The 55,451-nt window shown below is 34.9% G+C and overlaps 1 protein-coding gene and 2 pseudogenes across 1 annotated transcript; 1 reads left to right on the top strand and 2 right to left on the bottom strand.

Annotated features, from left to right (window-relative positions):
- Positions 1 to 6,788: 6,788 nt before the first annotated feature.
- Positions 6,789 to 17,635, bottom strand: LOC111720597 (annotated as a pseudogene).
- ZKSCAN1 (zinc finger with KRAB and SCAN domains 1) lies at positions 12,613 to 36,046 on the bottom strand. Its single transcript, XM_012548808.3, has 6 exons — positions 35,897 to 36,046; positions 28,659 to 29,175; positions 28,213 to 28,360; positions 27,098 to 27,186; positions 26,690 to 26,816; positions 12,613 to 24,505 (listed from the first exon to the last, which is right to left on the bottom strand). The coding sequence occupies exons 2-6, from the start codon at positions 29,082 to 29,084 to the stop codon at positions 23,616 to 23,618; spliced, it is 1,680 nt and encodes a 559-aa protein (XP_012404262.1). The 5' UTR covers positions 29,085 to 29,175; positions 35,897 to 36,046; the 3' UTR covers positions 12,613 to 23,615.
- On the top strand, positions 18,966 to 19,416 carry LOC111720598 (annotated as a pseudogene).
- Positions 36,047 to 55,451: the final 19,405 nt, after the last annotated feature.

Genomic DNA, 55,451 nt, shown 5'->3' with positions numbered 1-55,451 from the left:
CACATTATATATATGCATTCATACATATATATACAAAATTATTCTTTACATACTCCTATTTATCAATTCTTTGTCTGGATACTGACAGCATCTTTCTTCATATGCCCTTTTAAGTTAACTTGGGTTTTTATAATAGACAAAATAATTTATTTGCTCAAGGACATTCCTTTTTTTTGGAGGAAGTCAAGGCAGTTGGGGTTAACTGATTTGCCCAATGTCACAGAGCTAAGAAGTATTAAGTGTCTGAAGTCTGATTTGAACTCAGATCCTGCTGACTTCAGGACAATGCTCTACTCACTACACCATCCAGCTGCCCCTCAAAGATAGTTTTAAAAGAATATTGCTGTTGCTGTTACTGTATACAATGTTCTCTTGGTTCTGCTCATTTTGCTCTTTATTATTTCATGCAAGTCTTTTCATGTTTTTCTAAAATCATGAAATCACTGAGCTTAACACAGTAGTGTTCCATCACAATTATATGCCATAATTTATTCACCATTCCTTGATTTATGGGCATCCCTGCAATTTCCAGTTCTTTGCCACCACAGAAAGAACATTTTAGAACATATTAGTTCTTTTCTCTTAAAAAAGGAAAAAAAGGATTCCTAATAATCTTTGGAAATAGACCAGATAGTAGTATTGCTGGGACAAAGGCTATAGGTAGTTTAGGTATAATTTCAGCTTGCTTTCCAAAATGTCTGGATCATTTTACAATTTCACCAATAATGAATTAATATCCCAATATTTCTACATCCTTCCCAACATTTGTCACTTTCCCTTTCTATCATTTTTAGCCAATCTAGTAGGAGTAAATTGATAACTCCCAGGTTGTTTTAATCTGCATTTCTCTAATCAATAATGATTTAGAGCATTTTTCGTATGATTATAAGTTGTTTTGATTTCTTCATTGGAAAACTACCTTGTCCTATTTTTTAACCATTTGTTGAATGGGAATTCACTCATGTTTTTATAGATTTGACAATGTTTTTAATGTGATAAACTGTCTATAAAAATTTACCCCCAAATTTTTGCTTTCCTTCTAATCTTGGTAATATTTATTTTATTTATATAAAACCTATTAAATTTAAAATAATTGAAATTATCCTAATTTTGCTCTCTGTTGAAGTTATCCTAATTTTGCTCTCTATCACTTGTTTATTTACAAATTATTCATCTATCCATAAATATGATAGGTAATATGTTCCATGTTCTTAAATTTTTCTTGTAAAAATCTCTCTTTAAATCTCAGTCAGATATTCATTTTGACCTTTGGAAGGGTCAGGGGAGGAACCTTACATAGTGTAAGAGGAAGTAAAGAGGACTTGATGTCTGAGGCACCTGGATGTGATCTCTGCAGCCAGCACTGACCGCTTAGTGAGCAGAAGCTCTGATCACATTGAGAATGCATCATCATGGGAGATGTCTCCTTCCCTTACTGACTGTGTGTGTGACCTTATAGACCCTGTATAAGCAATGGGGACCAGGATGTAGGTGGAGTTCAACAGGAGTTCAATAGGAGTTCACTAGGAGCCAGAGGTAGTTCAGTAAGAGTGCAGGATGTGAACACATGAAATAAAGTCTTGTGATCGCAAGGTGTGGTGTCTGGACGCTCTGTTGGACATGAGAACCACTGCTCGGAGAGGCAGTGGCCAGAAATCTCTGCGGACCTATGATTGGGTAAGATTTCTGAAGGCCTGAGACTAGGCAAGACTGGCAATCAGTAACTCTGGGTGGGAGGTTACAGACCTTATCTTGGTAAATAGTATTTCCACCATGCTGTTTTCCAGTTTTTCCAACAATTTTTCCCAAATAATAAATTCTTATCCCAAAATCTTAAGTCTTCATACTTGCTAAATATAAGGTTATTATGTTTATTTGCTAGTGTAAACTGTATGTCCCATTTATTCCATGGAGCTGCCTTTCTATTTCTTAGCCAGTACCAGATAGCTTTGATAATTACTATCTTATAATATAATTTAAGATCTGGTATTGTTAAACCTCCTTTCTTTATACTTTTCCAACCCCCATTATTTTGTTTGGTATTTTTGATGTTTTGTTTTTCCAAATGAATTTTATTATTTTTTTTTCTAATTCAATAAAATAATTTTTGGTAATTTAATTGAGATGACAGTGAACATATAAATTTGTTTGGGTAAAATGGTCATTTTTATTATAGTGGTTCTGTCTACCCATGAAAAATTAATATCTCTCCAATTATTTAAATCTAATTTTTTATAAAGTTTTTTTTTTAATATGTTTGTTTTCATAGTTCCTGGGTTTGCTTTGGTGGGTATATGTCTATATGTTTTATACTGTTTAAAGTTATTTGAAATGGGGTATTTTTTTAAAATTATAACTTTTTATTGACAGAACATATATACATGGGTAATTTTTTACATTATCCCTTGCACTCACTTCTGTTCTGACTTTTCCCTTTCTTCCCTTCATCCCTTTCCCTAGATGGCAGGCAGTCTTATACATGTTAAATATGTTATAGTATATCCTAGATACAATATATGTGTGCAGAACCATACAGTTCGCTTGTTGCACAGGAAGAATTGGATTCAGAAAGTAACAATAACCTGGGAAGAAAAACAAAAATGCAAGTAGTCCACATTCATTTCCCAGTGTTCCTTCTCTGGGTGTAGCTAATTCTGTCCATCATTGAACAATTGGAACTGAATTAGATCTTCTCTTTGTCGAAGACATCTACTTCCATCAGAATACATCCTCATACAATATTGTTGTTGAAGTGTATAATCTCCTGGTTCTTCTCATTTCACTCAGCATCAGTTCATGTAAGTCTCTCCAAACCTCTCTGTATTCATCCTGCTGGTCATTTCTTACAGAACAATAATATTCCAAAACATTCATATACCACAATTTACCCAACCATTCTCCAATTGATGGGCATCCATTCATTTTCCAGTTTCTAGCCACTACAAAAAGGGCTGCCACAAACATTTTGGCACATACAGGTCCCTTTCCCTTCTTTATTATCTCTTTGGGATATAAGCCCAGTAGTAACACTGCTGGATCAAAGGGTATGCACAGTTTGATAACTTTCTGGGTATAATTCCAGATTGCTCTTCAGAATGGTTGGATTTGTTCACAACTCCACCAACAATGCATCAGTGTCCCAGTTTTCCTGCATCCCCTCCCAACATTCATCATTATTTTTTCCTGTCATCTTAGCCAATCTGACAGGTATGTAGTAGTATCTCAGAGTTGTCTTAATTTGCATTTCTCTGATCAATAATGATTCGGAACACTCTTTCATGTGAGTAGAAATAGTTTCAATTTCATCACCTGAAAATTATCTGTTCATATCCTTTGACTATCAATTGGAGAATGGCTTGATTTCTTATAAATTAGAGAGTTCTCTATATATTTTGGAAATGAAGCCTTTATCAGAATCTTTAACTGTAAAAAGGTTTTCCCAGTTTGTTGCTTCCCTTCTAATCTTGTTTGCATTATTTTTGTTTATACAAAGGCTTTTTAATTTGATATAATCAAAAATTTCTATTTTGTGATCATTTGATGATCTCTAGTTCTTCTTTGGTCACAAATTTCTTCCTCCTCCACAAGTCCTCTCATTTATTTATAATCTCATTCTTTATGCCTAAATTGTGGACCCATTTTGATCTTATCTTGGTGTACAGTATTAAGTGTGGGTCCATGCCTAATTTCTGCCATCCTAATTTCCAGTTTTCCCAGCAGTTTTTGTCAAATAGTGAATTCTCATCCCAAAAGTTGGGATCTTTGGGTTTGTCAAACACTAGATTGCTATAGTTATTGACTATTTTGTTGGGGTATTTTTTTTTTTAAACTATCTCTTCTTGAAGAGTTTTGTTTGTGATATATAGGAATACTAATAGTTTATTTGTTTTTACTTTATGTCATGATACTTTGCTAAAATTATCAATTGTTTTATTTAACTTTTTAGTTAAGTCTTTGGGATTTTCTAAGAATATCATCATATTTTCTGCAGAAAGAGATAGTTTTATCATCTCATTCCTTATTCTGATTCCTTCAATTTCTTTTTTCTTCTTTTTTGTTATAGGACTTCCAATACAATATTGAATAATATTGGTAACAATAGGCATACTTGTTTCACACCTGATGTTACTGGGAAGGCCTCTAGTTTATTCCTTTTTACATGTAATATTTGTTGATGATTGTAGATAAATGTTTTTTTTTTTTTAAATCAATGTAAGGGAACATTCATTTATCTAAAATCATCACCAAATATTCCAATACTTTTAAGTGTTCTATTAATAAAAGAGTATTGAACTTTATCAAAAGCTTTTTCTGAAACTATTCATATGATTCTTAGCAACTTTTATTATTGATGTAATTGTTATTCATTTTTCTTGTTAAGCTAACTCTGCATTCCTGGTATAAATTCCACTTGATCATAATATATGATCTTTGTAATATATTGTTTTAATCTTTTAGCTAATATTTTATTTGGGGTCTTTGCTTCCATATTCATTAATTCATGAATGAAATTAATCTCTAATTTTCTTTTTCTGTTTTACTCTTCCTGGTTTAGGTATCAGCATCATATTTGTTTTTATAAAAGGAGATTGGTAAAATCCCTACTTTACCTAAAATTAGTTATTATTGGAATTAGCTGATCTTTAAATGTTTGATACAATTCCCTTATAAAACCACTGGTTCTGGTGCTTTTCTCCTAGGAAGCTCATTTATGGCCTGTTCAAATTCTTTTTCTAAAATGTTTCTATTTAGCTATTTTTAGGAAGTTTTTGTTTTTGTAAATATTCTTCCATTTAACTTAAATTCTTTAATTTATTGGCATTAAATTGGGGAAAATTTTAATTGCTTTAATTTCATCTTCATTGGTGATACATTCACCCTTTTCATTTTTAATACTAGTGATTTGTTTTTTTTCCTATTTAAAAATCAGTTATTTTTATTTTTTTTTATCTTTTTTAATTGTCTTTTCATTAAACTCAATTTTTTGACTCAATTTTTTCTACCCTTAATTTTATTAATCTCATCTTTAATGTTAAGGATCTCCAATGTAGTGTTTTATTGACTCAATTTTTTCTACCCTTAATTTTATTAATCTCATCTTTAATGTTAAGGATCTCCAATGTAGTATTTAACTGGGTTTCTTTAATTTGTTTTTTTTTTTTTTTTTTTTTAGCTTTTCAGATTGCATACCTAATTCATTAGTCTGCTCTTTCTCTGTATTTTTGATATAAACATTTAAAGATATAAATTTTTCTCTAATCACTGCTTTTGTTGTATCTTATTGGTTTTGATATGGTGTTTCAATATTGTCATTCTCTTTAATGAAATTGTTTCTATGACTTGTCCTTTAGCCCATTTATTCTTTCAGATTGTTTTTTAGTTTTCTATTAGTTGTTAATATATATTTACTTGTTTGTAGTCAAAGAAGAACTGGAGTACATTATTGAATACAAAATTGTTAATTTTGATTATATTAAATTAAAAAGTTTTTGTACAAACAAAACCAATGGAGACAAGATTAGAAGAGAAACAATAAAATGGAAATAAATTTTTACATTCAAGATTTCTGATAAAGGCCTCATTTCTAAAATATATAATTGACTCAAATTTATAAGAATTCAATTCTCCAATTGATAAATGGTCAAAGGATATGAACAGACAGTTTTCAGATGAAGAAATTAAAACCATTTCTATTCATATTAAGATGTGCTCTAAATCACTATTGATCATAGAAATGTAAATTAAGGCAACTCTGAGGTACTACCATATCTCTCAGATTGGCTAAAATGAAATAAAAAAATAATGGTAAAGGTTGGAGGAAATGTGGGAAAACTGGGATACTAATATATTTTTGGTGGAGTTGTGAACTGATTCAACCACTCTGGAGAGCAATTTGGAACAATGCCTAAGGGGTTATCAAACTGTGTATACACCTTTGATTTCTACTGGGCCTATATCCCAAAGAGATCATAAAAGAGGGAAAAGGACCCATATGTGCAAAAATGTTTGTGGCAGCCTTTTTGGTAGTGATGAGAAACTGGACACTGAGTGGATGCCCATCAGTTGGAAAATAGCTGAATAAGTTATGATATATGAATGTTATAGAATATTGCTATTCTATTAAAAACAATCAGCAGGATGATTTCAGAGAAGCCTGGAGAAATTTACATGATTGATGTTAAGTGAAGTGAGCAGAACCAGGAGATCATTGTACATGGCAAAGGCAGGATTATACATTGATCAATTCTGATAGACATGACTTTTTTCAACAATGAGATGATTCAGGGCATTGCAATGGTTTTGTGATGAAGAAAGCTATCTGCACTGAGAGAGATCTGTGGGAACTGAGTGTGGATCACAACATATTTTCACTCTTTTTCTTGTTGTTTGCTTGCATTTTGTTTTCTTTCTCATTTTTTTCTCCCTTTTTGGTCTCCCTTTGGTCGATTTTTCTTGTGCAGCATGATAATTGTGGAAATATATATATAGAAGAACTATACATGTTTAACATATATTGGATTACTTGCTGTCTAGGGGAAGGGGTGGAGTGGAAAAGAGGGAAAAAATTTGAAACACAAGGTTTTACAATGGTGAATGCTGAAAATTATCCATATATATGTTTTGAAAATAAAAAATTTTAATAACAAAATTAGATTAAAATGTATTTCTTCCTTGGTTCCTTATTAAATACAATTTTTCTTGCATTATGAATTGAAAAGGATACTTCTAATATTTATGCTTATAATTATAAAATTTTAATGTGTTTATATATTATACTAATGGGTAGGTATGTGTGTGTATATGTATATGTGTACATATCTCTTTCATATATATGTGAAAGTAACATGAATTGCTGAACAAGAGGTGTATTCCTTTCTGTTTCCATTCAGCTCTCTCCAGATATTTATCATATCTGGTGTTCTTTGATAAATAGGTGGGACCAATGAAGATCTCTCAAGTCTGACAAGTTGCATCAAGTGATTTCCCCCAGGAGCTTTGACAAAATGATAAAATCAAGCAGATTTTCTAGGTGGCTGTGGTCCAAATCAAGTGTATCCTCCATTTTCTTGGGTCACGTAGTAGGCAACATGGCCTTTGAGTAAGAAGCATGGTGGAAGAACACATGTCACAATGTAATAGGCATTCCAAAGCTTTTCACCATCCATGGCTAGATTGACCTAGGCAGTGGCCATCTGTCTCAGAGTTGCATCCTTATTTACGTCATATCTTTTTCAGTTTTTTAAAGAATAGGCCCAATCTAGACAGTTTCAGAAGTATTTGCACCATTATAGCCATACTCCAAGCTTTCCCCCTTTTAAAGTGTGCACAGAGCATTAGTATTCTTGTCATGATAATAGAAAGCCCCACCAATAAGAGGGTCATATAGGGTATTGATAACATCAACATTTTTAAATTTTTTGGTCAAGGACTACAACAATTGCATATCTCTGGCTTTCACTGTAAAGATACTTTGCAAATATGCTTATGTTCTGGAGCTCCCAGAAGTTTGCTTTAATCTCATCTAGTGTATCAAGACACCTTTTCTATTCAAGATAAACTTTGTATAAGATTATCTTTCAGTTTTGGGTGTAAAGGTAGAGTGGGGCAGAGAGTTGGATGTACTATAATTTATTGATGCACAGCTAGTAGCTGCAGTATATAAGGCATTTTTTTTTTTTTCATGTCAAACATCTTATCCACCTCTGTAGGGACCTCAGGGAACAGTATATACCGGAATCTTAAAGTACCATCCTGTCACTAGTACATTGACAGGGGTGGGAAGAAATTCCCCTATAATACTGTTGATAAATTAAATGCTATTTTTCTTTCCCTCTTCTTCCAATAGGATACAGGATGCAGGAAAAATGCTGTTTTGTGTGGATTTCATATCATTCAACTTTGCTGATGTGTAGTTTTTTAGTTGACTCTTTAGGGTTCTCCATTTAATCCATCATAATTTGCAGAGTTAGTTTTTTCCCTCTTTGCTTATACTTATTCCTGCAACTGCTTTCACAATTATATTACTATATTCAATAATAATTGTAATAATGGACATTCTTGCTTTAGCTGTGACATTATTGGGAAGGCTTCCAGTTTATCTCCATTACAAATAATGCTGTTTTTTAAATTTTAGATAACATTTATCATTTTAAGGAAAAATATTTCTAGTCATTCTAATTTTTTAAAAAAAGGAAATGAGTATTGCATTTTGTCAAGTTTTTTCAATATAATGAAATTATATTACTTTTTTTTATTAATGTGGTCAATAATGTTAATAGTTTTTCAAATATTGAGCCAGTCTTGCATTCCTGATATAAATTCGGCCTGACCATAATGTACATTTGCTAACATTTTATTTAAAATCTTTTTTTGTATCAATATTCATTAATTGGTCTACAGTTTTCTTCTATTTGGACTCTCCCTGGTTTAGGTATCAAAGACTATTTTTTCAGAAAAAGAATTTGCTTTATTTACTTCCCCCTCCCTTTCCCCAAACAGTTTATATGGTATTAGAATTGTTCTTTGTTTGGTAGAATTTCCCTGCAAATCCATCTGGTTCTGGCTGGAACAACCACCATCAAAGATGCTACTAGAATCCTGTAATGCTATGAGAATAAGGATACATCATGGAAGATGAAGAGCAAGAAAAAGCCATTGGATACATCAAGATCATTTATGGACCTTCCATGGAGTAGTGGGGGTAACCTAGATCTGCAAAGATTTAAGGAGGATAATGAGGAAATTACATCACTTTTAAAAGATGTTTGGCAGCATAGAAGGGAGATGAAGGATACCATGATAAAGCAAATATTGTTTATTTTTTAAAGATATGAGCAATGTGCTTTAAAATTTTTTTTCACTTAATGTTTTTTCCCAAATGTTTGGCAGCATAGAAGGGAGATGAAGGATACCATGATAAAGCAAATATTGTTTATTTTTTAAAGATATGAGCAATGTGCTTTAAAATTTTTTTTCACTTAATGTTTTTTCCCAATTACATGTAAAGATAGTTTTCAGTATTCACTTTTATAATATTTGAATTCATTTTTTCACTCCTTTTCATCTTCTCCTTTCTTCCCAAGATAGCAAGTAATTTGAGATAGGCTATTAAATATGTTTCTATACTAATCATCTTGTTAAAGAAAAATCAGAACAAAAGAAACAAAAATAAAAGTAGTATGCTTCAATTGTAATTGAGACTCCACAGTGCTTTTTCTGGATTTGGATAGCATTTTCCATTATGAGTCTTTTGGAATTATTTTAGATCATTGTATTGCTAAGAAAAGTTAAGTCTGTCAAAATTGATCATTGTACAGTGTTACTGTTACTATGCACAATGTTCTCCTGGTTCTGCTCACTTAATTCAGCATCAGTTCATGTAAGTTTTTCCAGGTTTTTTGAAATTCACTTCATTTATTACAGTTACAACAGTATTCTTTTACATCCATAGACTACAATATATTTGGCTATTCCCCAATTGATGGACAACCCCTCAGTTTCTCATTCTTTACCATCACAAAAAAGGGCTACCATAAACATTTTTGTACAGGTGGGTCCTTTTCTAATTTTTAATGATCCCTTCGAGACAGACTCAATAGTGTTATTGTTGGATCAAAGGCTATGCAGAGTTTTATAGCTCTTTGGACATAGTTCCAAACTGTTCTCTAGAATGGTTGGATCAGTTCACAACTCCATCAGAAATGCATCAATATTCCAATTTTCTCAGATCCTCTCCAACATTTGTCATTTCCATTTTGTCATATTAACCAATCTGATGTGGTTAACACAGTTGTTTCTTTTAATCAATAGAAATGTAGAACATTTTTCATATGACTATAGATAGCTTTAATTTCATCTGAATTTCCTTTGACCAATAACCAACTGGATAATGACTTGTAGTCTTATAAATTTGATCAAGTTCTCTATATATTTTAAAATGAGGCCTTTCTCAGAAGTAAACATTGTTTCCCAGCTTTCTGCTTCTTTCTAATCTTGGTTGCATTGGTTTTGCTTATGCAAAACCTTTTAAAATTAATCAAAATTACACATTTTTTATTTCATAATGTTCTCTCTTTTTTGGTTACAAATTCTTCCCTTCTCCATATATGAGTGGTAAACTTTCTTCTCTTTTAATTTGCTTATGGTATCACTTTTTATATCTAAATCATATACCCATTTCAACCTTATCTTGGTATATGGTGTAAGATGTTGCCCTATGCCATAGTATTTTTCCAGCATTCCCAGCAGTTTTTAAAATAGTGGGTTATTCCAGGGAAGCTGGACTCTTTGGGCTTATCAAACAGTAGATTTCTGAAGTCATTGATTATTGTGTCTTGTTTACCTAACCTATTGTACTGATCCACCACTCTCTTAGTATCAAATAGTTCTGGATTGCTCCTTTATAATAGTTTTAGATCTTGTACCGAGAAGCCACCTTCTTTTGCATATTTTTCACCAATTCCCTTGTATTCTTCCAAATGTGTTTCAAATTATTTTTTTCTAGTTCTATAATTTTTTTGGTAGTTTGATTGGTATGGTACTGAATAAGTAAATTAACTTACGCAAAATTATCACTTTTGTATTATCTGTTTACCCATGAGCATTGATATTTTCTCAATTATCTGATTTTATTTGTTCAAGTATTTTATAATTGTATTTACATAGTTCCTGAATTTGTTTTGATAGCTACACTGCCAAATATTTTTGTATTCTACAGTTATTTTATTTTTAATTTATTTTTCAATCATTTTTCTAAATACATGCAAAGAATTTTCAACATTCAACATTCAAAACCTTATGTTCCAAATTTTTTTCCTTCCCTTCTCTCATCCCTCCCCAAGACAGCAAACAATTGTATATAGGTTAAACGTACACTTCTAAACATATTTCCATATTCATCATGCTGTGTAAGAAAAATAAGATCAAAAGGAGGGAGGACAAATAAAAGGTGAAAATATTATGATCCACATTCAGTCTCTGCATGTAACACTTTCCATTACAAGTCTATTGGAATTGCCTTGAATCATCTTATTGTTGAAAGGAGCCAAGTTTATCACAGCTGATCGTGTAATTTTGTTGTTACTGTGTATTATGTTCTCTTGTCTTTCCAGGCTTTTCTGAAATCAACCTGCTCATCATTTCTTATAGAAAAATGTACCTTCACATACCATAATATTTTTTTTCTTTTTTCCTTCATCTCCTTTGAATATAGGTCTAGTTGATGTGTAGATTTAGAAACTTTTTGTGATTTCAAATTTCTTTAAAGAATGGTTGTACTTCTTCACAGGTTCAATAATGTACCCTTTTTTATGGTATCTTTGGATAGACCCAGTAAAGACACTGATAAAAGAGGTACGTGGAGTTTTATAACCCTTTGGGCAGTTCCAAATTGCTCTTCAGAATAGTTGGATCATTTCACAACTACCCACAATGCAGTAGTGTTCCACTTTCCTCACATATTCTCCAACATATCTTACAATCTGAGAGGTTAAGATGGTATCTTAGAGTTGTCTTAATTTGCATTTCTCTATCAATAGTGATTTAGAGCATTTTCATATGACTACAAATGGCTTTAATTTCATCTGAAAATTGTTCATATCCTTTGAACAGTTATCTATTGAAAAATGACTTCTATCCTCATTATATATTTTCAGAAATGAGGTCTCGGCCTACTATAAAAATCATTTCCCAGCTTTTTGCTTCCTAATTTTGGCTGCAATAGTTTTGTTTGTGCAAAATCTTTTTAATACAATCAAGATTTATCTATTTTGTATTTCAGATTGTTCTCTAATTCTTTTTTGGCCATAAATTCCTTTCTCCACAGATCTGACAAGTAGATAATCCCCTTGCTCTACTAATTGTGACCTTATCTTGGTGTAGGGTGTCATGTTGGTCAATTCCTAGTTTTTGCCACCATTTTCCTGTTTTCCCAGCAATTTTTGTCAAAGTGAGTTCTTATCCCCAAATCTGTAGTCTTAGGGTTTAACAAACACTAAATTACTGTAGCCATTGGCTATTGTGCATTGTGTACCTAACCCATTCCATGGATCCACTATGCTTTTATTTCTTAGTATCAAATAGTTTTGATGACTACCACTTCATAATATAGTTTTAGGCCTGGTACAGCTACACTATTTTCCTTTGCATTTTTTCCATTAATTCCTTTTTGCCGAGGCATTTAGAGTTAAGCCATTTGTCCAGGATCATACAGCTAGGAAGTATTAAGTGTCTTGAGACCAAATTTGAACTCTGGTCCTCCTGACTTCAGGGTTGGTGCTCTATTCACCGCACCACCTAGCTGCCCCTATTCCTTTGATATTAACCTTTTGTCTTTTTAGATGAATTTTGTTATTTTCTAGCTCTATAATTTCTTGGCAGTTTGGTATGGCATTGAAAAAGTAGATTAATTTAGGTAGAATTGTCATTTTTATATTAGGTTGGCTTACCTATGGCCAATGGGTATTCTTTCAATTGTTTAGAACTATTTGTGTGAAGCACTTTTCTTCTTGGCAGGTAGACTCCCAGATATTTTATACTATTTAGTATTTTAAATGGGATTTCTTTTTCTTACTGCTGGGCTTTGTTGGTAACATATAGGAATGCTGGATTTACATGGGTCCATTTTATATCCTAAAACCTTTCTAAAGTTGTTACTAATAGGTTTTTTTTTTTTTATTTTCTAAGTATATCCTTTGATCATCTGCAGTGTCTATTCTAATTCCTTTTTTTCCCTTCTCATTGTTATAGCTAACATTTCTAGCACAATATTTAATAGAAGTGGCAATGGGCATCCTTGTTTCTTTGATCTTACTGGGGAGGTTTCTACTTTATCCCCATTATGTTTGCTGATGGCTTTAAGAAAACTCCATTGATTCCAATACGCTTTAGTGTTTTTAATAACAGTTGCTATATTTTACCAAAAACTTTTTTCTACATCTACTGAGGTAATCATTTGTTAATTTTGTTATCGAAATGGTCAATTATAACAATAATTTTCCTATATTGAACCAGCTTTGCATTCCTGGCATAAATCCAGCCTGGCCATAGCATATAATTTTTGTTTCATATTTCTGTGGTCCATTTGCTGACATTTAAAATCTTCACTAAAATTGGTCTGTAGTTTTCTATTTTGAGTTTCCCTAGTTTAGGCATCAACACTGTATTTATATTTTATAAGAGAAATTTGATTTCTTTACCTTTCCCTCCCAAGCAATTCATGTGGCATTAGAATTGTTTTTAAGTGTTTGATAGAATTCTCTTGTAAATCCATCTGCTTCTGGCTGGAATCACCACTCCCAAAGATGCTACTAGAATGCTCAAAAGGTACAACCAGAATAGGGACACCGTAGAAGATCAAGAAAAGGCTATTGGACAGCTATCAAGATTTTTAAGAACTTTCCAAAGAGTAGTGAGGGCAATCTAGACCTACAGGGATTTAAAGAGAATAACAAGGAAAGCAAAGTACTTTTAAAAGATGTTAGGCAGTAAGGAAAGGTAGTGAGGGGTACAAGATAAAGCAAGTATTGTTAGCTTTTTAAAGATTTAAGCAATGTGCTTTATTGAAGGTAAAGAGGGGAATTACTGGATGGGAACAGATTGAAATTATTGCTGAAGGAAATAATAAACCTAGGAAGTGAATTTCTTCAGGTATCAGTGGAGATATCTAGGATATAAAGAAGATAGCTATAAAGAAAAGGATATATTGAGGCCAAGAAAAAGGTTCAACAACCAGTTCAAGGTTTTGAGTTCAGAAACTGGGAGATTCTTAGTAGAAGAATGGAAAATTAGGATCTTGGGTGGTATGAAGAATTTCTTTTAAGAATCTGGTAAATAACTAGTTTTCAACCTATTATTGTGACAAGGGCATGACTGATGGACAGCATGAATCTTCTACATTTTGAATCTCATTCTAATACTACTGAAGTTCAAGAGCTGAAGAAACTAAAGGAGGACAATCTAGGTTTGGTGTAGCAGGCAAAGCAGAAAATTAAAGGGTAAGGCAATAAATTCTGAAGAGAGAGATCCCTTGATGAACTTATGTCAACTTGAGGATATTATCAGGACTGAGGCAGCCAGGACTTGCATATGAAAAAGACCTGAATTCAAATGCTGTCTCAGATATCAGATGTGTGACTTGGCCAAATCACAACTTTTAAGCCTCAATTTCCTTCTCTGTAAAGTAGGACTAATAATAGCATCTCCTTCCACAAGATTGTTATAAAAACTAAATGAGACAATATATGTAAAGTATAAAGATTATGTTTAGCTATTCAGTGTTAACAAGGGATATGTGTATGTTGCAACTATTCAACACTTACTCAAACCAGCTTTTAAATATCACTTTCATCCCAGCTGTCCTACGCAGGAAATAGCACTTGTGGTTAGACTGAAGTAAGAATAAAGGGCATGGTAGAGAGAACAGAAATTGGGACCTTATTCTGCATATATACGTACACAAAGTTTTGATCCCACTTATGATTATAATTTTTGAGGAAGTTTCATGTGCATTCCATGCAGATCAGCACCTGTTAGGCAATTCAGAATTGTCTATATTTCTATACAACATATATAATGAACATCTATTTAACATTCCTTATATATTTACGATAGCAATAACTTAGTAGCATACTTAATGCTACACCCTCACCCCAAATAATGCACTCAAATACACACTATTATAGCTATCTATCTATATAGTGCCTTAAGGCTTGCAAAATACCTTTAAAATATTACATTTTAACATTGCACTTTTTTTTTTTTTTTTTTAAAGATATGCTTTATTTTCATTCTCTATATTTTTGGGAACTAAAAAGAGCCTTCCTCAAGGATGGTAAAATTGTAGTCTTGAGAAGTGAGTTGAGGCAGATCATTAAAAAAATTTATTATAACAATGAAGTTAATATTGAGTGGGGTAAAGAAGGTAGAGAAAGCTGACTTCTACTTCTTTAAAAACAAAAAAAAATTAAGCTAAAATTTAACAAAGTCTGAGAAATTTTCAAATTATTTGAAACTATAGCAAAAAATGGAAAAGTTTCATAAACTGACTACAAGATAGTAAAAATGTAATTATTGATCCAACTCAAAAACAGGATGGGATAAATGAAACCATTCTACTGAGATTAATCAATTCTGCAATTTTCAGTTAAAATATTTTTTGTTTTGGTTTGATATTTTTGGTGGGGAGGGTACAAGGATAAAATTATTTTTAATAATTTTATATTTGGGTGAGAATATAGTGTTTATCTTCTACAGACTATTCTCATTTCATTCTATGAGAACATTTTAATGAATGAGCATGGAGTCAGAAAGCAAACTGTCCAAAATGTTATCTAGAGGTCGAATATTTATTACATTTGACTGACTAGTACCCAAGTAACATAAAAAGGAGATACAGTCCTTATAATCTTCATCCACAATCTTACCATCATATTTAATTTTTAAAAATAAGAAGAATCTTTCCTTCCCAACATAGATTAGTTACAAATCATAATCTTATCAGAGTTACTCCATGGAGAAGTAAATATTAGTACTCAATCATGCAGATTTAAAGAAACTCAACATTGGTGAACTAATTAAATATGTAGAAAGTACATATTAAGCACCTGTATTCTTTAGATCCTACTGCAGCTTCTTCTGTAAATTAATGTCTTTCTTACTTTGGATTTAGTCTAAATTGCAAAACTGGGGATTGAAAAAGCAGAAAAATTTTAATCTAAAAGTACAAATTAAGACAAATCTTCAAATAATCCCATAAATCAATATATTAGGCTTCCCATTACTAAGCTAAAAGTGTGTATATGTCTAAAATTAAAAAATAAACTTATTTTAAAAATAATTACTGGATCTTACCTGTATACCCTCCTACCCCAATCATCACACACATATGAAAACCAAGAATTTTAACTCACCCATCCTCTTTTCCCTCTCCCTTACCCCACTTTTTGTTTTGCAAACACTAGTAACTGCAAAAGATTATACCAAACGTTTTAGCTTTTGCCAGTATAAAGGTCAACATATTTAAAACATCTGGCTGCCTGTAACTAATTAGGGCAGAAGGCAAATTAAATGTTTAAATTTTAAAAAGCTTACATTCATTCTTTCACTTGCTCCCAAATGCCATTGAATTTCATTTCAGTTCTCACCTTAACACCACCCCCCCCTCACCCCCCCCAGGTAAAATCAGCATGCTGGGTTGTTGGTTCTCCAGGTAGATCTCCATCCTTGTGAAAGATGGTGAACTGGAGCCGTACCAGCTGGCTAGTTGTATTCTTCTAGATTTAATGGTGATTGAGGCTCAAAATAGAGAATCCACATAAGGGTGAAAATACATGTTTTCAATCATTCATAAAATTCTTTCCCTCTGAATGTCTTCAGCTTTATTCCTCTAAAGAAGTATAAGCAGTTAAGTAACTGCAGAAAGAAAGAAAAAGTTCTATCTAGAGATCAATGAATGTTATCAGTGATATAATAACCAGTATAGGGGCAAATTTCTCAAAAAAATCATGAAGATTTTGTGGAGTTGCAACAGATATTCTACAATTTCACTCTTTACTAGAAAACAAATAGAAAAACTTAAGTTCCTCTATTCCAATCCCTTCATTTTACAGAAGAAACCAAATTAAGCAATTTGCCCAAGGTCATACAATGAACTGAATAGAACATGTGGATGTTTGATGCTGAAGAAAAAAAAAATAGATTAAACGGACTTGCTTTAAATAATTTAAAAACTTGCTGTGAGCTGAAAAATTTGTAAATTTAACTGAAAAAATGTACTTTGATAAATTTATCAAATAAATAAACAATTTGATAAATTGTTTTCAGACATTGCAGGAAATTATCAAATAATTGCTTTGAAATATTTGACATATTTTCTATATTTATTGCTTGGAAAAAATTTGTCAGATTAAAACACATAATAACTAAGCTGAGCGATAAATCAGAAGCCACCCAGAGATCTTGGATGTAAAGATCCTTTACATAAACCTATTCTGCTTAGAACAAAAATTGGTACACATCAAAATATGGTTCCTCCAGCAAAGGCAAAGAATGATGAAAAATTTAAATTTGTACTTTGGTTTATAAACCAATTCTCTTTTAAGTTTGCCTAGGAACAAAGAGCTTATTTGAGTTTGAATAGCTAACAAACTCCGGCTTGATTGACTGCTGTAATGAAGATTAATCCCAAATTTTTTAAGTAAACAACCAGTAAAAGTGAAAATAAAACTTACACACCTAACCCTCCCCCGTGGCATTTTCCTGTTCATTTCCAATATGCAATATTCTCAGTATGTCCATAAGGAAACCTTGCAAAATAACTTTTGAAGCCTTCTCTAAAAGTCTGATGGCAGCTGCATAAGGATCATGTTTTAATCTAAAATTCTTTAAGCAGAAATAAGAAATTATTGGACTTTTTCTCACCTTTCCCCAGCAAGTCATCAAAAGACACACTTCATCTACTGGTAATTAAAAATCTGACTTCTGCTGAGACAAAGAAATTACTCCTATTTAATTACCAGTCAAATCTGGCCATTTTATAGAGCTTTATCAGTCTCCCTAACTTGACTGACAACAAATATTATTAAGCTCTTGCTTATTTTAACTTCTTTACTTCCATGAAGGGGCAGCTAGATGGCATAGTCGATAAAGTGACAGGCCTGAACTCGGGAACACTCATTTTATGAGTTCAAATCTGGTCTCGGACATTTACTAGCTGTGTGACCCTGGGCAAACTCTGTTTGCTTCAGTTCCTCATCTGTAAAATGAGTTGGAGAAGGAAATGGCAAACCACTTTAGTATTCAAGAAAACTCCACATGGGATCATAAAGAGTCAGATAGGACTGAAAAATAACTCAACAAAAACTGCCCCCATTGAGTGTCATGTCTTATTGTCTACAATCACACCAATTTTTTCTTCACTGCTCCAAACCTCTCTGATGTTAAAATTTTGGGGAACAAGATGAGGAGAAAAGGGAATGCTGTCTTAACAGAATTAAACAAAACAAAACAAAAACTATACAGACCTTGACCCCATGGGGCTAACAGAAGAATGATACAAAACAGATCCTGACATTCTGGTTACAAGTTACAGAAGTACAAGTACTGTACAGGTTACATAAAACACTCAACATTTGTAATTTTTAAAAGTTCTACATTGTTATATCCTTATAGTCTCATTCTTTCTCTTACTGATTGTTTAAAGTTTGAGGTTTCTAAATTCACTAAGATACTTTTGGAAAGTAAATGCTTCAGATCAGTTATCTCAAATTTCAGCTATGTGTTTGTTTCACCTTTGTAGTATTAATTCGTTTGCTCCAAAGCCTTATTTAATCCAGTTAAATCTATCATTCCATAGAAAAAAAAGACTGCATTAGGAAAATACATGTAGGGTCCAGAAGCAGCTTTCTTTCAAGCATCTATTTTAGGTTTTCTAAAGGTAGCTTACTGTTGACTGCTATTATCTTTGGATAAAATCATTTTCTATTAAAGAAAGATGCAAACTTATAAAGACTAATAAAGACCATTTAGGTTTAGCATTAGTATCAGGGCTCAGATGCCTGCCACATTTTTCACATTTATATGGTTTCTCTCTCCAGAAGAAATTATCTATCCAAGACCCATCTCAACTTCCTCTATCTCAGAATATATTAATATAGCATGTTCCTTTATCAAAATATGTAAGTTCACTACATATCTAAATGGTTTTCCTGGATTCCAGCTTTCTGCCAGATTGGAGGCAAATCACAATTTCATAATACTAGCAAATTGAATATTTTCTTTTCTTTCTTCCTAGCAGAATTGGTGCAAAACATAAAACAAAATCCTTCGAAGAATTTCATGGGGTCAACGATAAACATGACCTTATAAAATATTTAATTATATAGTGCTTTAAGGTGATAATTGACTATTTAGACATTTAGTCCAAAATAACATTTGAGGAAAGCAGTTTTTTCCTGACAGTAGACAAGATGACAAAACTGGAGCAAAAGAAGGAAACCTTTTCGAAGTTCACCTACCACAGTATAGACCTGGATAAGTTGCTGAACATATTTTATGAACAACTTATGCAGTTGTATAGTGCTTGATAGCACTACTGATTCAATTAGGGTCTGTGGCACAAACAGCATTCCATCCTGAAATACCTGAGGAAGGCCAACAAAGAGACACTTCCCATAGAAAGCCCAAGATAGTGAAGGTACACCTTTGACATATGATTATCCTGCCAAAGATAGTGGGAAGTATGGTGGATGTCTAAAATGGCAAGACTTTCAGTCAGGCAGAAATTAAGCCCAAGATGATCAGATACTATTTGGGAGAATTTTCTAACACCTACAAGCTTATAGCCAGCTGGGTACTGGAGCCACTTACTCAATCAATTTCATCCTTCTCACCTAATCCAGATCCTAACAATAAGAAAAAGGTACTTAAAAAACAAACCAAAACCAAAAAACCCAAAACCAAATTAACACTTTGGTGCTGAAGAAGAGTCCTTCAGTCTTTTAACAACACTATATGATATTTGATGAACAAATGTCCTAAGACACTGCTTCAGACAGTGGCTAAGGTCAGCAATACCTTTAGAAAAAGTATCTCTCCACGTGGCTCTTCTCCCATTTAATGAGTTTTGTTGTATCTAGGGCAACTGCTAAGCCAGTAGGACAAACCCAATTTAGTGAGTTCTGTCTCAACAAAATGGGAATCAACTGGTCTCAATCGACTAGTACTTATTTTTAAAGATGAGGGTATGGCTCTGAGCTGAAAAAAACGTTGAGAATTTTAAAAGTCCTTTCTATACTGTCCATACTGGAAATCTGTTCTGATTAGTATCCAGCTGAAATTTCTGATTAATTTGTTACTGTTCTTGTATATCCCCTAGAATACAGGATGATGCAGTCTTTGCTCAAAAGAAGCAATGTCAAACTTTCTGAATTATCAGTTTAGTCTGTTAATTCTAGTTGCCTATCTTCATAGTTAACACTGTACTCAGGAACTTCTGCTTCAGTGGATTCTCAAAGTATCTCTTTTCCCCTTTTCTCGAGTCCTTGACTTGTTATTCTGTAAAATCATCACCTACGTATCTGTTCTTAGGTGTCCAGCTTAGCTGTGTTAAGCATTACTTTGTACTATTATAACTGGAGATATTCATGGACTTGATTAATGATAATCTGAGCCTGCTAAATTTAGCTTGGGACAAGATTGCCCACAGATGTCATTAATAACTTGGGCTCAAGAAATTCTAACACAATAGGTGTTGGAAAAAGCTCTACATTAATTCAATTTATTTGGTGTGGAAGCCTCTCATAAATACTTGCTGTCTTTTTCAATTTAATTTCCAACTTCTTGATTGCATTCAATGAATTCTTGACAACGTAGTCTTGTAGAATTCAGGATTAGTTTTCTTTAGTTTCTTGAAGTAATATTATCATCGAACATCATGTGTAAGGTTTCCATGCTATAGACTTGTACATCTTGACAAGTGTGTTATGCAGATTGTGTGAAGCAGTCCATTTACATGTTGTTTTCCATGTCAAGTTAAAGGGTCACCATCAATAGCTCTACATTTTCCTGATGACTTTTTCCATAACTTATGATGAAAGTCATGATTTATTGATATGGAAATATCTACCTACTAGTTTTGTATTATGAACAATGAGCCTAATAACTTCATTCTTCTAAAAGAGGGAAGAACAGTTAAAGAACTCTTAAAAGAAATCTGGCAATAAAGGAAGTTGAAGGTTGCTGAAGCAGAAGTAGATCTTTATAAGGAAATGACTATTCTATTTTAGAATTTGTAATAAATACTAAACACATAAACAATTCCAGTGAGGAAAAAAGGGGAAGTGATTTAAAGAGAATGAAGTGGATGCAAAGCAACAAATTAATTTTTCGAAAGGACGTGTATAGAAAGTAGAACCAAAAAGAGATACAAGATATTAACATTCTTAGAAGAACAGTATTAAGAATCCTAAAGTTTAGGCTGAGCTGAAATTGATGAATGCTAAAGACAAAAACAAAAAGTTTTGGGTTTTTGGTTTATTATAATGAGAAGAGGGACTATAATAGGGACCACGATAAGGCAACTACAGAGATGATAAAGAGAAGGCAGATTTAATTCTGATATTGTTTCTGTTTTCTTGGCCAAGAATAATCTTTGTACCAGAAAGAATATCTCAAAATATTGTTAATAGAAAGTTAAAAACCAAAAAGACAGTGAAAACACCTAAATACTCTTGTTGAATTTATGTCACTAGATCTAGGTAACCTACAACCTGAGATATTAAAAGAGCTAGAGCTGGGCCATTTTTAGTTATTTCTAAAAGAACACAAAAAGCAGATTTACCCATATTTTCTGGAAGGAAAGAAAAAAAGGAGAGGGAAGGAAATCTGAAAAAATAGGTTGGTAAACTAACCTATTCCTGGCAAAATTCTATCATATAATCTAAAAGTTAACCATGACTCCACCAAGAATAGGTCATACCAAATATACTATTAAGGTAGTTTTCCTTGTTTTAAGAAACATACTAAACTGTTATAAGTATAAAATATTAGAGCTTATCTAGACAAGCAAAACATATGACAAATCCTCTCAAGGTAATCTTGTGAAAATGTAAAGTTATAAAGTAGTTAATTGTAGTAAGATGAATTCAGAACTGGTCGAATGACCAGACCTAAAGAACTGGTCAATGTTCAGGAAAGGAAATCTCTAGAAATGTCCTAAAGATCCATTCTTAGCCTTATGTTATTTTACTTTTATTTTCAGTAACCTGAATAAAGAATAAAGGTGGTATATTTGTCAAATTTATAAATGCCACAAAATTGAGTTAGCTCTCATGGTGGTAACAATCGGGTTCCAACAAAATATTTCTACAAAGCTATTATGATGAATCAAATATGTTAAGGAAAGGAACTGGAGCTGCTAGTGACTAATTTGTTCTGGCAATACAGGCTAATAATGTCTCTGGAACTTAATAGTTTTAGAGAACTACCTAGAGCATTGAGAAGTTAAGTAACTTGCCCATACAACTAATATGTGTTAGAAGGACGACTTGACTCTAGATATTTCTGGCTGAGGCCAACTTTCTCCTATCCATTGTATCACACTGCCTCTCATAAATCTATTAAGAAATTTATTAGACATAAGTCTTACAATTGAGTTAAAAAATTATCTTGACAAACACAAAGTTAATAAAAATAGTAGTTTGAAAAAGATCTTGGGTTGTAGAAAACTGAAAGCTAAGTATGATGGGCAAGTGTGACACAGCCCAAGTTGATGCACTCTCAAGCTTCAGTGAAAGACAGTGGTCATACTTATTCAACCACATGTGGAGGGCACCTAATTGGCTATGTTGTTCAGGAAGCTAACATGGGAAAATTCTGCTAGAATCTTATCAGTGACAATAACCAAAGGAAGTCAAAGTCATTGCTTCACTTAGCTTTTTAAAGGTGATGACATATTTTAAATATATATTTAAATAATGATGTCTATGAAGTCTTCTGGCACTTAGCCAACATTTTATATATTTTAAGTAGGCATTTAAACAATGCTTTCCTTCTATGCTTACTGAGCTCAGGGATAATAGTAGTCTACAGAGTTTTAGAATTTTTACAGCAATAATTGGTGGTTTCTGCATTAGACAGGCTATGCTGTAGTACTTTAGCAGGGCTCCAGCTTCAGTGTGGGAGTCCTGTTAAAAAGTCAGTGAGTACTTATTAAACAAGGAACACAATAATGTCATCACACAATATTCCCCCATCAGCTCTTACTAAGGCTATTAGGTAGGAGATCAGTTCCTTAGAATCTTGTTGGGGAGATAAGATTTACTACATTCAGGAGACAATTAAAAGACAGTGTACAATCAAAAGCTAAATTGTATGAGACTATAGGGATACTATAGCACTAAGAATTCAGAAAAGGGAGAAGTATTATCATTTATAGAATTTCTCTGTGATGAGGATGGAGTCAACTATACTCCTATGGGGAACTAAGAGTTGAGTCATATATACTCTTCAGGAAGAGATAGAAGTCTTTGGTTTGATTTTGATCTGCATAGCCTTAGATCTCTTCAGCTTTGGCATCCCACCTTTGATAACTTATGTTTTAGTTTTAGCAGCATGTCCCAGCCCAGGATTCTATAAGTATCCTTCTTTGGGTCATGATGTACAAAAATGATGTTGGGCAATCACTGCTTGCTTTGCAGGGGAAAAAAAATGTCTCTCAGTTCAAGCCAATTAATTAGTAAGTATCCTTTAAGCACTTACTATGTGCTAGGCACTGGGGATACAAATCTCAAGCTTGGTGGTTTTCGGCAATTACACTGGTGGTTGCAGACAGGGATCCTTTTTTTAAACAAGTTTGACCAGCTTCTTCTCAGTGTCCTCATTCCCAAAAAGTCTGATGTTTATTTTAACATATGCAGATATTCTTAAGTAATATCTATCTGACTAAATTTTCTTGCAGAGGGTTTTGTTGGAGAAATAAATACTCACAGCTTAAACTGACAAAGGCAGGACTGCTCTGATATATTTTTTAAGTGTGATTTGATTATATATTAGAGGCCAAATATTTTTCCCATGGGCACACATCTTTGAAATTATGGAAGTTAATGGGAAATTTCACTTTATACACAGCTTTTCAGGAATGCACCAAATGCATCTAGTGAGGTGGAACTGTAATCAGAGGCTCTCTCTCTGTTATGAATTCTATGATGTAGGGTAAGAGTTGAGCTCCGGGTGAAGGCTTTCCCACACTTATTACATTTATATGGTTTTTCTCTGGTATGAATTCTCCGATGCAGAATAAGGTATGAATTCCGGTTGAAAGCTTTACCACATTCATTACATTCATAGGGCTTCTCTCCGGTGTGGATTCTTTGATGTTTTGTAAGATCTGAGCTCTGACTAAAAGCTTTGCCACATTCATTACATTCATAAGGTTTTTCTCCAGAATGGATTCTCTGATGTAGTATAAGATTTGAGCTATGACTAAAAGCTTTCCCACACTCATTACATTCATGAGGTTTCTCTCCAGTGTGGATTCTCTGATGAAGAATGAGATTTGAGTTAAGACTGAAGGCTTTCCCACACTCATTACATTCATAGGGCTTCTCTCCAGTGTGAATTATCCGATGTCGAATAAGACTGGAACTCCTTGTAAAGCATTTGCCACATTCATCACATTTATGGGACTTTGTTCCCGTAGGAACTTCTTCCTGTGTAACAAGATTTGAACTCAGACTGAAACTTCTTCCCAATCCTTTGCCTTTCTCTCGATGGCCTCTCTCCCCTGTGGGTGGTTTCTTGTCCTTGACTGTCACCTGTCTAAATCCTGTCTTTTCTAGCTTCAGTTTCTCTTCTAAGTTTTTCTGTTGTCTTTCTAATCTGCTTTCCTGTTCACATGTTTCTCCAAATTCCCTTTGGAAACTTTCAGTTATTTTCCCATGAGATCCTGTTGCTTCTGAAATACCTTCCTTTGAAGTAGACTCTTCATTGGTTGTCCTACTTGCACAACCTGACAAACAGAAAATACAAATATTACCTATTTAAAAATAGATGAAGCACTCAATAATCAAATGATGCTGTTTATTAGAAGAACATGGCCACATCTTCAAATTGGCTTCACAAGGAAGCAAATGACAAGGCATAAGGAGGCAAAGGGACATTAAGTAGAAGTAATTTCTAGAGATGCTAAAGGGAAAGTTAAGTCAATGAAGATAAGCTGCATAGATAATAAAATAAGGTAAGATGGATAGAAGGAACAAGCAGAAAGATAGACTGGGTGATAAAAACAGGTAACTCATGAGAGTGAGTAAGAGGAACATAGCCCATTAGGCAAAACCTGTATATAGAAGGGAAGGGAGATGGCTAGAAGAAAGGAATGTCAATATGGAAAAAGTGGAAATAAAAGTAATGAGTAGGAGAAAGGAAGTTAGGGGCTGGAATAATGAAAAAGATAAGAGTAAGCTGAAACTATTATGGCCATATTACATATTACAATACTAATTCCTAGAGTTAATCCACAAACACTATATACATACATATACATATATGTATATATATGTGTGTATAAATACACAAATGTTACAACACTTATACACTTATTTACATACACACACCTATATAAACTCATTTGCTTAAACAACATTCTATTTTGTTTAATCAAAAGCAATAATGTATACACAACACTTTGTAAGCATAATGTAGAGCAAAGGGCAAACAGAAGGTCTTGAAGTCTTATCTTTTATGGTAAGATAACATATGAAAACAAAGATACTCATGAGCATGGTTTAATAATAGTTCAGTTTAGCAATAAATACATCACTAGGAATATTTTTATTTATACTTTGCTCTAAAGCTTCTAAATAGCTATACTTGGCTTTAAGCCAAAATTAGTTGTTTATGATCTTAATAAAAATGTTTTTATAGAAAAAGTGAAAATATGTCATTTTCTTACATCACTGATCTTCAGTTATATAGCAGGCAGCTAAGTGGCACAAAGAACATTTGACCACTGGCACTGGAATAAAGACGACTGGAGTTCAAATCCAGTCTCAGACACCTAGTAACTGTGTGACCCTGAGCACCTTACTCTTAGTTTCCTCAACTATAAAATGGAGGTGAGGAGTACTTACCTTAATAAAGTACTTCAAATATGATAAGTACTTAATTTTTTTCTTCTAGTAGCATAAGTATTGGAACTAAGCAACCCTAAACATATGGTCACCCAGTAGCAACTCATTTTCAGATATAGTGCTTACAATAAATTATCTCAGACGTTTAATTCAGTGACCAAAATATCATAAAGGCCAAAGCAAGTGAACAGAAACTTAAGAGTATTTTTACTTGCTCCTTTTCCCTGCTTACATCTCCTTCTACTATGGGAGTGGAAATCTTAAATGTTTGCTTTCATTCATGGTATTTTCTTTGAGGTATTACCTTGTGGGAACATAAAACAATGTAGAAAATTAATTGTAAATATTTTAAATAAACTAACATTGTCTATTGGTCTGGTAAAACATTTTAACTGTAAAGACTGGAGGAAAGGTATAATAGGAGAGGAAACTGACCAAGTGCCTTTAAGTTTTTTTTCTGGACCCCATAGCTTTTAGTAGGTAATGACATAAGGTTTGGAAATTCCAGTCAAAGAAAAGGAAATGAGGTATGTTTGTGGAATTATATGGCACTTTTCTAGAAAACTCTTCAGTGGGAATGAAAGGCAACAGAAAGGAATTAATTAGTGAATACATGTTGAAATGAGAGAATCTTCTAAAAAGTTAGTGACATGCTCTCAGGAGACTACCTGATGTATTTTGGGTCAAAAGGATAATTAACTTATCTGCTTGTTTCCTGCCAAGAGACAAAGAAAGGTTAGTAATGGTATCCACAATATAAAACTAGGGAAGGGTCAGTTCTACATCACTGGAGGGATGAAAAAGATAAGGACACAAAATACTAGGAATATACTCTTTTCTCATTTTTACAGAGTGGTCTTAAACGGCATGAACAAATGTTTTTGTGACTTCAGAATGGGGAACTGAAATATCCTGCTTCTGAATGTGAATTCAAATGCTCTCATCTATGAACAAGCCCCTTTGGTCATTTCTCTGCTGAACACAAACATCACAACTAACAAATGAGAAGGCAAAGAAATCTTATTGGACAATAATCTCCCTTTACACCTTTCATTAGTTCTTACCCTGAAAAAGCATGTTCCCATAATTCTCCTGTTTGTTGTCTCTACAGAGGTTTTTCCGAGCCAGGTTTTGACATCCCCATTCTTCCAGGATAAGAGACACAGCCATGTCCTCGATTTTTACCAAAGCCTGAAACAAAATAAGAGTCTCATCTCAGTTTTCATACTTAGTACAAACCTACAGAGTACAGTCAAAGGAATTAAGATGAAAAGAAATCATAAATACCATAAAGGATTCTAAATGGGTATGGGCTTTTGGATGGGAAAAAAGAAGAAAAAGCAATTAAGACATAGGAAGCTAGCCTAATCTGAGCAGGAAATGAGAATAGTAGGTGGGATCTACGGAAAAACTCCCAAAATAATGGGGAGGGGAAAAAAGTCTTAGTGAAGACAGAGGAGCCCACAACTCACCTGAGAATCTGCTGTGAATAGTGCAGAGGTCACTGCCTGGTCTCTAGGACTCCTCTCATGTGAAACAGGAACATGGGAAGCAGGGAAAGCTGAAGGAGAAAGGAACTGTGAGATCAGTTCTGTCTTAAAGCCTGCTTTGAATGTAGAATATAAGATGACCCTATCCCACTACTTTTAACTTCCTCTCCTATACAACTAAGTATATAGCTCAGAAAAATGTAGAAAAGACATGATTTCTACCTACTTATTCCTTAAGTTTTAGACAGTAAAATTCCAAAAAGGGATTAAAGACATTTTAGATCTGGAACACACTTGAAAAATAAAATAGTCCAAAAACCTCATTTTAAACAAAGACTAAGGCTCAGAAAAGTTAAAATGATTTGTCCCAAGTCTTATGACTCCCAATTGTTCTTTTACTGTCACAGGCTACTCTTGATTTCCAAGTCACAACTTTGAATCCACATGTTAGATCTAACCCTTGGTTCAAATTCATCCAGGTAAAGAACCAGAGTAGTTTTTTTTTTTTTTTTTTTTAAATAATTGGGAAAATAAAAGGTGACTTTTCAAAATGTCTAAGTAGTAATACTCTAAAAAGAAAGCCCACAAGAAAGTAATGTTACTAAAATTTATGTATCTGACTCTCCAATTTTATCTCTGTCTATCTGTCTGGCTTCCACTCTTACTGAATGTTAGACAGTGACAAATTTGGACAGAATTGAGATAATTCACTACAAAATGTGATAAGAACACAATGCAGCAATAGACATCAGTGACGATTTGGTCATGGATATACTAATTGCACTATGCATAAAAAAAGAAAACTTCAAAATAGAAGAATAACTTTTGATGTTGGAGAAACATAAAGCAGATTTTAAAAATCACTATAAAATTGAAAATGTTATAATTGTAAGAATACTGGAAATAAGAAACAAAAGTGAATCAGCAATAGAACTGAACCATTACAAAATTGTACACTTAAGTATTGCACCTCAGTCTTGTGAATTCACCAAAACCAGTAACAATAACAACAAAAAAGGCATTACAGTCCAGGTCTTCTAATAACACTTTACAGTATAATTCCTCTATTTCCATAGGAATTAAATCTTGTTCCTTACCATTCTGTTGTAAAAGACTTGGCTTTCTTGTTACATGTTTGATCTGAGGGGTTCGGTGCTGGAATTCAAAACTTGAAGATCCATGTGCTGTTCCTAGTGGTACCATCTCCTGGGATAGCATTTCATGTCCATGCACATGGACTGGTACCTGAAGACAAGAAAGTTGGGGCTTGTTAGGGAATCATGTGGTAATGAGATTTAAAACTTCATAGAAAAAGCAAGAACCAGCCCCTCAAAATGCAGGACACAGAAATAGCAATCGATGTAAAAGTCAAGAAAACAGGAAAATAGGGAATACTTAGCATTCAACAAAGGATCTAGCTCAAATTTTAACTCAGTAAAACCTTTAACAAAGCAACTTCCTATTCCAATGTCGAGCTGAATTCCCTTAGTCTCAAGGCTAATATCCTGCTCACCCAATATGCACTTCATTTCTTCTTTCCTACCTGCTGTCCTGACAAATCAAGCTCAAGATCCTCCAACAGTGTTACTGCTTCCTCTCCACAATCAGGACGGTACTCTTGCAACCAGGTCTGGATTTCTCTGGGTAAGACAGCCAAGAATTGCTCCAGCACCAGTAGTTCCAGGATCTGTTCTTTTGTATTCATTTCTGGTCTTAGCCACTGATGGCAAAGTTCTCGTAGGCGACCAAGAGCCTCCCGGGGACCAGAAGTATCCTGGTAGCAGAACTGTCTGAAGCGTTGGCGGAAAATCTCTGGATCAGAAGGGCTATTACTTCTTTGCAGGCTAGAATCTTGGCCCCAGAGGTGTTCCTCTTCATCTTCTTCTTCCACCTTTACTATCACCAGTCCTTCTTTATCTTGTATAGCCTGAGGGGTCATGACTGCAGCGTCTCTTGATTCTGCAGTCATTATTCAGGTTCAGAGTTCCCCCTCACTCTGATGGAATCTGTGAGGTAGACTGACACTGAAGATATTGGAAGGTTTTTTTTCTGCACTGCTCCTGAATTACAAAAAATTCTCATTAAAAAAATAAAATAAAATGATTTATGTTTCTAGGGCACCCAATATTTGTCCATCTTCACCAAGGGAATACACCGAGGGTAACAATTCTGATTAATAAAACTAGCAAGCAACTGTGACATTAATATTTAATTTTATTTCTTTAGGTTTGTCCCAATGACATTTACCTGTGACAGGCTAGAAGATCTATCTCATAGCCAAGACAAATTGGAAATCAAAACTTGAGTCTAGACAAGGCACTAAGCTATCTGAGTGTTCCCAGGTAACTTTCTAAACCTCTAAATTGCAAAATTGTAGCAAATCTGCATTAGTATAGGGAGCTTCCCAAAGGAGAATTCCTTACACCAATTAAATCCACACTTTAGTCTCCACCCCCACCTTCTCTTTCCCTCCTCCCCCCACGGGGCAAATTTTTCCTGCAGTTTCTGCTGCCAATAAATGAGAAACAGTGCATTCTTTATGTGGACTCATTGTCTGTGCAAAATAGACATGAACATGCTTTAATCTGAGATCCATGACATGTGAAAAAACTGAAGCATTTATTAAAACAAACATTTAAATCACTAACAATATACTCGAAAAGAACATATCTCTATATTTAAAGAAACATGAAAAAATGTCTCTTTCTCACTAAAATTAATACCAGTTGATAAGAATGTTCTTTTATAACTTATCCTACTTTTAATTTAGCTCTATATTTCTTTCAAAGATTATACACACACACACACACACACACACACACACATTTCTAGGCTTTAGGTCAGCCAACAAAACTCCTTATAACAGCAATCTATAGCTATGGGCATGATTATGCTAGGTTGCAATCTGCTAAGTACCATAATTTCCTACAAGGTTTAGCTTCCTTTTTCTCCCTCAAAGTTTCTCTTTGATTTCTTTTAGAAGACAAAAGCAAGAAAAGAGTGTTGAGAGACATAAAATCTCTTTATATAGACAACCTGGATCCCAGGGGTCCCAATGAACAAGGATTAATTTTTCACTCTCTACTTAAAAAGAGGCTCCCCTCCCAAACTCCACCCACTGTTTGAAATTTGCTAGTTCTTCATCTTGAAGTATGCTACCTTCTCTTATTTGTTAATGACATTTTTTTTTTTTTAGCCATCCAGGTGATCAAACACTCAAATTATGTTTGATTTACTCTTTTATCCATCTAACGTCCTTTGTTCTTCTGGGATCAGTAAAGGTCTAAGGGAGCAAAATCAGATGGATATTGTTGAAAAAGTTATTTTGAGAGATAGAAGTCTGTTAAAAGATGATATAACTCCATTTTGTCCTGTATTAGCAAATTTTTTTTAACCATGTGATGCACACAGCAGGATCATCTGTCTCTTATAATATCTCTGTCCCCCTGAACAATTTTATGAGTACAAAAGAAAACTCAAGGGGACTTTGAAAGTTTAAAGAAGTTGTCCCCTTCTTTCTCCTACCTGATAAACCAACAGTAGTTTCTGAGGATTCAATGTAAATAACTATGCTAACTTTTTTCCCTCAATAACAAGTGATAAGAATCCTCTTTAAAATATAAGTACCTTTACCCAGTCTAAGAGATCTACCTGCTCAGACCAAACTGCTTAGGAAGAATTTTATCTTCTCTTTTATCTACTCTCAGACTGAGTAGCTTTGAAGAGGATATATTAATGTTATCTGCTGAATTATCAGACACGTTTCTATCAATTACTGGTGAGCTGAAATACACTGAAGATGTCTCTTTGACTCCTGCTAGTTTACTGGCATTAGCTAGAAAAGATAAGAAAATTCATGCAACTATAGCTACCATATTTTGCATGGTATCAAGGCCAGCGAATTCTTTCTTCACAATGTTTCTAAAATCTGTTTCTTTCTATCCCTTTGGGCCTTAAGATTAATCTTCCTAAAAACTGAGATTTTCATCATGTTGCTTCACTGTTAAAAATCCTTCAGTAGCTCCCATGGTCTAAAGCCCAAATTCCTTAACACTGTATTCAAGATCCTCAACACATAACAAAATTATTTTTCACAAACTTATGTCAATCCTCCAGAATCCTGTCAAAATAATGTCTACTCACTCTTTTTCTGAACATAAGCCTTGCATTTTCTTGCCTTCATAAACATTTTGCTCATCCTTCAAAACTGAAGTCAAGTCATTTCTTTTAGCCCACAATGATCTTTTTTCTTGGAATTGTAACACTAATTATTTATTGTTGAAAGTATTTTTGAAGTACAGTTGCACTTAGAAGAATTGGGCTCCAATCCTACCTCAAGATAACTTAATAGCTGTGTATTCCTACAGCAAGTCATTTAAGTTCTGAGAATTGTTTCCTCATCTATTAAAAAAGGCTACTTCTAATGTTTACCACTTACTTCATAGATCTAGGAAAAGTATTTTTTAAATCTTTAACTATCACATACATGAGAGTTATTATTGAAAACGTTTAGTTATAAAACATTTATTCTCTTTAAAATATATTTGTAATTTCATTCATACATATATAGAAGTTTCAGTCTACCTTTGATTCAGAAGATCACCTACCCGTATCTCTACTGGGGCCCAGAGAAAAGAGATTCGGAGACTTGTGCAGAGTAATATTACCAGTGTTTAACATTAGTAGCAGGCACTTCTCTATGCACTATTCCTATGGCTGCTTTTAAAATTAATCCCGACCTATTTTATTTACAAGGTTATTTATTTTTCTTACCAACTTTATTTATTATGTCTTATGTCTCCAACTAGATTTTATGCTCAGGAAAAGGGTGGAATGAAAGGTAAGAAAGATTTCAAAATTAAATTAAAAAAAAACCATGTTTTAAGGATCTATGCATCAAGTACTATATTGGTGAGGGGGTAGAAAGACTAAGATTCTACTTTCAATGAGTTTATAATCTAAAAAGAGAAAAAAGACAAGAATAGAAGTGCAAAGTAACAAAAGATATTTAAAGGAATACTGAATTTGAGTCAGAATAGTGATGGATGGCAGGAAAACATAAGAACTGGTTCATGAAAGGAATGATTTTGACATGCAAGGAAATGGGGGGGTGGGGTTGGAAGCATCAATTCTAGGCATGGGGAACTACATGAGTAGAAATCTTTCAGCTAAGAAAGGAAAGGAACAAGGAATAGAGGAAAAATGCAGTTTGCTGGAATATTGATTATGCAAAGAGGTAGGGAATAATATGAGATCAGGCTGTAGAGATAAACTGATGCCAAGCTCTCTGTATGGCTTTGAATGACAGAACAAGGAGTTTATATTTTATTTAAAAAGACAATAGGGTTCCAGAAAAGGATATTTTGTGCAAGAATTAGTTCTGAAACAATGCTTTAGTACGATTATTTAATAGCCTAAAAGGATGAAATGGTTAGGTTCTACTTAAGAGCAAAGAAAGGGAAACGGGCCTAAACCTGAGAGGTTACAGTTAGAATAGCTAAGAAGAGGACAGAAAAGAGTTACTGAGGAGTTAGTCCTACTGATTAGACTTCTAAATGAATACAATAGTGGGTCTCTGTTAGGAACATCTGGGATTCAAAATTTCCCTCAGATATTTGTGTGAAATTTGGGCAAGTGTGCTTCAATTTTCTCATTAGTAAAACAGGATAATTAATGCCTATAGTACTTACTTCTCAAGGTTCTAATGTGGTTGAAATAAAATAATGTTTATCAAATGCTTCAAAGTTCTATAAATGTCATTTATCACAGGCTGCCTCCCCCTTCCCCTATATTCCTCACCTTGGCATTTAAAGCGCTTTATAATCTGATTCTAGCTTACTTTTCCTAATAATTTAATATTATTCTCCATTATCTTGCTCATGCTTCTTGATTTAAAGTCTTTCCTGATCTTCTTAAGCTATTACTGTGTCCCCCCCAAAAAAATTATTTTGTATTTATCAGTTTATGGGTTATATGCTCTCTCCCTTTTCTTGTTCCCCCTTTCCCTTCTTTTTCTTCCCAAGTTCCTTGATGGATGGTTGGGACCTTTCTTTTTTCCTTCTATTTTTATTTCTGAAAACCCAGTGCCTAACCACAATACTCTGCATAGAGTAGGCCTTAATACATATTTGTTAAATTGACTACAGCAAAGTGAGGGTAAGCAATATTAAATGATGGAAAAATCCAATCGTTTGAGGACTTTAAAAAGGCCATTTTATTCGCTTACATGGATCTCATCAATAAACATTTAGCTTGGAATAGTAGAAGCAGAAATAAGATTATAATGGATTGAGGACCGAGTGAGTTGTGGGGAAGGATAAGCCATGAATATAGGCTATTTCTAGAAATTTGGCAGTAAAAGCAAGGAGCAATTGAAAGACGGCTTCAGTAAGATAGAAACAGGATATATCCCCCCACATGAATCTTATATCACAAGCAGGCACTTAATATTTACTGATTGCTTCATGATAATTTCCATAGGAAGAGAAGCAAAGTGGGTAGGGGATAGGAAACTTTGATTTAAACTTTCTAGATAACTTGATTCAAGTTTGATTTGGTTGAGCTGTAGAACAAGATGCCTAAACCTATTCCTTTTGGGAGAATATTTTAAATAAACATAAACTTCTGAAAAAATATATACATATGCACATATGCATTTTTTGAATAAAAAAGTTATCTTTTTTGTTTATTCTAAAAAACCATAAAGAAATTCCTGAAATATAATAACTTGGCATTTCACATCTGGAAGAATAATTGATGAAGCAATTGACCATCTTTGCAAATTTGAAGATTTCACTATTTTTCAGTTTACTTATATTCAAATGAAAATGGAAGACAAGGGATATAGTAGGAAAGACAATGATTTAAGTGTCAGGAAACCAAACCATTCTAGTGCTTCAAAGTTGGTGTGACCTTAAGTCAATTAAATTCAATAAATATTTATTGAGTGTCTACCAAGTCCCAAGCAGAGTCAGGTATTAAGGTATACAAAGAAGAGTAAGAATGAATCTTTCCTCATAGAATTTACTATCTAGTGGGGATTTAACAAAATAAGCTTCAGTTTTCTCATCTGTAAAATGAAGATATGTAACTGACATTCTATTATCTCAGATTCTCTCTTGCTGAGATTAGAAAACTAAGAAACTAACTTTCCCACTGCATTACATACAAATTACTTATTGACTTTAGAGCTAAACATTTCCTCTTGTTCCAGAAACCGATTCTAAAAGAGCCAGTACTTTTACAAACAATACAGAAAATTCACAAAGTTTTAAGAGTCATAAAGTCATTTTACCATGTTAGAAGGCAAAAGCTAAGATTTAACATGAAAGCTACAAACAAATCAAAACATGTTAGAACATAAAAATGTGGAAATCAAGAATAAGCTAAATCCTTATTAAATTTTGAAATATTCCCAAAGATTCAGAAAGGTATTTGCCAACTTAACAGTCACAATAATTAAAGTGAAAGTAGGAACTAGCAGAAAACTTTTCAAGAGAGTGAATTGATCTTTTGTATGACAAAACTTTTTTCTTTCTTTTTTTTCATAATTGGCTGGCAAACAGCAACTGTTCTCTGTTTAAGTTGCACTAAAATTTCCACAAATCAGTTTGGCAAGTGTTCATAAACCACCTATGATAGACAGATGGTCTAGAACAGGACCCCAATAAATGTTTGCTTTGGTCCCAATCCATGTAATCTCCACTTTCTAAGATGAAAGTATCTCATTGTATATTTGTGAGGGTGGCGGGAAGGAGGAGGAGGAGATCCAACTCGGCTGAACTCTTCATAGCTCTATTCACAAAAATACTACGTCTAGAAAAGGTCTTTGGGAATCCATGCAATTCAGTTTCTTCATTTTACAGATGGGGAAATTGCGATCTAAAGAGTCCAAAATCACCCGTCCGAGCTCAGATGTCTAATTAGTGTCAACACCAGAGCTAGAATCCAGATTCCATCCTCTAGGATCTAGTGCTTTTTATGCAGCACCGCCCTTCAGAATACAAACAAAACATCCAACAGAGACAGACATCACTTCAACCATCCCCTAGTCACTGGAACCTAAAAAACCTCCAAAAAAAAATCCCACGACACCCAAACACCAAATTATTCATTAAAAGACAACACTGGGTTCCAAAAACTGAAACAAAAAGGATAGGATTGTTCCCGACCTTCCCATTTCACCTCTTAAGCCCAAATCGCAATGTAAAAGTAGGCAGAAGTGGTTTAATTAGCAGTTTTGGTGCATGCCAATTCAAACAACGTACGTACTTAAAGGCCCCAGATAAAAACCAGTTCGGACCAACTCCTTCGAAAGAAGGGTTTTCTGCTTTTTACACCTCGGAGTCCTCCCTTCCCCCGACTCCCGCCCTGGCTTCCCCAAACCCATCCCGTAGTCGTTCCTAAGGTCGCGACGGAATCAGGGAGCCAGAGCAGGAATGACAGCTAGGTGCCGAAAGACCCACCGAGAGAACGGCCGTCCGAGCCCAGACAGGTAATCTTGAGGTGACACCGCCCCTCCTCCCCATCCCCCACCCCCAGCTCGGATTCCTGTCCCGAATCGGACAGGACGCCCCTCCCCTCTTTCCAATCTCGGTCCTGGATCTCTCCTTTAACGCTCTCTGTCCTCAAGGATAGCCTCGGTAGCCTCTCTGCTCATTGGGCCCGGGACCAGCTCGGGGTGGACTCGGCGAGGTGCAGACTCTCCGCCCCGCTCCCGGGCCCACTCGGCCCCAGCGTCCTCCCTCCCCATCCCCGCCCGTTGGGCCCAGACTTACTCACCGCGGACCCAGGGGCAGCTCTGGGCACGGTGACAAGGGAAGGAGCGCTAACCCCTGGAGATAAGAACTACCAGAGTAAGAAGGACAAGAGGCAAGGCCCTACGGACGCCTAGAAAGACACAATGAGTCACAAAGGGCGGAAGTAAGTTAAGAACTCAGCTTCCGGGGCGGAACAGGAGCGCTGAGGATTCTCTAGGAATTCCGGAGGTTTGCACGTCTCTTTGGTTCTTTGGTTTGCCTACTTTGTATCTATACATTTTTGGCCCCTGGGGCATCTAAGCCGGATTTCGAAGGAAAGGCGTCTTTGTTAACAATGAACTAACTGACTGGCTACAAAATAAACCCTCTGATAACCAACTAACAATAATAACAAATCCAAGAGGCAACAATAGAAAGGGAAATATTCCAGATAACTACAAACATGCATAAATAGTTGCATGAATACCAAAGCAAGACTTGTATGGAGAGAATTAGAAAGTATTAAAAAAATTTTTTTTTTAACCAGCTTTAAGACCTTTCAGTGCTCAGGGTTGTGCTGTACCAAGAGAGGAAGCATTTATTAAGCAATTACTGTGTTACAGGTGTTTTAGAAATATTATCTTATTGGAGCCTCACAACCTGGTTGGTGTTGTTATCATCCCCATTTTATAATTGAGGAAACTGATGTTAAGATTCTTCCTAGGATTCATTCAGCCAGTAAAGTGTCATAAACCCAGTTTTTAACTAATTTTCCTGACTCCTTGCCTAGTATGCCCTTTAGCAGTCAATAAAATAAGAAATGAGCATGCTACCAACGAATGAATCGTCATTGGATGCTGTCCCTAATAAAATAGGGAGTATCAGATTTCTGTCCTTTTTAGTGTTACAGTTTATCAGAAACTTCTGACTAATGATTGCATAGTCTACAGAAGATATATCATATATATGCAATAATAACAATAGTAGCTATGTTTGTCATAGTTAACAATAATTGATAGTGATATGGTATATTTTAAAAAGATGTGAATTTTTGCCCTTCAACTCTTTGAATGTAGGGATAAATGATTTCTGTTTTCCCTTTATATCCTCAAATATCTGGTACTATGCCTGCATGGTAGGCACTTAAATGTTGAAATAAGTTTTCAGAAGAAATATTTAATCTTTTTAGGCCGTGAGCATTCTTTCCAACTCCAACTCCCATTCTCACAAACAAATATCATCCAGAGTGAAGCTATGTTACTTACCTCAGGATTCTAGAGTTAACCCTTGAGGATTGAAATGCTTCTTTGCTAATACTATTTTCTTGAGTCCTCATTTCAAAAATGCTGTGCCTCAGTTTCCCTAAATTGTTCTACCTCAGTTCCTTGAATTGTTCTGCCTCAATCCCCCTGGTTGCAACCCCTCCCCCTTACTGACTATTAGGACTGATATAACTTGGGGCTGCTACTCTAGGGTCACAAACTGTAAATGTTTAATCTCAGATAAGGGGGAGATCTATTTCAGACATCCTGGCTCCTGAGTCCTCCTAAGTTATCAAGAATTTATGGTCCTCACCCCCAACCTGTCAGAACCGAATTTATGGTCTGTTCCTGGAAACCAGTGCTCACTCTACTCCCTCTACCTCCCCTCCCCCGCCCCCCACCTTTGTGTCCCATGATCACTAGAGCCCTATAAAAAAATCACTGGAATCTCATATTCAATACTGAAAGCTTCCAGACTTGAGTCCCATTCAGTCTGCTGGGGTCAACATGGATCCTCTTTTGGCTCCAGACAATCTCTCCCTCTCAGAAATTTAAATAAAATATCAAAAACTCTCTAATCTCTAACTTGCTCAGTTTCTCTGGCATTAAAAAATGTCAATTAACTACTAGTGTCATTTAGCAATTAAAATCAACTTTTTTTTTCAGAAGGATATTTACTGAGATGATATTGCAAGAATCTATCTCCAACACCTAGAGGCATACATTTCTCTATACAATCTTGATCCCTGAGGAGCATGGGCTCAATATTCCATTTCTGGAGAAAAGTGATTTTATGAATTTATTTTTTACCTTCTTAAAATGTGTGTGCATAATGTAGCATTTATTATCTCTCCCATTACCCATAAAACTCTCACAATAAATGTACATTGTCCAACAAAATAAATTCTAACTGTTGTCATGTCCAAACAGATATATCTTATTAAAGTCCTCATCTCTGTGGCAGATATATGTGATTCATTTTCAGTTCTCTGGACTCCAACTTTATGATAAATTCATAATAAATTCATTCAATAATAAATATTCAATAAAGAGAATAAAGATAATTCAAAAAGTATTTTTCCTTTATAATATTGTTGTATAAATTGTTCTCTTATTTTTGTTCACTTCACTCTTTATCATATCATAGAGGTTTTCCCAGTTTCCTCAGAAACTTTAGTCATTTCTTATGGCACAATATTTCATTACATTTATATAGCCATTACACAATAGGTAGACATCCTTTTGGGGGGGTGTGTGTCAAAAGACAAACTTTACTTAGCTTCTTTTTTTTATTATAGTTTTTTTAATTGACAAAACATGTGCATGGGTAATTTTTTTTTTTTTTTATTTAATAGCCTTTTATTTACAGGATATATACATGGGTAACTTTACAGCATTAACAATTGCCAAACCTCTTGTTCCAATTTTTCACCTCTTACCCCCCCCCCACCTCCTCCCCTAGATGGCAGGATGACCAGTAGATGTTAAATATATTAAAATATAAATTAGATAACACAATAAGTATACATGACCAAAACATTATTTTGCTGTACAAAAAGAGTCAGACTCTGAATTATTGTACAATTAGCTTGTGAAGGAAATCAAAAATGCAGGTGTGCATAAATATAGGGATTGGGAATTCAATGTAATGGTTTTTAGTCATCTCCCAGAGTTCTTTTTCTGGGCATAGCTAGTTCAGTTCATTACTGCTCCATTAGAAATGATTTGGTTGATCTCGTTGCTGAGGATGGCCTGATCCGTCAGAACTGGTCATCATATAGTATTGTTGTTGAAGTATATAATGATCTCCTGGTCCTGCTCATTTCACTCAGCATCAGTTCATGTAAGTCTCTCCAGGCCTTTCTGAAATTATCCTGTTGGTCATTTCTTACAGAACAGTAATATTCCATAATTTTCATATACATGGGTAATTTTTCAACACTGATCCTTGTAAAAACTTCTGTTCCAACTTTTCCCCTCCTTCCCTCCATCCCTTCCCCTAGATGGCAGGTAGTCCCATACATGTTAAATATGTTAAAGTATTTGTTAAATACAATATATGTATACATATTTATACAGTTATCTTGCTGTGATGAGGTCTACATATGGAGTAACTAAATGAAATTAGGGTTTAGTTGAGGTTTAGTGGCAAGTTTGGGGTATAGGGAGTCGAACAGAGCTCCCCTGCAACCCCCTTGGATTTGGCACAAGGATACGGCAGTAAATGAGGTTTATTAGTGGTGTGAGTCCCCAGTAAAAGCATTTATTGGCCCCAAAAGCTCGATTGATAAAAGAGGTTTATTATGGAGTTTGGAAGCAAGGTTAAAGCATAGTTAAGGAAATAGGCGAAAGTAGAGATAAGGAGGGCACCAGATAGAGGGTCCAGTGGACAGAGGGTCCTAACATGGCTAGCATGTTTGGGACCTCTGCAAAGAGTGGGTCCCAGTGTGTCCCTTTTATAATGGGAGATTTAGCTAGCAGGGCCTGTGGGTATAGCTCCGAGTTGGCTCAGATCTGGATGGGGGCTGGAACAGGTCCGGATCTTCTATTGGAATTCAAAGGGACCAGGATTTGTGAATTGAAAGGTAATTACATTAACTAGGAGGGTTGGGAAACAGAAAGATAGGAATCTTAAAAGGACCACATCCGCATCAGCTGTACAAGAATTTAGAAGGATTTAGAAAGAAGGTAAAAATAACCTGGGAAGTAAAACAAAAATGTAAGCAAACAATAACAGAAAAGTGTAAATGCTATGTTGTGGTCCACACTCATTTCCCAGTACTCTTTTGCTGGGTGTAGCTGGTTCTGTTCATTACTGATCAATTAGAATTGATTTGGATCCCCTCATTATTGAAGAGGGCCACTTCCAACAGAATTGATCCTCATATAGTATTGTTGTTGAAGTGTATGATGATCTCCTGGTTCTGTTCATTTCACTTAGCAGCAGTTCATGTAGGTCTCTCTAAGTCTCTCTGTATTCATCCTGCTGGGGAAGACATCTTCTCAATAGCTACTATGAAAAGTAGCTCTCTACATGAAGTGTAGGCTAAGTAATAGAAGAATTATTATGTCAAAGTTTATATACAGGTTAGGGGAAAAAAAACAAGCATTTAAATAGCTATCTATTTTGCCTCAATTGTTATCTAGTTTTAATCACCTGTTGAAGATTTTAGTTTAAAAAGACCAAAGACTCCCATTGTGTTCAGGACCATCTTGATGTAATAGGACTCTGTGTCCCGTTCTCCCCCCAATCATTTTTTTGGGGGTAGGGGTCTGAGTTAGAAAAACCCAGAATTTCAGCCCCTCCAGGGAAAATCCCTAAAATTCCCCACCTGTACCTCAGTCTCTCCCCACTCTCCCATTTGGTTTGTGCGAAACTCCTACCTTCAGTTGATCCGAAATTAGTCTGGCCTGGGAAACAATCATTTGAAAATTAGTCCCTCAAATTGCTTCCTAGCCACAGGCTACAGAAAACTAAATAAAATCAAAATTCTGTACCTCAATTTTTGTTAACTTCCTAATCAGGAACTATCCCACTGAGACAGTTCCTGGTGAAAATAAACCCATTTTTGCCAATTTAGAACTGTCCAAAGGGAAGTGTCTCTACTTGGTCTGTATCTGAAAGAGGTTATAAAAAAGAAAAAGGAACCCACATGTGCAAAAATGTTTGTAGCAGCCCTTTTTGTAATAGCAAGGAACTGGAAACTGCCAGTTTGGAAATTGCCAGACTTGGAAACATGGCCATCAGTTGGGGACTGGATGAATAAATTATGGTATATAAATGTTATGGAATATTATTGTTTTATAAAAAACCATCAGCAGGATGATTTCAGAAAGACCTACTTACATGAGACTTACATGAAGTGATGCTAAGTGAAGTGATTAGAACTGATGTAATAGGACTCTGTGTTCTCCTGATCTTTGGCGAGGGGGTCCTGGATTGGAAAAACCCTGAATCTCAACCCCTCTTGGCATTTGAAAGGTTCTTTCCTAACTGGTTCGCAGGGGAAATTTCCACCTCCACCTCCAATTTATCTGGGAATCACTTTGGTCTGGGAAGCAATCACCACCCTTCTTGATTTGGAAATCAGTCCCTCACATCCTCTCCCTAACCCCAAGCCATAGAAGGCTAAATAAAATCAAGACTCTGTATTCCAGTCTTTGTATCTTCCTAATCAGGAAGCGGCCCATTGAGAGAGCTACTCAGAATAAACCCATTTTTGCCAAACCTCGCTTAGACACTGTGACTGGGAATTCTTTCACAAAACCTGCAACACCAGCCTGAGGACTCCCATCGCTATTAGGGATTCTCACCCCTCAGAAGAACCAAGAGAACATTGTACAAAGCAACAAGATAACATGATGATCAATTCTGATGGATGTGGTTTTTCTTTTTTCAAAAATGAGGTGATTCAAACCAAGTCCAATAGACTTGTGATGGAGAGAGCCATCTGCATCCAGAAAGAGGACTGTTGGTATTGAATGTGGATCACAACATAATTTTTTCACCTTTTTTGTTGTTGTTTGCTTGCTTTTTTTTCTTCTCATTTTTTCCTTTTTGATTTGATTTTTCTTGTGCACCATGATAAATGTGGAAATAGGTATAGAAGAATTGTACATGTTTGACATATATTGGAATACTTGCTGTCTAAGGGAGGGGGTAGGGAAAGGGAGGGAGAAAAATTTGGAACACAAAGTTTTGCAAGGATGAATGTTAAAAACTATCTTTGCACATATTTTGAAAATAAAAATCTATTATTAAAAAAGAACCATCTCCCCAAAAGCAAATAATCACTTTAGAAATATAACTTATGACTTCATTTACATGCCAACCAAAATAATTGTTAATCATTTAAGTCATTAAATTCAATTTGGAAACAAACAAACAAAAAGCAAGTGAGCTTCTTGAAGGTAGGGACCATTTCTGCTTTTCTTTTCTTTTCTTCTCTTTCTGTTTTTTCTCTACACTTTTTCTGCTTTTCTTTTCTTTTCTTCTCTTTCTGTTTTTTCTCTACACTTGGTGCCTGACACACAATAAGGCGTAATAGATGCTTTTTAAATTTCATTTGAATTTGAAGAACTCATCAATTCTCTTTTGTGTAGTGTAATTCTTTTGTGTATGGTAATATAAATAACTTCTACGATTTCTATTTACTGTTTATTTGATAGATTTACTCAGCTATTCACATTGATTGTGTGTGGTCAATGTTTGCTGAGAGAGCCAAGTTGGCATAAGCATGAACTAAGTGGTATCCTCTTCTAGAGAGACATCAGCCATATTATATAGCCCAACTATGCATGTATGTCTTACATTTTCAATTTAGATTTTATGCACCTACCATAAAATTTTATTAATTAGCAAAAGTGCAAAACTGTGTATGTATTTTATTTAATGTTTATAATATCTGGTTCAGAAGGAATCTGGTAGCTCAAAACTAATATAGAATATTAGATAAAGGAAAAGACCAGTATTGAATTGTAAAAGCCTGGAAATAAATTTGGAATTCAGATGTTCCTAGGAAAAAAAAAATTGCAAACTAGTAAGAAAAGCAGGATGAGAGAGAGCAAAGAAAGATACATTCAAAATTTTTCTTTTTTCCTTCGAAGTGGTCATTTGACACCTTGAATTTTTAAGGAAAGACATACCACAAATGAAAGTGTTGGGGTGCATGCAGTACAGCTTCTAAGGGAAATATAGCCTCTTGATCTTAGGAGTACTTTATTCTGACAATCTATCTGTCAATGATTTTAAAGTTTCTTGGCCTTAGGAATTCTATAGTATAGTCCTACAAACATTGCTGACTGTTTAGATAAACAGTCTGCTGATTAATGATAACAGGGTTTCTGAGACAAAAGGTGAGGTGCATATCAAACTATTCCTCAACCCCACTTCTAAGCCATAAAATTCAATATTGAGTGCATACCAGACCATTCCTCAGTTCTATCTCTAAGCTGTAAAATTTGCATAACAATGACATGAAGAACCAGATCTCTATCTTTTCCTATAAATTTTTCTTGCTCCTGGTCCTTTGCTAGATCCTTTTGGAACTTAGCCTGCTAAGTTATAATAAACATTACAGTTATAATAAACTTTGCCCCTTGACTTTGAGATAAATTCAAGCCTACAAATTCTTTTGAGACACCTTATGATGCTGGGCTGCAACCCCAACCTTTTAGGGTCTCCTTTGAACATCAACAAAAGTAGTGGAGGATAAGTGTAACCTCCCACCCAGAGGTTACTGATTGCCAGTTTACCTCTAATCGCAGGTCTTCAGACGTCTCAGACGTCTTTTGGCCACTCCCACACCGAGAAGTGGTTCAGTGTTCAACAGAACACCTGAAAACAGTGGCTTGCGAGCTCAAGACTATTCCATGGTCACATTCTGGACTACTGCACTCATACTGAATTCCCACTGAACTCCCATTGAACTACTCCTACTTCCTCTTTCCCATTGCTTATATAGGGTCTATGAGATCAGACACACAGCCAATAAGGGAAAGAGACCTGTTGATGATGGTCCTCAATGAGACCAGAGCTTCAGCTCACAAGGCAGACTGTGCTGGATGCAGAGATCACATCTGGGTTCCTCAGGCATTAAAGCCCCTTTACTTCTTCTTATACTATGTGAAGTTCCTCCCCTTACCCTTACAGATAAGTTGTTTAAAAAAGGAAATCCATATCCTTGATTGAGAAGCTGTTAGGGTAACTCCACTCATACAAAAAGAGGAGGAATAAATTGAACAAGCTTGCTGAATAGGTCTGTTAGTTCAGTGAATGATTGCTTAGCTTACAACTATATTAAAAAAAAAATTCTCCAAATCATTAATAATCAGAAAAGTATAAATTTAATCAATTCTGAGGTTTTCATCTATGCAGGTCAAATAAATAAAGATTACTTTTAAAAAATGTTGGAAGGTCTTTGGAAAGTCAGGCATAAGAATATGAAATCAGGTGAGGGGAGTGAGGGAAGGGGACAGGGGAAGTGAAGGGATGTTGAAGATTGGTTTAACCATTCTGGCACATGATTTGGAAAAGTAAAAACTTTCCATATTGTTTGTTACAAAGACCTTAATGTTGGAAATTTAACTTCAGCAAAAGTAAAGAAAAAATAAAAGAATGATTTCATATATATTAAAATAGCCATATGTTTTTATTTTTTATTAAAGATTTTTATTTACAAAGCATATGCATGGGTAATTTGTCCAATATTGATCCTTACATAACTTTTTGGTTCAAATTTCCCCCTTCTTCCTCCCAGCCTCTCACCTAGCTAGCAGGTAGTCCAATACATGTTAAATATGTTGAAATACATGTTAGATCCAATATATGTATACATATTTATTTTTATTTTTTTAAATTTAATAGCCTTTTATTTACAGGTTATATGTATGGGTAACATTACAGCATTAACAATTGCCAAACCTCTTGTTCCAATTTTTCACCTCTTACTCCCCACCCCCTCCCCCAGATGGCAGGATGACCAGTAGATGTTAAATATATTAAAATATAAATTAGATACACAATAAGTTGTATACATATTTATATGGTTATCTTGTTGCACAAGAAAAATCAGATCAAGAAGGAAGAAAAAGAAAAATTGAGAAAAAAAAACAAAATGCAAGCAAATAACAACAGAGAGAGTGAGAATGGTATGCTATATTCCATACTTTGTTCCCATGGTTCTCTCTCTGGGTGTAGATGGCTCTCTTCATCACTGCATAATTGGAACTGATTTGAATCATCTCAATGTTGAAGAGAGCCACGTCCATCAGAATTGATCATCATATAGTCTTCTTGTTGCTATGTATAATGATCTCCTGGTTCAGCTCATTTCACTTAGCATCAGTTCAAGTAGGTGTCTCCAAGCCTCTCTGAAATCATCCTGCTGGTCGTTTCTTACAGAATAATAGTATTCCATAGCATTCATATACCATAATTTATTCAACCATTCTCCAATTGGTGAGCATCCACTCATTTTTCCGTTTCTGGCTACTACAAAGAGGGCTGCCACAAACATTTTTGCACATGTGGGTCCCTTTCCTTCCTTTAAGATAATCCCAGTAGAAACACTGCTGGATCAAAGGGTATGCACAGTTTGATAACTTTTTGAGCATAATTCCAAAACTGCTCTCCAGAATGGTTGGATCCATTCACAGTTCCATCAACAATGCACCAGTGTCCCACTTTTCCTGCATCTCCTCCAACATTCATCATTATCTTTTTCTGTCATCTTAGCCAATCTGACAGGTGTGTAGTGATATCTCAGAGTTGTCTTAATTTGCATTTCTCTGATCAGTAGTGATTTGGAGCACCTTTTCATGTTAGCCATAGCTTTCCCCCCCCCCTTTTATTTTTTATTTATTTTTAATTGCTTTTTATCTAGAAGTTATATGCACGGGTAATTTTATAGCATTGACAATTGCCAAATCTTTTGTTCCAATTTTTCCCCTCCTTCCTCCCACCCTTTCCCCAAGATGGCAGGTTGAACAATACATGTTACATATGTTAAAGTATAAATTAAATACAAAATAAGTATACATGTCCAAACAGTTATTTTGCTGTACAAAAAGAATCAGACTCTGAAATAGTGTACATTTAGCCTGTGAAGGAGATCAAAAATGCAGGTGGACAAAAATAGAGGGATTGGGAATTCTATGTAATGGTTCTAGTCATCTCCCAGAGTTCTTTTGCTGGGTGTAGCTGGTTCAATTCATTCCTGCTCCATTGGAACTGATTTAGTTCCTCTTATTGCTGAAGATGGCCAGGTTCATCAGAATTGATCATCATATAGTATTGTTGTTGAAGTATATAATGATCTCCTGGCCCTGCTCATTTCACTCAGCATCAGTTCATGTAAGCCTCTCCAGGCCTTTCTGAAATCATCCTGTTGGTCATTTCTTATCGAACAATAATATTCCATAATATTCATATACCACAATTTATTCGTATCCAACAATAGTTGGATTTGTTCACAACTCTATCAACAATGCAACAGTGTCCCATTTCCCCCACAGCTCAGCCAACAACCAACAACCCTTTCCTGTCATCTTAGCCTATCTGTCTCTCTTTCATTTTTGAAGCAGGCGATACTGATTGCTTTTGGGGTTCTAGTGTGTTTTGAGGAATTAAAGGACTCTTTGTAATGTACTTTCACTGGAAGAAGTGAGAAAAGGAGAACTGGCTCTTTGGCAGCCTTATGGACCTCCAGTTCTGTTTATTCAAGAAAAGGCATGCCAAGAAGATCACAGTGCACCCTACATAAAGCCAGGGTTATAAACTGTTCTAACACAGTAGCTATTTTGTATTGGGAAGTTGTCTGGATGTTGAAAATTGTTTGCACAAGGAGAGAGAAAGTCAGAGTACTATTTACCCAGACAAGGAATAAGTAGCCTTTTACTTTCTCTTCAGCTCCAGGCTATTTAAAGGACTAAAAAACGTATAAGTCTGCTTGTTTAGAAAGCTAAGTTCAGTGTTTTTGGAATAGCACTTGGGTTTTTGCCTCATTTTGTGTATCATAATCATTATTATTATTCATTATTAACACCTAATCAATATTATTAGCAATACTATAAATTTATATAGTGCTTCAAAGATTACATAACTTTTTTCACAACAACCTTGTGAATGTGACATAAGTAGATTCAAATATTATTTTGGGGGAACAATGATACTGATATTACTTACTTCAATGAATTACTGTGATGGGAGTATCTTTTAAAAAGAAAACTAGACTAAGTACCATAAGAACAGAGGATGTCTTATCTGAACAGAAGAGTTCTACTTTATTTTTATTTTTAAAAATTTTCTTAGTATTTTATTTCCTCCCATTTATATGTAAAACAATTTTTAACATGAGTTTCTTTTTTTATTATTATTAAAGCTTTTTATTTTCAAAACATATGCATGGATAATTTTTCAACATTGATCCTTGCATAATCTTGTATTCCAAATTTTCCCCTCTTTCCTCTCCCCCCCAAGATAGTAAGTAAACCATATATTTAACATTAGTTTCTAAAAGTTTGAATTCCAAATTCTCTCCCTTCCTTCCTCACCCTCCTCGTTGAGAAGGCAAGTATACATGTGTAATCATGCAAAACACATTTCCATATTAGTCATGTTGTGAAAGTAATATAGACCAAAAACCCCAACCAAAACCTCAAGAAAAATAGTTATAAAAAGTGTGTTTCAATTTGTATTCAGACAGCATCAGTTTTTTCTCTGAGCATGGGCAGCACTTTTCATAAGTCCTTCTGAATTGTTTTGGATCACTATTGCTGAGAAAAACAAAGTCACTTGAAGCTAATCATCTTACACACGGTTTTTCTGAGAGCATCCTGCTCATTGTTTCTATTGCTATAAGCACAATAGTATTCCATCACAGTCACATATCATAATTTGGTCAGCCATTCTTCAAATGATGGGCATCCCCTCAAATTTCCAACTTTGTCATAAGAAAAGAATTGTTGTAAATATTTTTGTACACATAGGTCCTTTTTCTTTTCTTTCTTTCTTTCTTTTTTTTTTTTTTAAAGTTTTTTATCTCTTTTGGGATACAGATTTAGTAGTGGTACTGCTAGGGTAAGAGATTATGAATGATTTCATAGCACTTTGGGCATAGTTCCAAGTTGTCCTACAAAATGATTGAATAGGTTCACAACTCCACCAACAGCTCCACAACATTAATATCTCATTTTTCCAATATTCCCTCCAACATGGGCTATTTTCGAAACCTTTCTGCTTTATTAGCCAATCTTATGGATAGTATCTCAGAACTGTTTTAATTTACATTTCTCCACTAAATAATGATTTAGAGTATTTTTTCATATGGCTATATTTATTTCATTTGAAAATTGTTCATATTTTTTGATCACTTATCAACTGGAAAGTGACTTTTCTTTTTATAAATCTTATTGAGTTCTCATTAGAGAAATGAGGTCTATTAGAGAAACTTGCTTCAATTTTTTCCCACAATTATAATTGCTAACTTTATTTCCCTCCATCCTATTTCCCCTCTCCCTCTTCCTGTTTCTTGCCTCTTTTATGTGACTCCATTCTACCTTTCCTTTTCCCTTTCTCCCACTTCATTCCTCTTTCTCACACTTTAATTTAATTTTTTAAAGATATCAACCCTTGACACTCAACTCACATCTGTGCCCTCTGGTGGTGTTCTCTTCTTTTATATAATATATGATTCCTCTTTCTGTGAGTAAGTTTCTTGGGGAGGTTTTTGGAGGCAGCCTTAGTTTCAGTTCAACATAATAAGTGCCTCAAAATGCAGCCAGCTGATAAAATCCAAATGTTTATTTTCTCCTTCCAAGTCTCATCTCTTTCCTTGAGCCCAGTTAGCTTTCTTAGAGGCCTCTCTCCCTCCTTGGTTCCAAGAGCTCTTGCAGCTTGTCCTTTGTCACCTCCACTCACTCCTGGCTCTCAATCTCCCAGAGTGCTCTTTGGCCCTGAGACCTTCTTGCTTATATGCTGTACGCTGAGTATACACCAATCATCATATCACTGGGAAACCATTATTTGTTGTAGGATTAAATCAATTCTAAACTATATTTAAACATTGTCTCCTCCATTCCACTTAGTACCTTGTTTCAAGTTCTGGCCCATAACAGCTCCTTGTAGGATCAGATCAATCATACTGAACCATGCTAAATTAGATAATTATTGTCTCTATCAATTCTAATGACTTAACACTTTGTAAGGATTCCAACACCTCTGTTTATATATACTTCTTCTAAGTGCCTGAGAAAGTTTTTGAGTCACAAATAACATTTTCCCATGTAGGAATGTTAAGTTCCTTACTATTTTCCTTATTTTTCTCTTGAAAGTATTTGAAAGTCAAATTTTCTATTCAATCTTGGCTTTTTTCATCAAGAATGCTTGAAAGTTTTCTATTTCATTGAATATCCATTTTCTCCTTCAATAATTATATTCAATTTTTCTGGGTAGATTCTTTGTTGTAATCCTAGCTCCTTTCCCCTCTGGAATAATCCTATTTCAAGCCCTGTGATACTTTAATAAAGAAGCTGCTAAATTTTATATTATGTTGACTGTAGTTCCATGATATTTGAATTGTTTCTGGCTGCCTGCAATATTTTCTCCTTGACCTGGAAGCTATAAAATTTGGTTATAATATTCCTCAGAGTTTTCTATTAGAAATTTCTTTTAGGATCTGATTGCTGGATTCTTTCAATTTCTATTTTACCTTCTGGTTCTAGAATATCAAGATAGTTTTCCTTGATAATTTCTTGAAAAATGATATCTATGTTCTTTTTTTTTTTTAATCATGATTTTCAGGTAATTCAATAATTTTAAAATTGGATCCATTTTCCAGGTCAGTTGTTTTTTCCAATGAGATTGTCTTCTATTTTTTCCTTCCTTTGATTTTGTTTTATTGTTTTGTTGGGATTCAAAGGGGATCCCAAAAGGTTGGGGTTTCAGTCCAGTGTTGTGAGGTATCTAAAAAGAATTTTCAGGTTCGGACCCTTTTTCAAGTCAAGCGGCAAAGTTTATTATAATTGTGATGCCAATTGAAGTGAGTTAAATTTCAAAAGAATTTAGTAAAGAACCAGGAGCAAGAAGATAAATTTATAGGAAAAGTTGGAGAGACCAACTAATTTGCTAATTTTATGGCTTACAGGTATGTTTGAGGGGTGGCCTATTCATTGTTGTCTCAGGAACTTTGTTATCACTGCAACAAATTGTTTATCTGACAGTCAGCAAAGTTTGTAGGCCTCTAGTATTCCTAAAGCCAGGGAACCTCAGGGTTATCACTATATCTTCCTTAAAAGCCAGGGGAAGAAATATATAACTATAGAACTATATTACAGCATTACTAAGGCCAAGGGACTGTAGGGTTACTACAACATTTCCTCTGGAAGCTGCACCCCCTCAGTGGCTTAATTTCTCATAAAATCATTAACTTCTATTTGTTCAGTTCTAATTTTTAAGGAATTATTTTCTTCAGTGAGCTTTTATACCTCCTTTTCCATTTGGCCAATATTACCTTTTTAAGGTTTTTTTTTTTCTTTTTTTTTTTTTTGGTCAGAGTTAATTTTTCTTTCTCTTATTCTATTTGGCTAATTTTGCTTTACAAGGCATTCTTCTCATTGGCTTTTTGTACCTCTTTTACCATGTGAGCTATTCTGGTTTTTAAGCTATTATTTTCTTCAGCATTTTTTTGTATGTATATGTCTCTTATCAAGCTTTAGACTTGTTTTTTCCTGATTTTCTTTCATCACTCTTATTTCTCTTCCCATTTTTTCCTCAACCTCTCTTATTTGATTTTCAGAATTCCTTTTGACTTCTTCCATGTCGTGAGACCAATTTGTATTTTTCTTGGAGTCTTTGGATATTGGAGCTTTGATTTTGTAATCTTCTGAGTGTATTTTGATCTTCCTTGTTACCACAGTAACTTTGTATAAGGTTGTTTTTGTTGTTTACTTATTTTTCCAAGCTATTTCTTGACTTTTAACTTTGTTAAAGTGGAGTTCTGCTTCCAAGGTGAAGGACACATTCCCAAGCTTCAGGGTTTTTGTGTAGCTATTTTCAAAGATACTTTTAGGGGCCTGTAAGTTTTCTTCCAAGGTATTATGCTTTAAGGAGAGGTGTGTTTACTATTCTCCTGGCCTGTTCTCTGGTCTATAATTGACCACAAGGACTTTTCTGCCCTGGAACGGTGATGAGTCTCTACTAAAGCTACAAGCTCTGGTTTTATAGAGAAAATTTACCCTCAGGAACAGGACTGGGATTTCTACAGAAGATGGATCTAAGAAGTTTGACATAATTTGGATTCTAGACTGGACTATCTCCTTAAAAGGTGGGACCATGGAGCTAAACTGCTCACTATTATTTCAAATAGTAAAAGGATCACTTAGGTGGCCAAGTACACATGTGCCAAAGTGTTTAAAAGGACTTAGCCACAGTTTGGTTTACCTGGAGGCTAATCATTCTGCAAAGAGCTAGGCAGAACAAAACAAAATATCTCTTTAGTAGAGATTTCTGTTCTTGTGCTAGCCTGGCTATTTCTCCTGAGGAATTTTGCCTGCATCAGTTGGGGAGATAAGATACCAGCAGAAAAATATAACCTTAGGGGTTTGACATGTTAACATGGCTTTGTTTGGATATAGCAAAAATCCCCATTTGAGATGAGACTTTAATCAAAAGTCCATTGCTTGGAGAATTGGGGGAGAAAGAAGGCCAAAATTAAACAGCCTCTTTTGTGGCTGCATCAATTAACTAATTTCCTATGACTTGATCTGTGCATATCAAATATGTTTTAAAAAACATGCTTGTGTCACAGACACATAGGACAGATATTATTCCCCATTAACTTAAATATTTGCATGGCTATAACAAAAAAACTGTGTTACAATTTTTTTTTTTTAAACTGCACTAAAATTCTTTATTTTAAGTCATACTGCTTGAGTATAACAATTGGGTCTCATAAATGGTTGCATCAATAGACAATTTGAAAAACTTAGAAAACTTATACAAACATATTTCTAATAAGATATTTCTTGTAACAGGCAGATGATTCGGCCAAATAGTCACCTTTATTTAATGACACACTTATAATTATGCCAACTGATCTAAAATAAAACTTTGATACAATCTTCAATCCTAAATTTCAGATTACACCTATATTTTCTTTTTTGTATGGGAATTTCATATTCCATACTAAACTCGTCTCCTAAAGTTTATGATCTTGCTAGCTGCTAGAAAGAATGGGCTAACAAATCTTAGAATAAAATCCATCTAGATAAAATTTCACTGTATCAAATAACCTAAGAAAATAATTTTCCTAGTACTACAATTTCAGAAAGAACTCATAAACTCAGTTAATATCTACTGAAAAGATTCAGCTAATAGTTTTTTGTTTAAGAGACAAGACAATTCTAATATTCAGAACATAGAAACTAAATAATTTGGAGTAAAAATGTCACAAAACAAAGTAAGTACATGTACAGTGGGGCTGATAGAATTTTAACTCATATCTCATCATAACTCATAACTCATATCATTTTACAATTGCACAATATACAGAAAGCAACATAACACCCTATCCACATTTATCCAACATGTGACTCAGTTTTTGCTTACAATCAAATCAAATACAGATTTAATTTCCAATATAATACTTCAATATTTGCACACAAGTTTTTAAGATCTTATAAAGTTCTCAACTTTAGCATGCACTAGATAATAGTAATTGTCTCATGCAATTTCAGAATTAGAATTCCAATTTAAATTTAAAGTAGCAGAAATCTGCTCTTTCTAGTCCATCTATCCAATTCAATCCTTCTACAATTGGGTTAAAGGGAGAAAAGGATGCAGGATGGCTGAAACAATAAACAATTTCTGGAGCAAGAGCTGTAAGAAAAATTTTAAGAAACTGGCAGACTTTAGAACTAAGGGAAAAGAGTCAAAGAATTTTAGATCCAAGTGTGGAGTTTGTGGCATAGTGATTAACTTACTTTCCATGCCAGAAATGCTGAGGAGTTATAGCAAAGATATTGGGGTACCCAGCATAAACTCCAGAAGAATCCAGGTTAGCCAGGACAGATTCCACAAGCTTTTCTAATGGAAGAAGAGTGGAAAATTATACAGAGAGGAGGTTTTTTCTTTCTGCAGCTTTTCTGCAAGCCTTATAGGACCACAGAAGGATTTTAACTATAAGCCAAATTTCAGTTTTATAATTCCAGAAATAACCATTATTTATCAATTAGTTTACTAAATTTCATAGCAAATGCATTTCCCTTTTGAGTTAGTATTGGAATCTTTACAAAGTGTTAAGACATTGGAGTTAATTTAATCTTAGAAAGAATTATTTTGGGCCAGAACTTGAAACAAGATACTAAGTGGAACTGATTGAACAATGCTTGTGTTCACACCTGTAGAGAGCTCAAGTATCTAAGTACTCAATGGAGTTCACACGAGAGTTCAGGGCTAGTATGAGAGCTGAATTCACACCTCCCTTAGGACCAGAGAGCACTCTGGGAGAGAACCCAGAATCCCTCTCCCTCCAGAAGGCGGAGTTAACCTTTGGGAGATCACATAAATGAAGGAAGCTCTTGGAGCTAGGAGGAATTTCTCCGGAACATCAACAGGGCTCTGAGAAAGAACACTTTGGAAGAAAAGACTACTCGCCACAGACTGGAGATTGAGAAGTCACGATTCGGAGCTGGCTGGAGGCTGAAGAAAGCAGAGGCAAGAGCCAAGGACAGAACTACAAGATCTCTTGGAGCCAGGCAGAGAGATAGGCCTCAACCAACGGGGCTGATTTGTAAGGAGAAATAAACGTTTGCAATTTTTAGTAGCTGGCTGCGATTTTGGATCAATTATTGATTGCAACTGATACTAAGGCTGCCTTCCCAGGAAAACCACAAGTTAGGGAAGATACAAGTCAATTAGTGCCAAACAACTTAATGATTAGTCTCAAAACCCCTAGAATCTGCTAAAATGTTTTAGCAATTCCATAACTTCAATTAACTGCTTCTGTAGATCCAAAGTGGCCAGTTCTAGGTTACCAGAAATATCAGGTTTTTCTTAAGATACAAATGGTTTCCAGATTTCTCCAAGCCACCTGGAAGCAGATTCTGTCTACAGAGAGAGGGGAAGTATCTCCTGAGGAGAAGCTCAAAGGGCCACATCCTTCTTGGAATATTGGGATCCTGAGAGGAGGATTTAGGACTTGGGATCTTCAAACTGAGGGGAGCTTACCCGAAGAGGCTGGATATAACCACATGCTGCAGAGATCTAATCAGGACAGTCTTGGACCTCGACTCTCTCCTTAAGGAGAAGAGCTTCATTTAGGAAAAGTTCAGGTTAGTTTGAATTGCAAAGTCAAGGCAAACTGACAAAGATAGGCATAGATAGGAGCATGGGAGAGGAACAATACAGAAAGCAGGCTTTTTAATCTTAGGTGGCCAGATATTACACTAGTTCCTTTTGCAATATTGAGGATGCAAACATCCCTAAAAACCTCAAAACACAGTCTCACCCTTCAATGGTCTCTCCCACTCCTATCCCATCCTCACAGCTGATGCCACAGATTCAGTGTCCCAGAAAAGTGGGGTCAAAGATGGTTACATCCTTTTAGTCTATCGAATGAGAAGGTTCAGGTCTTTTGCTTTTAAGTCCTAGACAAGCTAGAAGCTGGCCAGATTCCAGGAGCACATGGTGGAGTTGGGACGGCTCCCAGGTATGTCTAGGTCTCTCCCTGCAGGGATTAAATATATGCTTTCTCTTTGTACTTAATGATGTCTCTGATAAGTAAATTTGGGAAAGGGGGGGACTTGCACTCATCCCACACAGCATTCTCTTTGGCAAAAGATTTTTTTAGGGGAATAGGTTACAGATGAAATGAAGAGATACAATAAACATTGGATGGTAAATATAAAATAGAGTTGGGATGTAATGCCGGAGAAACTAAGGCAGGATAGAAATTAGAGAACAATTTAATATTTTATTTGAAAGGGAGAGATTTACTGGGACCAAATGGATCCATGGCTTGTCAGATACAAGATTCTTTTATAGGATAACAAGAACGGTGACATAATGGGGAGGTACCTAGGATGGGGATGACCTAATTGGGGGAGACACCTAGAATAAGGATGACATAATGGAGGCAGGCACCTAGGATGACATAATGGAGAGAGGTCCTGGAGAGGCTCCTGATATTCTAATGATGTCTAAGATCTTTTATACTATCAAACAATAAGAGGGAATGATTATAACCTGAGGCAGAGTAACTGAGTAGGATAATTAAGGAAACTGGGTCAGGACATTAAAAGGGAACTGTGGCACAACAGGGAGAGCATATGAAAGACGAATTCCTCAAATATCCAATAGAAAGGGAGCACCCCATGAGGTTGGAGCATGTCCTTAGCTGGCAGGCTAAATCCTGAAAGGGATGTAACACCCTAAAAGAATGAGTTAGCTGTAAGGAGGAGAAGTGGGACTAGGAAGCATAGTGATACCACATGGCATGGGGGAAGGAGAAAGAGAAAGACCACAAGGCAGCCTGACCCAAAGGAAGATAAGTAGCCATGGAATGGTCCACAAGTAGCTTTTATAGGGAAATTTAACCTCAGGAACATGATGGATTTCTACAGAGGGTGGATCTTAGGAGCTTGACTTAACTTAGATTTCAGACAGGACCATTTCCCCAAAGGGTGGGACCATGGAGTTAAACAGAGCTTTATCAATCTCTTGTCTGCTTGCCTCTGGGATCAATTTTTTTCAATTCCTCTGCTGGCCAAACCTAACACTGAAGACTTCATCAATAAGCTTTACCCCTGTACTGAAGATGAATCCAATCTTGCAAATTC

This window comes from Sarcophilus harrisii, chromosome 4 (assembly GCF_902635505.1).
Source record: "Sarcophilus harrisii chromosome 4, mSarHar1.11, whole genome shotgun sequence".
NCBI lineage: Eukaryota > Metazoa > Chordata > Mammalia > Dasyuromorphia > Dasyuridae > Sarcophilus > Sarcophilus harrisii.
The sequence above is the reverse complement of the archived record's forward strand: the minus strand, read 5'-3'. Positions and strand labels throughout refer to the sequence as shown.

Excerpts from the sequence above, each read along its gene's own strand:
- ZKSCAN1 (XM_012548808.3), bottom strand. The coding sequence starts at position 29,084 with ATGACTGCAGAATCAAGAGACGCTGCAGTCATGACCCCTCAGGCTATA. Across the intron at positions 28,361-28,658 it reads TTGATTTGTCAGGACAGCAG|GTACCAGTCCATGTGCATGG; the intron begins GTAGGAAAGAAG and ends TCTTGTCTTCAG. Across the intron at positions 24,506-26,689 it reads TGGGAACATGCTTTTTCAGG|GTTGTGCAAGTAGGACAACC; the intron begins GTAAGAACTAAT and ends TCTGTTTGTCAG.